The sequence below is a fragment of the Talpa europaea genome (assembly GCF_964194135.1).
Source record: "Talpa europaea genome assembly, chromosome: 4".
Lineage (NCBI taxonomy): Eukaryota > Metazoa > Chordata > Mammalia > Eulipotyphla > Talpidae > Talpa > Talpa europaea.
In genome coordinates this window covers 138,395,877-138,467,965 of record NC_140070.1, presented here as the reverse complement: position 1 = coordinate 138,467,965, position 72,089 = coordinate 138,395,877, and the positions used below count along the sequence as shown (strand labels likewise).

At 37.9% G+C, this 72,089-nt stretch overlaps 10 protein-coding genes and 1 pseudogene across 11 annotated transcripts; all 11 read left to right on the top strand.

The window, feature by feature from the left end:
- The first annotated feature begins 10,811 nt into the window (after positions 1-10,811).
- Positions 10,812-17,487, top strand: LOC311169292 (annotated as a pseudogene). The gene is made up of 2 exons: positions 10,812-10,952; positions 17,211-17,487. The product of its transcript is annotated as an uncharacterized misc_RNA (transcript).
- Positions 17,488-23,287: 5,800 nt separating this feature from the next.
- LOC311169307 (uncharacterized protein) lies at positions 23,288-23,638 on the top strand (the record flags this gene model as incomplete). Its single annotated transcript, XM_084231127.1, has 1 exon — positions 23,288-23,638. One exon carries the CDS (start codon positions 23,288-23,290, stop codon positions 23,636-23,638), a length of 351 nt encoding a protein of 116 aa, XP_084087253.1.
- Positions 23,639-25,766: 2,128 nt separating this feature from the next.
- LOC311169305 (uncharacterized protein) lies at positions 25,767-26,117 on the top strand (the record flags this gene model as incomplete). Its single annotated transcript, XM_084231124.1, has 1 exon — positions 25,767-26,117. The coding sequence occupies one exon, from the start codon at positions 25,767-25,769 to the stop codon at positions 26,115-26,117; it is 351 nt and encodes a 116-aa protein (XP_084087250.1).
- A 2,145-nt stretch (positions 26,118-28,262) lies between these two features.
- On the top strand, positions 28,263-28,613 carry LOC311169304 (uncharacterized protein; the record flags this gene model as incomplete). The annotated part of the gene is made up of 1 exon (XM_084231123.1): positions 28,263-28,613. The coding sequence occupies one exon, from the start codon at positions 28,263-28,265 to the stop codon at positions 28,611-28,613; it is 351 nt and encodes a 116-aa protein (XP_084087249.1).
- A 5,453-nt stretch (positions 28,614-34,066) lies between these two features.
- LOC311169302 (uncharacterized protein) lies at positions 34,067-34,426 on the top strand (the record flags this gene model as incomplete). Its single annotated transcript, XM_084231121.1, has 1 exon — positions 34,067-34,426. The coding sequence occupies one exon, from the start codon at positions 34,067-34,069 to the stop codon at positions 34,424-34,426; it is 360 nt and encodes a 119-aa protein (XP_084087247.1).
- Positions 34,427-39,899: 5,473 nt separating this feature from the next.
- LOC311169298 (uncharacterized protein) lies at positions 39,900-40,265 on the top strand (the record flags this gene model as incomplete). Its single annotated transcript, XM_084231117.1, has 1 exon — positions 39,900-40,265. The coding sequence occupies one exon, from the start codon at positions 39,900-39,902 to the stop codon at positions 40,263-40,265; it is 366 nt and encodes a 121-aa protein (XP_084087243.1).
- A 4,511-nt stretch (positions 40,266-44,776) lies between these two features.
- LOC311170376 (uncharacterized protein) lies at positions 44,777-47,770 on the top strand (the record flags this gene model as incomplete). Its single annotated transcript, XM_084232740.1, has 2 exons — positions 44,777-45,075; positions 47,458-47,770. The coding sequence occupies 2 exons, from the start codon at positions 44,777-44,779 to the stop codon at positions 47,768-47,770; spliced, it is 612 nt and encodes a 203-aa protein (XP_084088866.1).
- Positions 47,771-52,287: 4,517 nt separating this feature from the next.
- On the top strand, positions 52,288-52,605 carry LOC311170375 (uncharacterized protein; the record flags this gene model as incomplete). Its single annotated transcript, XM_084232739.1, has 1 exon — positions 52,288-52,605. The coding sequence occupies one exon, from the start codon at positions 52,288-52,290 to the stop codon at positions 52,603-52,605; it is 318 nt and encodes a 105-aa protein (XP_084088865.1).
- Positions 52,606-57,090: 4,485 nt separating this feature from the next.
- On the top strand, positions 57,091-57,456 carry LOC311169301 (uncharacterized protein; the record flags this gene model as incomplete). The annotated part of the gene is made up of 1 exon (XM_084231120.1): positions 57,091-57,456. The coding sequence occupies one exon, from the start codon at positions 57,091-57,093 to the stop codon at positions 57,454-57,456; it is 366 nt and encodes a 121-aa protein (XP_084087246.1).
- A 4,487-nt stretch (positions 57,457-61,943) lies between these two features.
- LOC311169309 (uncharacterized protein) lies at positions 61,944-62,261 on the top strand (the record flags this gene model as incomplete). The annotated part of the gene is made up of 1 exon (XM_084231129.1): positions 61,944-62,261. One exon carries the CDS (start codon positions 61,944-61,946, stop codon positions 62,259-62,261), a length of 318 nt encoding a protein of 105 aa, XP_084087255.1.
- A 4,863-nt stretch (positions 62,262-67,124) lies between these two features.
- On the top strand, positions 67,125-67,484 carry LOC311169303 (uncharacterized protein; the record flags this gene model as incomplete). The annotated part of the gene is made up of 1 exon (XM_084231122.1): positions 67,125-67,484. The coding sequence occupies one exon, from the start codon at positions 67,125-67,127 to the stop codon at positions 67,482-67,484; it is 360 nt and encodes a 119-aa protein (XP_084087248.1).
- Between the last annotated feature and the right edge of the window lie 4,605 nt (positions 67,485-72,089).

Here is a 72,089-nt window from a genome sequence, read left to right as displayed (position 1 = left end):
GGGGGTAGTATTTTTAATAACCAAAACCTAAATCCACTAAATGCTCATCAACAGAAAAATATATGAATGAAAAGTGGTATTTTCATTAAGTTATATACTATGAAGTGAAAAAGAACACACTACTTCAATATAGGCAAAATGGGAAAGAACTGAACAAATGATGAACAAAAGAAGTCAGACAATCATGAATGGGCATGATTCAACATGTGAATTTTATTAAAAATTATTGAAGTAACACTGGTGCATAGTATGTGATTAAGCGGATTATGATGGCACAGCTACAGATATGTCACCACACCTCAACCCCATCCAAGTTGTCCATGGGACCCTCCATATTTTGCTCTCCAAGCCACACCCCTAACCCAACCTCAGGTCTCCAGAAAGATTTCTAGAGTTTGATTCCAAATGTAAAATTAAAGAACGGAGCAATCTAATTTGTGATATTAAAACTGCACTTTGGGTCCACTTGGGAAGGAGAATTGGGTCAGTCACAAGGACAAAATGAGGGGGCTTCAGAGAAAGGGATTGATTAGTCTCTGTATCTGGGTGATGGTTGTCCAGTTGTGCATACTCTGTGAAAACTGAGCTTCAAACATGTGCTTTTCTGTGTGGAAGTTACACTAGAGCTAAAGGCACATAAGTACTTGCCTTTCATCTCACAGGTGTCGCTCTGGCCATCGACCCTCATGAGCTACCATTCACTATCTCATTTCCACCCTCTATTTCCAAATTCTCTCTTTTTTTTTTAAAGATTTATTTATTTATTTATTTATACAAGCACTGGGTACAGTCAGAAGCGCGGGAGGGTGAGAGAATTCACCAGAGCCAGAGCGGGGAGCAGAGCAGGCAGAAGGACCCAAGTACACTGCTGAGGGGAGCAGCGGGCGGCAGGAGAGGTCTGCGCGCCATGTGGGACCCTCCTCCGGTGGTCGGGGAGCAGCCGGGGATCGAACTGGTGCTGCAGAGGCTGCGGGCAGCTTCGCAACCCAGCGCTCAACTGCTGCACCACCAGGGAGGCCCCCAAATTCTCTCTTTCTTTAAAAATATTTTATATTTTTTGCATTATTTTTCATTTCTGCACAATGTATGCATTTTCATCTTGGTTATATCCCCCCATACAATTCTCACTGCCCCCCATTTTGACTCTAATCCCTCCTCCCTCCCACCACCCGCCCCAGTGTGTCTCTGGCTTATAGTTGCTTGTTGGTTTTGATTTTTACTTTAGTATAATTAGTCTTTTTCCTGGTCCCTTATTTAGGTTTTCTAAATTCCTGCTATTAGCAGGACCTCATGGTGCAATGGTAGCACATCTGACTCCAAAGTCTCTCTTTTAAAAAGCAGTGGCATTTAGTTCTCTTTGTAGCAATCTTCCAGGTTCTGCTTCTAGGACCTTACTTTCCTTTAATAAAAATGAAAAAAAAATTTGCAAAGTTGCATTCCTAAATTAAAGAATCATTTATTTTCCTGGAGATAAATTTTCTCCACTTCCTCCCCTAGAGGCCTGGAAATAATTACACCACATTTTAAATTGTCGTTACTCTGTGAGAAGTGGCCTTCAGGAAGAGTTTAGGGAAGATTTTCGTTCTTTCTTGATAAGATTCTTGATCAAGTTATTTAAATTAAATAGATTTCCATGATTAAAAAGATTCTTTGGAGCAATGGGGAGAGTATAAAGAATAATGATATATTTATAACAATGTGGTATTTCTGGTAGTCTAATTTATGGGGACCTCTGTATTCTAGATGAATATTAAAGCAAAAGTTGAATACCATTAAAATCTGTTACAAGAAAGAACAATTTCAATTCATTAAAATTAGACATTTATAAACCTAAACTTATTTGACACACGATGATTAAATTTCCAGGATTTAGCATGAAAATTCCTGATTTTGAATTTCTAATCTCCTGTCATTTACTTGGTATGTGATCTTGAGAAATTGACTTTCTTCTCAAAACTGTATTTAAATTATAGGAAATAATAATGCCTGTCTCCAAAAATGTTGTGAGGAATGTTGCATCCTTTAAAATAGGCTTAGGAGCCTCCCTGGTGGTGCAAGGGGTTGAGCATCAGCATTGTGAAGCTATCAGCAGCCTCTGCTGCACAAGTTCAATCTGGTCAAGGAGGTGACCCACATGGCACAGCAGACCTCTCCTGTCTCACCCTCTGATCCCTTCAGCAGTGTATTTCAGTCAGTCTCCTGTCTCTCACTCTGTCTCTGGTGGATTCTCTCACCCTCTGTACCTCTGGCCTGCACCCCAGCTCTTGTATGCATGAATAAATAAATGTTTTTTTTTAAAAAGAAAGAAAATAGGGCTTATTCGATTCTCAGTTAATCATTCAAATGACATCAAAACCATATGAAGGGAGAGAGAGAGAAAGAAACAGAGAGAAACTTTGTCTATGGTGTTATATATTTGAATAGTATCTAATAACTATTAATGTTTTATTTGCTCAACTCAAGATCTTATGTCCACAATGAATAAATATAAGATTAGACTTCTAGACATAAGCAATTCCTCTAAAATGTAGTTCGGTTTGGAAGTTGACTGGCCACAGGCTGGGCTGTCCTGTCTCTGAAGGTGTCTAAGCACTCCGTGTCACTAATTTGTGAGTTTACTGAGGATGGAATTTAGCATCCAGTAGAGAGGCAGAGCTAAATATCCTCTTAAGCTTAAACTTATTCTAATGGTCTGAGTTTTCACAAGTAATAGTAGCAGTGAATTGTAAAGGTATGAGCATGAAGCTGCTGGATGCAGAACTAGAAAAAAAAACATGATATTACCTAGGTTTCTGAAATGGAAGAAGGGAGCAAATAGTATTCATTTTAGAAACCTCATTGCATTATGGAGACGTCTTCTATCACTGAATAAATTTGAGAACCAAAGTTGAGGGCAGATAAATGTGTGTGTATGTGTGTATTGATGCTTTGAGGAAAGACAAACATTCCTTTCTATGGGCCATTTTCTATTATAGATTTTGAATTATAAATAGTCACTCATCAAACATTTATGAAATATGTGTTGGACTTTATTAGGGGCTGTGGGTTTAATGATATTAAAGTTCTATGGGCCTCCCCGGTGGCGCAGTGGTTGAGCATTGGGTTGCGAAGCTGCATGCGGCCTCTGCAGTGCCGGTTCGATCCCTGGCTGCTCCCCGGCCACCGGAGGAGGGTCCCACATGGCGCGCAGACCTCTCCTGCCGCCCGCTGCTCCCCTCAGCAGTGTACTTCGGTCCTTCTGCCTGCTCTGCTCCCGGCTCTGGCTCTGGTGAATTCTCTCACCCTCCCGCGCTTCTGACTGTACCCAGTGCATGTATAAACAAAACAAACAAACAAACAAATAAATAAAAACATGCCTCTATTAAAAAAAAAGCTTTAAAAAATAAAGTTTTAGATGCCAAGGGCATGACAGAGATAACAAGAGCGCATGCTCCATTTTGTATCAAAGATAAAACCTTTTAAATAGCCTTTAGTGTAGGCCAAGTGCTATTCGAGGTGATTTACAGATATTAACTCATTTTCTAACAACTTCAAGTAGATGCTAACATGATATGCATTTTGGAAAATGAGGTGCAGAAAAGTGAGTGATTTGCACAAGACTCTAGAGCTAACAAGTGCAGTTTAAATTTGCAACAAGAGTATATACTGTTAAGTGCCATACCAAAAGTCCTCTCTTACAGAGGCAGTGAGCTACAGCCAGCCTGTGCCAGCTTGTGAGGACTAACTGGGTGCATGTCTTCCCAACTCCAAGTAAGGACATGTCAGTAGCCTGAAATTAGCCAAGATAGAAATATTTATTTTATTTTGAGGGAACTTCAGTCTTCTCTTGTACGTATTCCCAGATTCAGTGACTCTGGGAAGCCCTGCTTAGAAGGTGCCATCTCAGCTCACCTGCAGCAGGCAGGGGCCCCATGTCAGCCAGGAAGTAGGAGCAGAGAAAGATCACATAAGGCAAGGTTTATTAAAGCAACTCTAGGAGGATGGATCATTTTGTAGACAATATTTCCACCTGGCACCCTGAGTACTTTGGGGGACTATTCGTTGTTGAGTGCTGGGAGATTCTTGGGCAACTGCATGGATTTTCTTGGGAACTAGTTATCTCTTTGTATGACAAGTCTTTACTAAGAGACTTAGAAATCACCATGTTTGAAAGGGATTTGGAGAATGAGCTCTGGATCTGACAGTAGCCATTCCATTTTATTCAGTCTCACTTTTAATTTTTTAAAATTGTACTTTTTTCATAATGGTGGTTTGCAACACTGTTACCACACCACACCCGCCACACAGCTACCATGAATCCATTGGGCACTTATATGTGAAATACATAGAAATGAAGCAAAGGAACAGATGAATCTTGTTTTAATTTCCTCTGTCAAATTGGTGTTAAAATAAGTGCTGCCATTCTCATAACAGTTTTACTGGGATCAAATAATTTTTATATTTTTTTAATCTTTTTTTTAATTTATACAAGAACTGGGGTACAGGCCAGATGCACGGGAGGGTGAGAGGATTCACCATAGATAGAGTGGGGAGCAGAACAGGCAGACGGACGAAATATACTGCTGAGGGGAGCAGCAGGTGAGACAGGAGAGGTCTGTGCGCCATGTGGGTGGCTCCGAGACTGGCGGGGATCGAACCGGCACTGCAGAGGCTGCGGACAGCTTCACAGCACTGCTCTCAAGCGCCTGCGCCACCAGGGAGGCCCTGATTTTTATTTTTAAAGACTTAAATTTATTAAGCATACACACATTACTATTGGAAGATATTTTTCTTTACGTGAATGACTTGGTAGTTTTTTGACAGCGTTGATGGCATTTGGCTAGTTGTCATCATAAAAGGAAGTACTAAATTCTTAATTCATACTAATTGTGAATTTAGTACTTCCTGAAGTACTAAATTCATAATTCATACTAATTATGACTTTAGTACTTGCTGGCATGTATACAATACATTACAATATTCCTAGTTCAGAAGTATTTAGCAGGCGACACCTATTTGTACCAAGGTTAATGAATTCCACACTATGTCATGATGCCCAGCCTAGTAACATACTGCTTAGCATTTATTTTAGGCAATAAATTATTGTGCAAAATGCTGAAGGCAATATGTTGTAAAACTTTTAGAGCTAGCCATTATCTGAGCGTTTGCTCATGTTTCATTCTTTAACAAACCATTCACTAAGACTTTAATAGAATAACTAGACTTTAACTTAGTTCAATTTAAGGATCTATTTAAGATATATTGTGGCAAAATCAGTAAGGTTGGTATTAGCAAATACAGATATTTGATCAGTTGTATTGTTTGGGAGTGATGAATTTTGAGGGTAAAATTGTCAAACCAGGAATTTTTGAAAATGTAATAAGATGAAGGTTTATGGTTTAAATGCTCAGAGGGTAAATGATAAAGCATGTTCAGTTACTGGACAGGGAGACCATCCTTAGTGACCAACTGAGAGTAGCTTCCAGGGTTGATGGTGATGGAACACAAGTTGCAATGGATTGAGAATTTAATGCTAGAAGGAAGAATTTAATGCAAGAAGTTTGCTGTGAAGGGAAGCAATGAGGTAGAATGAGTACTGGACTGGGATGCAGGGTCAAGGATTCATTCTCCACGATCTTCCTACTTATACCCTTCTAATCCTTGGCATATGTCCAGTGTTGATTGAAGGGATACTTGGAACTCACAGACACATAGTTAAAATGATCAACCTGTTTTTGATTTTGTAAAAATTCATGAAGGTCAAATGAAATGTAAGAGATGATCTGTTAATATACAAAAAGCAAGTCATGGAGACTGACAATTTATAAAATGCGAATAGGTGCATTTTCATGTTTTTAACATGAATTTGTTTATTGGGTTCTGCCTTTTTTTTAAGGTCAAACAGAATATGGAGCTAGGCGGGAAAAGGCTAATTTCTATTGTTATCATTATGGAACTGTGGGGTTTTGGTTAAATCACTTATTTTTATCTTAGTCCCATTGTACTGTTTTCTGTAAAATGAGAATTATTGATAATACTGGTCTTGCCTAAGAAGTATAGGCACACATGCACACACTCACACACATACTTAACATACATACACATATATACACATGCCCACACAATCTCAAAGTCACTGAATTTCATTAGTGGACAAAACACACATCCTGACTTATATAAGTTCATGGAGCAGATGAGAGATGTTTTTAGAGAGAGAGATCTTTTCAGTAGGAGCCAGATGATGAAAAAGAAGTCAGCTTTATGCCAGACTCATAAACTAGTGATAAAACCTGGGTGACAGCAAATTAAAGAGACGTCCTAACAAAACCATAGTGCTAGTAAAATGAGCTCATTTGAAGCAAATTGTTATGTGATTGAGTAGGCTGACAGTGTTTTCACCCATCCTGACTGTACATAAACAATTGCGATGGGGAACTTTCAGACTGTAGTTCCCCCACCCCCACCCCCCACAGGCACCTAACAGCTTCTTGGTGCTTTCACCCCCCACACCATGAGTTGCCACTGCTCTGGTGATGTCTTTGGATGTCTCTCAGGAACTGGGGTGTGGCTATGGATTTGTGTTTGGTTGTGGCCATGGGAGTCTGTTCCATCCAAGGTTGTCATGGTTACCATTCATTCATTTTGCTGTAGGGAGTCTTATTTCTCTTGCTGTTAGAAAACGAGTACCAGGGCCTCCTTGGTGGTGCAAGGGGTTTAAGCACTGCACTATGAAGCAATCCACAGCCTCTGCAGCATGAGTTCGATCCCCAGCTGGCCAGGGAAAATCCCACATGGTGCAGCAGACCTCTCCTGTCTCACCCGCTGCTCCCTTCAACATGTATTTTGTCAGTCTGCCTGTTCTGTTCCCCACTCTGTCTCTGGTGAGTCCTCTCAACCTCTGCATCTCTGGCCTGTACCCCAGCTCTTGTATGCATAAATAAATCTTTAAATGAATTCTTTGCTGCCACAGTGACAGGAGGAAAACTGTCCAAGGAATAGTTATTGACTACTTATATTCTCATGTTCTCTTTTAACTTTTTTTTTTGCCATAGATTGGCTTTAATATCAATGGAAGGAAGAATATAAAATGCCAATCATTTTTGAAATTTAAACCTTTGCCTCTGTGCTGTACTGTAACCTTGCCCACATGTACTCATACTCCACAGTGGGCAAATCAGCTTCCCAGGGAAATGCTTCTTTGGCTCTATCAAGCCAGTGTCATCAATCTGACATTAAATTATCAGTGACTATAGGTTTTGTCACTTGTCCTTTGTTTTGTCAAAGAACAAACCAAAGGAAAAGGAAAAAAAAATAGGAGTATACTTTTTATTTATTGTTAGGAAAGAAACTGGAGAATGAGCAGATTAGACCAATGACCAGTGTCAGAAGAAAATAGATAGGAAGATTTCTCAAGCAAAGAAAAAAAATGTCTGGTAATAAAAGTTCTCAGAAAATGGAATGTGAAGCTCTGTGACAATCCCTACTGAAGGCATTCAATAAAGTACTGAATCACCATTCATTCCTTTGTTGTCAAAATTTGAGTATCCAGGAAAAAATGACTTCCTGGGGTGTATGCTTCCTTCCTGCTTAGATTTCATGGTTGCTACAATAAAAAAAAATCATTTCAAAGTTTAGAGTTTGCCTAATTTTAAAATGGTGATTTAAATAAAATTTGGGGAAGTGAGATAAGCAAAACATTTCCCCTACACAAAAAGAAAAAACATTTTTTGAACTATATTTTTGGTGATAAAGTGGTTGGATGTCTGGTGTAGAGACGAAAGGATATATTTGGATTTAGAGATCTATATTCAGATAATCTTATTCATAGATCCATAACAATAAACCAGAGTTTCTAGATCTCAGTATTGTTGACATTTTGAACCAGATATTTACTTGTTGTTGAGGGTGATTCTGTGCTCTGTAGAATTATCAGCATCCTTGGGTTCTAATGCTAGATTCCAGAAGCTTCCCCCATGCCTGAGACTTGACTATCAAACATGTCTCCAGACACTGTCAACTGCCTACAAGTGTACAAGAGGAAAAAAAGCACTCTTGGCTGACAACTACTGAGAGATGTCAATAGTTTCAGTTTTTCTATTTTTCTTGTGGTGTGGAAGGAAGAGGGACCCTAAAATAGAAGCCATTAAAGGTATGGTCCCAAGAAAAAAACAAGTCTCCTTCTGTGTGTGTGTGGAGGTGCTTTATGTATCAAGATACTTGATTCTGAGACAAAAAATGTGTGTTCTGTGTATAAACATTCAGTTCCAGGACAGCACCTTGCCTATGATATGCTTTTTATTAGTGTCGATGGAATTCACCTGAGTTGCTTAATGAATGTCTCACAAACAAAACAGCCAACATGGAAATGTGCAAAACCCAATGAGAAAGATTATGGATTCTGAGCAGATTGAGTAAAAATTGAATATATTTCTCTCAGAAGAGGGGATACAAGAATATGGTTCTGTGCTTTTGTGCTTTGGATTAAATTTGATTATTATTTGGATTAAATTATTATTATTTGGATTAAATTTGGTATTAGAACTCCTGCAGTATTTTTGGAGGGGGTGGGGGTACTGGTTTTCTAGACCATTGGAGAGCAGACCAGGACACTGGGGGCCCTGGAATTGCTTTTATACCCCTCCACATCCCACAGGAAATACACACTCTTCCTTTCTAAGGTTCTTCAAGAACAAGTTGTCTTTAGAGTTTATACCTATTCTCTTAAATGGAGATTCATTGAGTGAAAATGTAAGTTTTTCTAGGATGGTGATGCAAATGCCAAGTACAGAGGAAATCAACTAAGCAAAAATATTCCCACTTACTTGCCTCCAATAAGCCCTTAATGCACAAAGAATGTTCTTGGCACTGATGTCCCTCTTGGGGGAATCTAGGTGAGAGGGAAAAGTCAGGGCATGATGGTTGCTCCATTCTGCAGTATACCTCCCTTCTACTAAGTTTCCTAGCTTTTCTATGTTATCAAGAACTTGAAAGTGTCTTTACTATCATTTCCTACTAATCTAAACTACCTGGGTCACTGCAAGGAAAACCAGTTGTGATGAAAGTCTGAGGAATTCTTTTTTTCCCACTTGTATTTTTTTAATTGAGGTAATATTCAATAGAACTAATATTCAGTGTGACATCAAAATCACCTTATAGAGTGTCTCCCAGGTGTGGCTTGAATTTGAGTCTTTAAGTCCCAATAATCCTTAATTTTCTCAGATATGAAAATGGTAAGAATAGACCAAACACCACCTTTGCCAGGAAGTTCTAATTTAGTTTATACAATATCTGCTAAAGAATCTGTTTTCATTTGTGAGCAAGGCAAAATTTCAACAAACTTGGACAAGTGCTATGTTGTATTTCTGCATGTAGAGGCAGAGGGAAGGGTCAGTCAATCAAATGACAGCAGTGAGAGAAAGTGTCCTGCAGAAAGCAATTGCAGAGCTGAATTTTGATATACAGGAAGGAGTTTTTTAGTTGAGAATGAAGGGAGACAAGAAATTTATTAATAGCCAAAGAAATGATACTTATTTTTCTCTTTTATATATTGTAAAGGTAACTGATAAAGAAGATTATCTGGAAAAAAGAGGACACATTGTATTTGAAAATCACAATGAACATTTCATAAAAGATTGAGAATTTCTGATGGATAATTTTGAGAACTCGAATGGGTAGAGTAAAATGTCCATATCAATAGAGAACAAAAATGATTTTTTTTGTGCTATTTTATGTCATGAAAATGTTAGGAGTTGAGGGTGGGCTTTTGCTGTCAGAATCTAAGGTCACTCACTCTTTTTTTTTTTTTTTTTTTTTTACTTTTAGAACTTATGAACAAGGAATAGTAGTGATAGGAGAAGGAAGTGATGATTTGTTAAATAAATCCTAGGAGTGCACCTTTGTCTCATAATGCAAAACTCTGGGCAAATGTGCTTTGAGGAAAAAAAAAACTTAGTTTCTAGTCACAAAGGTGCTTTGCTCGCCCCTGCACAATGAATTTGGATAGGCTTCCAAGGGCTTCTCAGTGGCAACACTTACATAACTCAAAAAATGGGAGAGCAATATACACTGAAAGGGGTGATCTTACACCTCTAACTCCTACACAGTGTGGTCAGCCAGTGTTTCTGCAATTAAAAAAAAAGAAAGAAGGGAGAGCAAAGTAGATCTTTCTTGCCTCCAAGAACCTCCTTTTGCCTTTTATAAGGAAGGAGAAATTCAGAAGCAGCACTCAATACGCAGACTCCACACCATAAGTCGTCAGTGTCCCTGTGGCTCTCCTTGACTTTAAATGATCAGATCATTGATTTGTTTCTTTGAATTTGAGGGGAGCTGGGCCAGTGGGAAAGAAGGAAGTGCAGGGTAAGTGGGAACAGTATGCACCACTGCAAACTCAGAAAAGAAATGGGATTATTTTTATCCTAGTGGGCTGAGGGACAGAAAAGAGAAACAATTTTCCTACATCCCCATTTCCAAACCTTGTTCTCTAAGGTATGCATTGAATAATAGGAGGTTTTGAAAATGGGTATGGTTTTCTTTCAGGCACAATGATTCTATGGAGACAATTTTCTTTTGGCAGGGAAAATTAAAAGAGGCTCTTTAAATGAGGCTCTTTAAATGAAAATAGTTTCCAAAATAATGAACTCATTTTAAGTAATCCAAGTTGGTTGTCAGTAGTGACTGACCCGGAGAGCTGTTGGAATACTTGCTCCCTAAGTCAGGGGATGAAAGCTGCTCCCTGCCAATTACTGATTGCTTAGAAAGGTCCAGGGGACGGAGAAGACATGCACACTTCAGAATCTCCCTCTTGCGAGACACCTGAATTTTCTCTTCACAACATGTGTAGCAACTACTACAGAAGTTCCTGTGGCTCTGGCTCCCGTTTTGGATGTGGCTATGGCTCGGGTTATGGCTGTGGCTACGGCACCTGTTATGGCTGTAACTATGGCTCAGGATATGGCTGTGGCTCCGGATATGGTGTGGCTATGGCTCGGGTTATGGCTGTGACTACAGATCCCATTATGGCTGTGGTTCTTGTTCTGGCTACTGGGGTTACAGGCCATTTTGCAATAGGAGATGTTATTCTTGCTGCTAGAGCATCACTATTTGAGCCTCCCTTCCTTCTTACACAATATGTCTAAAGACAATGCTGATTTAAGACTCAGTACCCAAGATTTCTATGTCTACAAAATGACTTGCTTCACAGAGGCTTTGCCCTCCAAAGACCCATTTCTTAGAATGGCATCTTTATGACCCAAGGTTCCATGGAATCATCTATTTCCCAAATGTTATCCTTTACTCCTTGATCTCTGATTCTCTGTTGTAACTGTGTTGATGATCTTAACATCTTACCATTGGGGAATTCCTGTATTTGCAATAAAAATGGTTCTTTGTTTCTAACAAATCTCTGTGTATTTGCTTGTAAATTAGGTTTTTTTTTTTGCAGTGTTATGGCCTCTCTTGAAAACTCAGTTAACAATATATTTTCTGAACCTTGGTTCTTCCTTGAAGTAATACAAACATCTTCTTATACCTGCATCATAAATACGTCTTCCCTACCTATTTCTCTCATCTCACAGGCTCAGACACTCATAAATCCAAGCACAATCATATATTATTTCATAACTGTGCATTGGAAATCTCACTGTGTCCAGGATGGAACTAGAGGTGAAAAAAGGGGAAGGATGATACCTATTAAGAGGTTATGACAAAAGTCCCAGAAGGAGATATGGCTTCAGTGCTTAAAGGACTAGTAAAATGGAAGAGTGTGTCCAGAGTTACTGAGAAATTAGAGGCAGGCTCAGTAATCGACTGAGGAATAAAAAACCAAGAGAAGTGTAATTTAGGAGAAAAACACTTGATCATACCATTGCATTTGATGGAAATGCAAATATATTAGTTTACCTATATTGAGGTTCAGGATGTTGAATTTAGTAGATGACTTGACAAATATTTTTGAAAGGGAACCATCCTGGATGGTTCCCAGAAAAATTACATGTTTTTTGTTCTCAGAGTGTTTACCTTCTAGTAGATAAAGATTAAAATAAAAATTAATTAAAATAAATTCAGATAAATTACTATAGAGGAGGAACTAAGACAGTTTAAAAGGAAGTAGTAGGGGTTGAAATATTAGGTAATTCAGGAAATTATTTTGAAACTCTGGCATTCAAGCTAATGACAAAAAGATATCAGTTGCAAAGAAAGATCAGAATGGACAACAAGTATAAAGGATGAAGAGAATTTCATTATGTTTAGGTGTGATCAATGGTGCCACATTTTTCTAGTGGGAAAAGAGAAAATTCAAGTCCTTAAATGTGGCAGATGGAAGAATAGGATTAAAAGAACTGCTCCCTTTCTGAACTAGTGTGCACACTAAATTGTGGAGCTCTGAATTTAGTGTCTTTTCTTCATCTAACTTTCCAGAGTGCTAATACTTAGATGCTACAACAGAACAAAAACCTTTCAGACTCGACTTCAAACAGCAGCTGTCTCATCTCCGTGATGAGTCACTGCACAAAGTCTGAGTTTGAGATCCCTGGAGCTGGAGACCCCACAAAATGGCCAAATCCAAGGAAGAAGACACTAGCATCTATCCAAGTCAGCTCTGGAGTGAGCAATGCCCAGTATATGTATATTTTTTCAATACCTTACACCATAGCAAAAGAAATTCTATGTGATTAAGGTCCTAAACATGAAAGTTAATTTTTTAAAGTACCAGAAGATGATGCTGACTTTCAGGAATTTTACAAGCTAGTGAGTCACTTGAAACTAGTAAGGTTAGAATTATTTACTTAGTGGAAATTAACAATCAGACCCACCTCCCAACACCCAGAAGAGCTCATAAAACAATTAGCAGAAAACCATTGCTCATATCTACCTTGTTTTTGAGAAGAAATTTCTTTCTTTGAAAGTTGTGCAATAGGTATAAGCCTGAAAAAGAAAGAAAAGCAAGAAATCCACTGAAATCAATGTAGAGAGGCTATAATATCACTTTGTCTTGAAATTTTGTTCAACAGCATAAGTTCCAACTTGTGTTTTAATAAAGGATCCAACTTGTGCTGTAGTATAGGCTCCATCTATGATAGCCTCCATCTTGTGTGGTATTATAGGATCCATCTTGCAATCTACAATAGGCTCCATTGTGTGCTGTAGTATAGACTCCATATTGTGTAGTACGGTAGGCTTCATCTTGTTCTAGGGTACAGGTTAAGTATGTCCTCCATCTTGTGCTGTAGGTCTGGCTCCATATTAGGCTGTACTATGGGCTCCATATTATGTAGTAGTACTGACTTCACATTGTACTGTATAGGATCTATCTTGTGTTTCAGTATAGCCTCCATTTTGTGATCTAGGATATGTATCATATTATGCTATAGTCTATCTAGGCTGCATTGTGTGCTTTGGGATAGTTTCCATCTCTTGCTGCAGTAATGGCTACATCTTGTGCTTAATATAGGTTCTGTCTTGTGGCATATGCTTCATCTTGTGCTCTAGGATAGGCCGCACCTCATGCTATAGTACAGGATTCATCTTGTGCTGTTGTATGTGTTGCTTTTTGTGCAGTATCAAAGATACCATATTGTGTTCTAGAATAGGCTCCACCTTCTACTCTAGGATGTGCTTCATCTTGTGTTGTATTGTAGACTCCATTTTTCCTCTAGGATAGGCTCTATCTCATGCTGTAATACTGGCTCCATCTTGTTCTATATTATAAATTCCATCTTGTGCTCCAGAATAGGCTCCATCTGATGTCTTTTTATAGACTCCATTTTGCATTCTAGAACAGGCTCCATCTTTTGTTGTAATTCAGGCTCCATCTCGTTTACAGTATAAGCTCCATTTTGTGCTGTAGTATAATCTCCATCTCATGCTATAGTACTGGCTCCAATATTTTCTTTAGTGTAGACTCTATCTTGTCTCTAGGATTGTCAACTTTTAACTCTGTAGACATGGGCACATTATTTAACTCCTTGAATCCTCAGTCTATGCAAATTTAACATGATAAAATAGTTCTAGATTATAATTATTGAGAGTATCAAATTACATAAAAAATGCAAAGCTATAGCACTCAGGTATTTGGATTTTGATATATTGAATTTCTTTATATGTATTGCTGATATTGAATGATGTTTAACATATAAAAATGACAATTGTCAAAAAATTATCATTTTTATATGTCTTAAATATATAATTTTTATCAATATTGACAATACTTTGACTATTACATATCTTTTGTGAAATATGTTTATTTCATGAAACACTCAAAGTTTAGGAGAGTAAGAAATAATTTTAATCAGAGTTATACAATTGGTTCTCACAGGTATTCCTAGTACTGCAATTAGAAAATACCCTAACACTGTAAATAGCTCTTTTCCCTAAATAACATAAGAACCCCTTTCTCATCAAACCACTAATGTGGAAAGAAGCCTGTTCTGACATCAGAAGCTATCACAGTAGCCCTTTCAAGTCTTTCATGAAATTTTAGCTAATAATCTCAATGTTTTCATTTAAAATATATAGGCACACTCCCAAGTGAGATGTTTTGTACATCTACCATATACGTATTCCATGGTTATGAACTCTAATATGTACTGTGACACCAAGTAAATTGATATAACATTTATCATTGTATTTTCATTAACAGATTAGTGGTTTTAGCAGTTTACCTTCTGATGATCTAATTTTTATTTTATTATCAAATTGTATTGAGAAGTTTCCATTGATTTGGCAAAAGGTCTGTGATACTTAACAAAAGGAGTTTGAGGGGGGATGTGTTAAGAGTAGACAATGGTTGGGCCTCCCCTGGTGGCACAGCGGTTGAGCGCTGGACTGCGAAGCTGCCCACAGCCTGTGCAGCGCCGGCTCGACCCCCGGCCACCTGCAAGGGTCCCACATGGCGTGACAGACCTCTCCTGCTGGGCCCGCTGCTCCCCTCAGCAGTGTATTTCGTCAGTCTGCCTGTTCTGCTCCCCGCTCTGGCTCTGGTGAATTCTCTCACCCTCCCGCACTTCATACTGTGCCCAGTGCTTGTATAAATAAATAAATAAATCTTTAAAAAAAAATAGCTATTGGTTGTAAGCAATTAAGAGCAAATGGGTGAGGAAATGGAAAGATTGGAAATACTCTAATCTTTCATGTAGCATGTGGTGAAAGGGGAGAGACTGTCCAATAGAAATATTGATTCATTCTCCCTAGAGAATATTCTAAAACGTATATCTCATCCTGGAACTCTAGATACATATTTTCATTCCTAGAAAATTGAGTAGTATTTGAATTATATCAGTCATCAAAATTTTTTAATAAAATCGTATTATGCCATTTTGCCAGCATCTAGATGAGCAATGGAATGATGCAAGTGAATATGGCCATGTGAAGTTGTTTTGGAGAGAAAACAGAGGACATTTGTAGAATAGTTAAGGATCATGGCATTTTCAGGAATGGAGAAAATGTTGAATATATTTTATATATAGAATTGTAAAAGTGGGACAATTAAAATTAAAAGGCAAACCTAGAATTGGAAGTTTTTATTTTGACATGCAAGTTGCTGATCTGAGGTGTTTTTATAGCAACTAAAACTTGAAATGTCTAGGAGAGTTATCACTTCTACTCAAATGTTATAGTTCCTAAAATTACCTTGCAGTGTTGAAAGATTACAGTCTCAATAGAAGAGGAAGAGAATGCAGATGTATGCTATCCTGCTGTCCCATAGTGCTTTAGAAGGGTGATGGAGCAGATTTGAAAGAGGGTTGACTTGTCTGCTTGAAGTTTATCCTATGCTTTGGCTAGGATTGTGAAAATCACAAATCCTGATGATAAGTGTTAAGACAAAAGTTAGCAAGTTTTAATAATTTTTCTCACATGAAGTAAATATTTCGCATGAAATAATTGAAGGAAAAAAATTCACATGGAGCTTGCCCTGGTTTTATTAGTTATAATATGAGTTCATCCCATTCAGCCCCTCTACTAAACAGCTAATTGACCACTAAGCAGTAGTAGCAGGTGACCTAACTCCTTTGGACTCTGCTTTCTCATCTGTAAGCTGTGCATAAAAATGAATGCCACAATTTCCTATTGTGCGTTGTTTTTGTAAAAGTCAAATGAGTTATACATTTGCATGTACCTCAAAAGCTAAGAAGAGAAATGTAAATATTATTAATTAATATAACTATTTTATTGTATGATATCCCATAAATTAAAATAATTAAAATAATTTTTATAGGTAGAAGACATTTGATAGGTTCCTGTTCAACAGTTAGTGCTTAGTTCTTTATATTCACAGAAAGAAGGTCATATTTACCATAAATACCTCACAACTGACTGACTGAAGAATCAGGAAATTAGAGCATGTTAATACAATATACTCAGTACCACAATAGAGATAGAAATAGGGAGTTGTGGAAGAACAGGAATTATGTATGTTGAGAATGTCCAGGGAAACTTCTAATATGAGGTATAGCATAAGCTGTGCTATGAAGAATCAGTAGAATTTGAGTAAGTAAATTTTGGTGATGTTAGTGGGGAAGACGTTTTAAAGAAACACCCAGAAATGCTGCAAGAGCTATTAAGTAGAGCAAATACGTTGCATGGGACAAAGTCATGGTAGCTTTTATTTTGGTACATTGCATCAGATCTCTGTTCTCTACCAATTTAGATCTTTTTCACCTTACTAGTCCGTTGGTCGGAAACCAGGGAAGTGACTATTCTACCTGGTCTCTGTTTACATTCTTATCGGTAAAACCTGAGAATGCCTCACCTTATGACCCTGCTGTTTACCTTTCATCTTTACTCTGGTGCTTTCCTGACAATGCTAACATCTGTGATGTTGGAACGTCTACCAGGACCAACATATGTGTACCTAAAACTGCAGGAGAGAGAATGTCCTCTGGAGAAAACTCTAAATTAGGTTTGATTACAGCCCATACAAGATACTTATTCTAAGTGTAGCTTAATATAATTTCTTACAAATCTCGTCACTAGCTGGGGAAAAATTGCTGGACATACCTACCTGACAAAATTGCTGTCCTTAGAATGATGAGGTCTTTACAAAGGAAAATTACTGTGGTAATGAGGTCACAGTCAGCATTGTGTGCTCCACCCATTTCTAGAGTATATAAAAGGTGTCAGAGCAGAGATGGCATACAGACTTCAGAAACCATCACCTGCTCCACTACTGAACTACTTGAAACTCCAACTTTAGACATCATGTATACCAAATGCTGCAGAAGCTCATGTGGTAGCTATGGCTACGGTTCCAGATATGGCTGTGGTTATGGTTCTGGATATGGCTGTGGCTACAGTTCCAGATATGGCTGTGGCTATGGTTCCGGCTATGGCTGTGGCTATGGTTCTGGATATGGCTGTGGGTATGGCATCCGTTATGGCTGTGGCTATGGTTCTGGCTATGGCTGTGGCTACGGTTCCAGATATGGCTGTGGCTATCGTTCCGGATATGGCTCTTCCTTCTGTGGTTACAGGCCAGTTGTCTACAGAAGATGCTATTCTTCTTGCTGCTAGAACATCACTGTAGTATAGATTTTCTTCTAAAATGATCACTCCAAGCCTTTCCTTCTTCGCTCTCTCACGATCACAACTGAAACCACTGGAGAGAAAATATGCAGAATTTGCAGAAAATTCATTGTCATCTTGGAAGTTCACCTTGTTGCTGAGGGAAGCTGAGTTATACCATGACACTTCTGGAAAGCAGGAGATATCTTTTAAGTCATAGACCAAGTGCAAACCCTCTAACTCCTTGTTGAATATTCCTATATTGTGATCATTGACAAATAAACATGATTCTTTGCTCCTAACAAGTTTGTGTATCTGTTGTGTCTTGTATGCCGGTGACTTAGACTTTTGTCATTGATGTCTGTGACCTTCTCAGAGCCTGGCAGAGCTAATCTCAGCTGATCTTCCAACTTTTCTGGTCTCCACTCTCATTGCTCAGCATCCAAGTCTTAATGAAGGTTACATACCTTGATTATCATCCCTAAGAAAAATGGTCTTTGCTGGTCGAGTCTTATGGCCTTAATTTATTTTACTGAAGCATTTATTCTTAAGCTTTTGTGTTTCAGGATTCTGGGTCTACTTATTTCTCTCTATGCAAACACTCATCAATACATGAATACACACATATACACACAAACAAGCTTCTCAGGGCAATCTGGCTTGGGAGATTCTAATGTTGAAAAGTCAGTCCAAAAGTTGCAGAAGAATGAATAGGGAAGGACAAATACACTTTTATGCTCATTGCAACACAAGTTAAATCAGCCAAGTTTGGGAAACAACCTCAGTGCCCAACAACAGATGAGTGGATTAAGAAGATGTGGAATATATGCACAATGGAGAACTAGTCAGTGATAAAAACATGAAATTTTGCCCATTGCAATAGTATGGATGGAACTGGAAGAGATTACACTGAGTGAAATAAGTAAGAAAGGGGAAGACAAATACTGATTGGTTTTACTCATGTGTGGAGTATAGAGAAACAAAACAAAGGAACAGGCAGAATGACATCTGAACACATCTGAAAAGGAATGATTCCTCATTGGGTGCTTTACCACTAGATGTATCTATACCCAGTCAAGGGTTGTTTTAGAGGAAAATTATAAACTCATGGAGAGAGGTACAATAATCTGTTTATATATATGAATACCTTTCTGTTTTCATCCTATTCTGGAAAATTACTGGTTAGGAACAAATATGACCTCTGAAGCCTGATGTGAAAATGGTGATATTGTTGCCATGAAAATACATAACTGGAAACTTTGTTTCCACATCTGGAAGGAGTGGTAAGTGATAACATATTTAAGGTTTGGCAAGGTGGAAAAATTTAAATTTTACTAAAAAAATTAACTTTTTAGCTTAACTATGTTCAGGGTCATACTTGCTAAATCAGGCTACGCTAGTTGAGTTATAGGGCAAAGAGATTTTACAGATTTTTCTGGATGAATTCTTGATTGCAATATTGTGAGTAAAATCCTGCACAGATCCTGGTTAGGTTGTGTTTAGACTCTTGATCCACTAAGACTGTGAAATAATAAATGAGTGGTATTCTGAGATGATACTTTATTTTGGCATTTTATAACAGCTTCTTCTACTGTCCTATACGTTGTTGTACATGGACTTGACTTAGATGGCATGGAGATCATAAAAACTGAGGTAAGAGGACCATTCATTCCAATCAGAATCAAGGACAGATCACTCTGGAGTAGAAGTGGAAGGGTGAGAGGCACTATCAGCTATACTTGATAGGTATGGCTTGTGAATAAAATCGTGAGAAAAATTTTCACAATGAGATAGACTCCCAGAGGAAATAATCAACCCCCTTGTTATAGCAAGTACAAGCATCCAGTGGTTAGAAAGGGTGACATTATGTAGCATAACAAAAAGAAAAAACACTGGACTTTATTAGTGCATCAGATCTGTAAATTTCAGTAAGATTCCCAACCTGTGTACTTCAATTATTACACTAAAGCTAGTTACATCTTTCACAATTTCATGCAACCAAACTGATTGTAAAATCTGAAGGATATATGTGATTTGGAAAAAAAAAAACATTCAACATTGTCATTGTAAAATACATTTCTTTTGTGCTGTTCTTGTTTGAATATATGACCACCTACAACCTCATTGACAATTCCTACATGAATGGCTACAGATTTGACACACACACACACACACACACACACACACACACACACACAATGGAATACTACTCAAAGGTAAATCCTGACAGTCATTTACTATAATTAGGATAGATCTTGATGGGGTTATGTTATGTCAAATATGAAGGAGAAAGAAAATGTGTATGGTTTCACTCACTTTTGGAAGTTTAAGAAACAAAACAAAAACTTAACAAAACAAGGGTAAAAGTAAACCTTAGATTCTGTCTACAGAATGGTGGTTACCAGAGGAGAAGGGTGATGGGACTGGGTGGAATAGGTAAGGGGTTTGATTGGATAGTGGTGCGTGGTAACTAATCCTTTAGTGATAGATGTGGTGTGGTGCACATAGTTATTGTGGTATGCATCTGTATACCTGAACCTTATACAGTGTTTAAAATCAGTGTTTTCTCAATGGAGAAAAAATATTATATTCATGGTTATTTGGATTCCTAAAAACTGTATAACAAAGTATGTGGATTATATACACAATGGAATACGACTCAACAATCAAAAAAAATAAACTCATACCATTCACAGTACCATGGACAGAGCTTGAAGAGACTCTTTATAAGGCAGCATTGAGTTGCAATGAACTCAATGTAATTTACTCCTAAAAAGTAATTAGTAATTGGCAGATTAGTCAAAATTATTAGTCAAGCTTATATTAATAGTTGTATTCCCAAACTTAAACTACACTACCCTCTTACACAGAGCCTTATAGAAAGCCTTCCTCTCCCGTTCCATCCATGTGTTGCATGTGGCAAGATTTCATCATCCTTTATAGCTGAGTAGTAGCCATTGTGGAGACCTACCACACCTTTATCCACACAACTCTACTTAGGTTGTTGGGTCCTTTCCATAGCGTGACTATTGTAAATAGTGCTGCAGTGAACATAGGAGTGAACATGCCCTTCAAATTATTGTCTTTGTACTCTTCAGGTAGTCACCTAGAAGTGGAATTGCTGGATCATTTGGCAAATCTATTGTTCACACTTTGAAGCTCACCTGCCTACTTATAACATGATTTCATCTATTATCATAGTTTCCATAATGAGCAAGCTTCTCATCTGTGATGCCTTTTACACTGACAAATTTTTCTTTGATTTTCTGTAAGTTTTGGTCTTCTTGTGATTGTTTTATCCTCCATCTTTTCACTTCATGTACTAGTCCATCTTACCTGTTAGCATTGATTCAACTACCATATATATCGAAATGACTCCTAAAACTAAAGCCTTGTGTGTCAGTCTGGGTCCAGGAGTAGATAGAAAACTCACAGTAGGTTAAACAGACAATGATTAACATTAAAATTAATTTTTAAACTATAATAAAGGGTTGATTATAGGATGAGAAAATTCTATATGGTTCTCTAGGGATGTGGCAAGAAGTTAAAACTTGGGTGGGGGAGGAGAAAGTTCAGCACCCTGGATAGCTGAAAAATTCACTCCTTTGGCCAGGCCAGAGTGTCACTAATTGGTAGACCAGCAGGAGACACCCTCTGGAGTGCAGATGGTAATCAAGCATTAGTCAAGTAATAGAAGATCTGGGAAGCTCAGGGGTACTGACAGCTTTGTGGGGGAGGATAGCTAGAGAGGGAATCTGTGAGTTTTGTGGGTTTGGTGGCTACAGACAATCATGGATGAGAAATCTTCAAGGCGTTAGTTTCATCAGAGGGGGCCAAATAAATGAAAACATCCTGAGACTCCAACATCCTTGATGACACCCCACTGAATAGAGTTTTACTCTCATCTGCACTGCTATCCCCGTCCTCCTCTCAGATTGCAAGCAAATAATATAAAACTGGTTTCTCCTGAAATTTCTCCCCTGTAATACTGTCTATTGAGAAAGCTTAATGCCATGCCCAGATTTAAGGGGACATTCATGAAGGAGTCCATCACTCATCACAGAGCAGACATTGAAAATATTGCAAAGATGAGAGGCAACAAATTCAGAATGTTTTTCTCTCTTCCACATTTAGAGGGTCTTCAGTCAAAACAGCTTTCCTTGGCAAAGTTTGTGAGAACCATTTACAATTATTTGACTATGCACAATATTCTCAAATTTGTGAATTTCTGTTTCAACAACTGCTAAATAAACATCAATTAATATGTGCATTAAAATGTGTTGAACTCAATAGGAAATATGTAGAAACTACAAAGAGTGAAGCACAAATCCTGCTATATCAGAAGACACTACCTTCTTTTACTTTTCCCCATTCTCACATCCAAACGAAAGCATTCCCAAGTAATACCAGTTTTCAAATATCTGTGTTTACTTGGACTGATACATTTCTCTTATTAAAATGTTAAGACTCACTTTAAGTAAGCAAAATAACTCAGAAAGAAAAAGAAAAATTCAGGATGTTTCTCTTAAGTGGAATACAAAAAACACAGTAGAGGAACAGAAAAAAAACAAAACAAACAATAGAAATAAGACTGTAGAACTGGGATGGAAGAGAGCCAATGATGTATAGTGGAGAATTACTGGGGTTTGGGTGGTGATTGAGATAGAGTGACATAGATTTGTAGAGGTGTGACTCATTCCTAAATCATAGACACTGCTGTAAAGCAGTGCATGTCAATAAAAATAATTTTTAAAAATTACAAAATAAATATAGGGATAACTAACAAATACCATGGAAGAGTAAACTGTTAATGTCACACTGACAAAGTATCTAGCAAGAGTAGTATGGGTAAATATCATTTTCAAATATTGTTTGCTGCAGGAGATAGTTGACTATAAAATCAATAAAATATTGTAGACTCTGCAAGTACTAATTATTGATTGATCACGTTAGTGGAGAGTATGACTACATAAAACATATGTGAGAAACCTTATAATGGAACTTGCATTGAAAACTTGGACTTGAACAAAGATATTCCTGTACCAAGGCATTTTTCTCACTCAAAGTTGAAATGCTTAGAAAAATTCGTCATTTTTGATTAAATTATTAAGAGTAAGCCATTGATTACTTATCCGGTGTCCACTAAAAAATTTTGCCCTATAGAAAGAATAGAGTGTCATACTGATGGAAAAGAATGAGATACACAAGCTTACCTTTGGAGAGAAGGAGCTTATTTTGGGAGTAACTGTAGCACATGAAATACTAAATTCCTTGTCCAAATCCAATAAAATTTCTTTAGAAGATTTACCTCAGGAATGGAAAAATGAAACCAACATGATATAATAATGATGATGATGATTGGATTAGGAGGAGGAGGAGGAGGGTATTAATAACAATGAGTATAATTTTGCGTTTTATAGTTACTTTCTCAGACATTGGAAGAGCAAAATAGTACATACACGCATATATAGGCCAAACATATTTTGTTGATTGTTATGTCATAGCCATGAAATACAATTATGGAAGTAAAATTATACTATATAAGCTTGGGTATTTAGCAAAACATCTTTATGTTTAAAATAATCATTAGAAAATTCCTAGGATGGCAGTAAGTAACATGACATCTTGGGCAAGATGGCGGTACACAGAGTGAGCTCACTTTAGCAAATAGTTATAAAATGAGAATAGAACCCATGTGAGGTCGGGCACACCCATTCCTGGAGTATATAAGTGCCCTGCAAGAGTAGCTGATACTCAGACTTCAGAAATATCCTCCTACAAGTCAACTAGAACTTCACCTCCTAATACCATGTATTGCAACTACTTTGGAAACTCCTGTGGGAGCTACGGCTGTGGCCTGGGCTATGGCTGCGGATATGGCTCCCTCTATGGCTGTGGCTACTATGGTTCTGGATATGGCTGTGGCTATGGTTCCAGATATGGCTGTGGCTATGGTTCCGGATATGGCTGTGGATATGGTCCCAGATATGGCTGTGGCTATGGCTCCGGATATGGCTGTGGATATGGTTCCGGATACGGCTGTGGCTACGGTTCCAGATACGGCTGTGGCTATGGCTCCAGATATGGCTGTGGCTATGGATCTTCTTTCTGTGGTTACCGTCCTATCGTCTACAGGAGATGCTATTCTTCTTGCTGCTAAAACATCACCGTAGTCCATATTTCTTCTAAAATGATCACTCCAAGCCATTTCTTCTTCACTGCCTAGTGATCACAACAGAATTCGCTGAAGATAGTGTTCAGAAACAGCAGAAAACTCGTCTTTTTGGAAGTCCTGCTTGTTGCTGAGGAAACCTGAATTACATCATGTTGCTTCGGAAACACTTTAAATTCATAGACAAAGCGCAAACCCTCTAACTCCATATTACAAATTTCTATATTGTGATCATTTACAAATAAACACGATTCTTTGCTCCTAACAAGTTTGTGTATCTTTTCTGTCAAATGTGATCATTGACTTACTCTTTTGTCCTCTATGTCTGTGCCCTCAGAGCCTGGTAGAGCTAATTTCAGCAGGTCATTCTAACTGTATGTCTGGTCTCTACGCTCATTTCTTAGCACCCATGACTTACTGAAGAATATGTGCCTTGAATATCATAGCTAAAATAAATGGGTCTTTGTTGGTTGAACCCTGTGATCTTAATTTATTTTACTGAAGCATTTCTTCCTAAGCTTTTGTGTTTTAGGATTCTGGGTTTACCCAGACCTGTTTCTTTCTCTCTATATGAACACTCATCAACACATGCATACACACACACACACAGAGACGAGCTACTTAGGGCAGTCTGGCTTGGGAAATTATAATGTTGAAAAAATTGGTTTGAAGGAGTCATCTAGAAATTGCAGAAAAATGAATAGGGAAGGACAAATGCTCTTTTATGTTCATTGCAGCACCATTTAAATCAGCCACATTTGGTGTTGGCGAGGGTGTGGAGAAAAAGGAACTCTCCTGCACTGTTGGTGGGAGTGCAAACTGGTCCAACCAGTAAGGAGAGCTGTGTGGAGATTTCTGGACCTACTAAACATAGAGCTTCCATATGATCCAGCAATTCCACTCCTAGGTATTTACCCAAAGGACACAGAAACATCAATTCCAAAGAGCACCTGCACCCCTATGTTTATAGCAGCACTATTTACAATAGCTAAGCTTTGGAAACAGCCCAAATGCCCACAAATAGATGACTGGATCAAGAAGATGTGGTACATATACACCATGGAATATTACTCAGCCTACAAAAAAGATAAACACATGCCATTTGCAGCAACATGGATGGCGCTGGAAGGGATCATGCACAGCAAAATAAGCCAGAAAAGAAAAATACCGGATGGTCTCACTCATAGCAGGAATGTAGAAAACTTAAATAAGGGACCAGGAAAATGAATAACTATAAGAAAGTGAAAATCAAAATCAACAAACAACTATGAACCAGAGACACTCTATGGGTGGTGGGGGGCGGGGAGGGGAAGGATTGGGGTCAAATAAGGGGATTGCAATTGTATGGGGAATATAAAAATAAAATTATTTAAAAAAATAAAATTGCAATATAAGTTAAAGCAATTTATACAAAATGTAAAATCCATACTATATCTCTGTTTAGGTATACAGTATATATATAAAATTCATATGTATATTTTTTAAAAAAAGAAAGAATAGTGTGTTATACTGATGGAAAAGAATGATATACACAAGCTTACCTTTGGAGAGAAGAAGCTTATTTTGGGAGTAACTGTAGTATATGAAATACTAAATTCCTTGTCCAAATCCAACAAAATTTCTTTAGAAGATTTACCTCAGGAATGGAAAAATGAAACCAACATGATATAATAATGATGATGATGATTGGATTAGGAGGAGGAGGAGGGTATTAATAACAATGAGTATAATTTTGTGTTTCAGAGTTACTTTCTCAAGCATTGAAAGAGCAAAATATTACATACACACATATATAGGCCAAAATGTCATAGCCATGAAATACAATTATGGAGGTAAAATTATGTTATATAAGCTTGGGTATTTAGCAAAACATCTTTATGTTTAAAATAATCATTAGAAAATTCCTAGGATGGCAGTAAGTAAAATGACATCTTGGGCAAGATGGCGGTACACAGAGTGAGCTCACTTTAGCAAATAGTTATAAAATGAGAATAGAACCCATGTGAGGTAGGGCACACCCATTCCTGGAGTATATAAGTGCCCTGCAAGAGTAGCTGATACTCAGACTTCAGAAATATCCTCCTACAAGCCAACTACAACTTCACCTCCTAATACCATGTATTGCAACTACTTTGGAAACTCCTGTGGGAGCTACGGCTGTGGCCTGGGCTATGGCTGCGGGTATGGCTCCCTCTATGGCTGTGGCTACTATGGTTCTGGATATGGCTGTGGCTATGGTTCCAGATATGGCTGTGGCTATGGTTCCGGATATGGCTGTGGATATGGTCCCAGATATGGCTGTGGCTATGGCTCCGGATATGGCTGTGGATATGGTTCCGGATATGGCTGTGGCTACGGTTCCAGATATGGCTGTGGCTATGGCTCCAGATATGGCTGTGGCTATGGATCTTCTTTCTGTGGTTACCGTCCTATTGTCTACAGGAGATGCTATTCTTCTTGCTGCTAAAACATCACCATAGTCCATATTTCTTCTAAAATGATCATTCCAAGCCATTCCTTCTTCACTGCCTAATGATCACAACAGAATTCGCTGAAGATAGTGTTCAGAAACAGCAGAAAACTCGTCTTTTTGGAAGTTCTGTTGTTGCTGAGGAAACCTGAATTACACCATGATGCTTCGGAAACACTTTAAATTCATAGACAAAGTGCAAACCCTCTAACTCCATATTACAAATTTCTATATTGTGATCATTTACAAATAAACACGATTCTTTGCTCTTAACAAGTTTGTGTATCTTTTGTGTAAAACGTGACCATTGCCATACTCTTTCGTCCTCTATGTCTGTGCCCTCAGAGCCTGGTAGAGCTAATTTCACCAGGTCATTCTAACTGTGTGTCCGGTCTCCATGCTCATTTCTCAGCACCCTTGACTTACTGAAGAATATGTGCCTTGAATATCATAGCTAAAATAAATGGGTCTTTGTTGGTTGAAACCTGTGGTCTTAAATTATTTTACTGAAGCATTTGTTCCTAAGCTTTTGTGTTTTAGGATTCTGGGTTTACCCAGACCTGTTTCTTTCTCTCTATATGAACACTCATCAACACATGCATACACACACACACACAGAGACGAGCTACTTAGGGCAGTCTGGCTTGGGAAATTATAATGTTGAAAAAATTGGTTTGAAGGAGTCATCTAGAAATTGCAGAAAAATGAATAGGGAAGGACAAATGCTCTTTTATGTTCATTGCAGCACCATTTAAATCAGCCACATTTGGTGTTGGCGAGGGTGTGGAGAAAAAGGAACTCTCCTGCACTGTTGGTGGGAGTGCAAACTGGTCCAACCAGTAAGGAGAGCTGTGTGGAGATTTCTGGACCTACTAAACATAGAGCTTCCATATGATCCAGCAATTCCACTCCTAGGTATTTACCCAAAGGACACAGAAACATCAATTCCAAAGAGCACCTGCACCCCTATGTTTGTAGCAGCACTATTTACAATAGCTAAGCTTTGGAAACAGCCCAAATGCCCACAAATAGATGACTGGATCAAGAAGATGTGGTACATATACACCATGGAATATTACTCAGCCTACAAAAAAGATAAACACATGCCATTTGCAGCAACATGGATGGCGCTGGAAGGGATCATGCTCAGCGAAATAAGCCAGAAAAGAAAAATACCGGATGGTCTCACTCATAGCAGGAATCTAGAAAACTTAAATAAGGGACCAGGAAAATGAATAACTATAAGAAAGTGAAAATCAAAATCAACAAACAACTATGAACCAGAGACACTCTATGGGTGGTGGAGGGCGGCGAAGGGAGGGATTGGGGTCAAAATAAGGGGATTGCAATTGTATGGGGAATACAAAAATAAAATTATTTAAAAAAATAAAATTGCAATATAAGTTAAAGCAATTTATACAAATGTAAAATCCATACTATATCTCTGTTTAGGTATACAGTATATATATAAAATTCATATGTATATTTAAAAAAAAAGAAAGAATAGAGTGTCATACTGATGGAAAATAAAGAGATACACAAGCTTACCTTTGGAGAGAAGGAGCTTATTTTGGGAGTAACTGTATCACATGAAATACTAAATTCCTTGTCCAAATTCAACAAAATTTCTTTAGAAGATTTACCTCAGGAATGGAAAAATGAAACCAACATGATATAATAATGATGATGATGATGATTGGATTATGAGGAGGAGGAGGGTATTAATAGCAATGAGTATAATTTTGTGTTTCACAGTTACTTTCTCAGGCATTGAAGGAGCAAAATATTACATACACACATATATAGGCCAAACATATTTTGTTGTTTGTTATGTCATAGCCATGAAATACAATTATGGAAGTAAATTATATTATATAAGCTTGGGTATTTAGCAAAACATCTTTATGTTTAAAATAATCATTAGAAAATTCCTAGGATGACAGTAAGTGACATGACATCTTGGCAAGATGGTGGTACACAGAGTGAGCTCACTTTAGCAAATAGTTATAAAATGAGACTAGAACCCATGTGAGGTAGGACACACCTATTCCTGGAGTATATAAGTGCCCTGCAAGAGTAGCTGATACTCAGACTTCAGAAATATCCTCCTACAAGTCAACTAGAACTTCACCTCCTAATACCATGTATTGCAACTACTTTGGAAACTCCTGTGGGAGCTACGGCTGTGGCCTGGGCTATGGCTGCGGGTATGGCTCCCTCTATGGCTGTGGCTACTATGGTTCTGGATATGGCTGTGGCTATGGTTCCAGATATGGCTGTGGCTATGGTTCCGGATATGGCTGTGGATATGGTCCCAGATATGGCTGTGGCTATGGCTCCGGATATGGCTGTGGATATGGTTCCGGATACGGCTGTGGCTACGGTTCCAGATATGGCTGTGGCTATGGCTCCAGATATGGCTGTGGCTATGGATCTTCTTTCTGTGGTTACCGTCCTATTGTCTACAGGAGATGCTATTCTTCTTGCTGCTAAAACATCACCGTAGTCCATATTTCTTCTAAAATGATCACTCCAAGCCATTTCTTCTTCACTGCCTAGTGATCACAACAGAATTCGCTGAAGATAGTGTTCAGAAACAGCAGAAAACTCGTCTTTTTGGAAGTCCTGCTTGTTGCTGAGGAAACCTGAATTACACCATGATGCTTCGGAAACACTTTAAATTCATAGACAAATTGCAAACCCTCTAACTCCATATTACAAATTTCTATATTGTGATCATTTACAAATAAACATGATTCTTTGCTCCTAACAAGTTTGTGTATCTTTTCTGTCAAATGTGACCATTGCCATACTCTTTCGTCCTCTGTGTCTGTGCCCTCAGAGCCTGGTAGAGCTAATTTTAGCAGGTCATTCTAACTGTGTCTGGTCTCCACGCTCATTTCTTAGCACCCATGACTTACTGAAGAATATGTGCCTTGAATATCACAGCTAAAACAAATGGGTCTTTGTTGGTTGAACCCTGTGGTCTTAATTTATTTTACTGAAGAATTTGTTCCTAAGCTTTTGTGTTTTAGGATTCTGGGTTTACCCAGACCTGTTTCTTTCTCTCTATATGAACACTCATCAACACATGCATACACACACATACACACAGACAAGCTTCTTAGGGCAATCTGGCTTGGGAAATTCTAATGTTGAAAAAAATTATTTTGAAGGAGTCATCTAGAAATTGCAGAAAAATGAATAGGGAAAGACAAATACTCTTTTATGTTCATTGCAGCACCAGTTAAATCAGCCACATTTGGGGACCTCAGTGCCCAACAGCAGATGAGTGGGTTAAGAAGACATGGCTTATGTATACACACAATGGAGTACTAGTCAGTGATAAAAACATGAAATTTCGACCCTTGCAACAGCATAAATGGAACCAGAAGAGATTATACTGAGTGAAATGAGTAAGAAAGAGGAAGACAAATACTGAGTGATTCTATTCACATGTGGAATATAGAGAAACAAATCAAAGAGAAACAAATATTGCGAAACAAATTACTGACATCTGAACACATCTGAAAAAGGAATGACTCCCTCATTGGGTGCTCTTCCACCAGATGTGTCTGTACCCAGTCATGGTCACCCTATTCTAGGTTTATCTTAGAGGAAAATTGTGTTGGAGAGAGGTACAAGGAATCCATTTATAAATACCTCTTTATTCTCACCCTATTCTAGAAATTTATTGGTTAGAAACAAATAAGTCCTCTGAAGCCTGATGTGAAAATGCTGATGACATGAAAATACATAACTGAAATTTAACTTTTTCTGCATCTGTAAAGGGTGGCCAGTTTTAATTTGTTTAATGTTCGGCAGACAAGTAGGAAAAATTTAAATTTCACTTAAAAATTACATTTCTAGCTTAAGTATTTTCATGTAATATTTGGGTCATACTTGCTAAATCAGGCTACACTAAGTTATTTGACAAAGAGATTTTGTAGGACTCAGGATCCTAGGTGAAAATTTGTAATAATGGGAATAATATCCCGACTAGAGATCCCAGTTGGATGTTTTTATATCCGCTAAGATTGTGAGAAGTTAATGAATTAATTTCTGAGCTGCTGTTTTCTTTAATTTTGGTTAAACAGACTTCTGTTCACCAGTTATATAGTAAGAGTTGTGGTTACTTAGATGACTTGGAGATCATATTTGCATATCAGATGAGGTAAGGAGACATTGATGCCAAAAAGTATCAGGAATAGATCAATCTGGAGTAAAAGTGGGATGGTGAGAGGCACTATCAAACATACTTGATTAAATCACCTTATACAGTGTTGAAAATTAATATTCCCTCAATGGAAAAAAATATATTCAATGTTATTTTGATTCATAAGATATATAACATAGAGCAGTAAGGAGTTTTTAGGCAGCACTGAGTTATAATGAGATTTCCTACAAAATAACTAGTAATTGGCAAGTTAGTCAATGTTATTAGTCAAGCTTATTTTAATAGTTGTAATCCCAAAATTAAACTACCATGCCCTCCTCTGAAGAGACTTATGGAGTAATATCCCCCCAGTTTCATCCATAGTTTTGCACTTGAAAAGATTTCATCATCAGTTATAGATGAGTACTAGCCTTTGTGTTGATATACCACACATTTATCTACTCCTTTGTACTTGGGCACTTGAGTCCTTTCTATAACGTGACCATTGTAAATAGTGCTGCAGTGAACATAGTAGTGCACATGCCCCTTCAAATTAGTGTCTTTCTACTCTTCAGGTACTTAAGAGTGGAATTGCTGGATCCTATGACAAATCTATTGTTAATGTTTTGAGACTCACCCTCCTAATTTTAATTGAAGTCATCTATTCCCATAGATTCCATGATGATAAGACTCTGATCCATAATGTCTTTTACATTGACAAATCATTCTTTGCTTTTCTCTAAGTTCAGTCCTGTGATTGCTTTATCCTCCATCTTTGTTTTTAGTTTACGTGCTCGTACATCTTATCTGTTGGCACTGATTCAACTAGTACATATGTACACACGACTTCTAAAACTAAAGGTATTTGCATCAGTCTGTGTGCAGTCAGTAGATAGAAATCTCACATTAGGTTAAACAGAGATTGCTTACTTTAAAATTAATTTTTAAACTATAATTAAAGAGTGATTTTAGGATGAGAAATTTCTATATGATTTTCTTGGAATGTGAAAGAATACTCCAGAAAGACAACATGGAACTGACAGTTCAGCACCCTGGATAGCAAAAAAAAATTTTACTCTTTGGCCAGGCTAGAGCTGCTCTCTATTCAATGGACCAGCAAGAGACACCTCCTCTAGTACAGATGGTGATCAAGCATTTAGCAAGTGGTAGAAGTTCTGGGAAGCTCAGTGGTACAAGCACTTTAATGGGGGAGGATAGCTAGTAAGAGTATCTAAATTTCCTGTGAATTTGAGGGCCACAGACACTTATGGGTGAGGAATCATCAAGGTGCTAATTTCAGTAGACTCCAACACCACTGAAAAGAATCTCACCAAATGTCCTCACCTATCATCCCATAGGGGAGGAAACAAATAATGCAGAACTGCTTTCTCCTGTGATTTCTCCCCTGCAACACTGTCTACTGAGGAAGCTTAAGGCTATGCCCAGATTTAAGGGCAAACTCATAAAGGGGCCCATGACTCATCATAGAACATACACTGAAAGTATTGGGAAGGTGAGAGGCAGTAGGCTCAGAACATTCCTCTCCCAGTTTCAGTGGCTCTGTAGGAGAAACAGCTTTTCATGACAAGTTTGTCAGATCCATTTACTGATAATTTGACTATGGGAAATGTACTTAAATTCATAAACTTTAGATTTTGCAACTGCTAAATAAGAATAAGTACATTAAAAATGTGTTGGAGTCTGTAGGAAATATATACTAACTACAAAGAGTGAAGCGCAGATCCTGCTCTATCAGGAGTCACTACCTGCTTTTACTTTTTCCCTTTCTTGTATACAAACTTAAGCATTCCCACATAGCAACAGTTTTCAAATATCTGTATTAACTTAGTCTGATGCATTTATTCATTTAAAATGATAATATTGGACCTCCCTGGTAGCACAGGGGTTAAAGTCTCTGCTCTATCAAGCTATCACCAGCCACTGCAGCTTGAGTTCGTTCCCCAGCTAGGGAGCTTACTCACATGGTGCAGCAGAACTGTGCCTGTCTCATCTGCTGCTCCACTTGGCAGTGTTTTCAGTGGATCTGCCTGTTCTGCCCCTACTCTGTGTCTTGTGAATCCATTCACCCCTTGCATCTCTGGTCTACACCCAAGTTCTTGTATGCAAAATTTAAAATAAATCTTTTTAAAAATGTTAAAACTTCTTTAATGAAAAATAAGCAAAATAAGTCAAATAATAAGGCAAATAGAGGATACTTCTCTCATATGTGGAATATAAATAACAAAGCAGAGGAACAGGAAAAAATAAACAAACCAAACCCTAGATATCTGACTGTAGAATTAGGAGGTAGGAGATCCAATGCTGTATATAGAAAAAGTAAGAAAACATTAGTGGTAGCATAATGGAACTTATGGAAACATAAGTTTGTAGAGGTATATACCTGAATCTTAAATCATATACAATACTGTAGCAATGTGCGTCAATAAAAATAGTTCCTAAATATTGCAAAATATAGGGACAAATAATAAATTCCATGAACAGTAAACTATAATGGCATAATTTTGAAGTATCCATCAAAAGTGGTATGGGTAAGTATCATTATTCCAATATATATTTGCTTGAGAACCAGTGAGAACAAAATATTGTAAGTCTGCAAGTACTAATTTTTGATTGATCAAATATTAGTGGACATCATGACTATGTAATACATATATGAGAAACCTTCTAAGGAGATGCATTGAATACTTGCACTTGAATATAGGCGTTCTTAAACCAAGGCATTTTCCTCAATCAGTGTTGAAACTCTTAGAAAAGTTTTTAATTTTTTGGTTAAATTAGTTATAGTATGCCATAGATTACTTACTATTCAGTGTTAACTGAAAAATTTTGCCCTAAAGAAAAAATAGAACATCATGAACTGATGGAAAATGATTAGACAAGCTTACCTTCAGAGAGGAGATTATTTCAGGGACTAAATGTAGTGTGGTGACATACTCAATTCCTTGTCCAAAATCCATGAAAAGTGGGCCTCCCCGGTGGTGCAGCAGTTGAGCGCTGGGTTGCGAAGCTGCCTGCCGCGCAGGTTCAATCCCCGGCCACTGGGCGAGGGTCCCACATGGCGCACAGACCTCTCCTGCCGCCCCGCAGTTCCTCTCAGCAGTGTATTTCGTCAGTCTGCCTGCTCTGCTCTCCTCTCTGACTCTGGTGAATTCTCTCACCCTCCTGCACTTCTGACTGTACCCAGTGCTTGTATAAATAAATAAATCTTTTAAAAAAAGTTACTCTTCAAAATCCATGAAAAGTACTTCATGGTATTTACCTTATTAATGGAAAAAGGAAAACAATATGATATGAGGTGATACTGATGATGCAGAGGTGGAGTATGTTATTGACAATCAGTAGAACTTTGTGTTCAATATTGATAGTTGCTCCTAAGACAATGAAAGCGCAAAATAGTAAACACACACACACACACACACACACAGGCCAAACATATTTGTTGAATGTGTTATGTCATAGCCATGAAAGACAATTATGGTTATGGAAGTCAAATTAGGGTTATATAAGCTTGGGTGTTTAGCACATATATCTTTAAGTTTAAAATAGCCATTAGAAAATTCCTAGGATGGCAGTAAGTAATGTGACATCCTGACAAGATTGTTGTACACAGAATGAGCTCACTTTTGAAAATAGTTGTAAAATGTGAACTTAGCCCATATGAGGTTGACCCGCCCATTCCTGGGAGTATATAAGTGCCCTGCAAGAGTAGCTGATACTCGACTTCAGAATATCCTCCTACAGGACAACTGAAACTTCACCTCCTAACACCATGTACTGCAACTACTTTGGAAACTCCTGTGGGAGCTACGGCTGTGGCCTGGGCTATGGCTATGGCTGTGGCTATGGCTCCCGCTATGGCTGTGGTTATGGTTCTGGATATGGCTGTGGCTATGGTTCCAGATATGGCTGTGGCCTTGGCTATGGCTGTGGCTATGGCTCCCGCTATGGCTGTGGCTATGGTTCCGGATATGGCTGTGGCTATGGTTCCGGATATGGCTGTGGCCTTGGCTATGGCTATGGCTGTGGCTATGGCTCCCGCTATGGCTGCGGCTATGGTTCTGGATATGGCTCTTCCTGCTATAGCTACCGCCCAGTTGTTTACAGGAGATGCTATTCTTCCTGCTGCTAAAACATCACTGGGATGCAGAAAATCTTCTAAACTGATCAATCCAAGGAATTTCTTCTTCACTGACATGATCACAACTGAATCAACTGAAGAGAGAGGATTTAGCCTGAAGAAGAATCATTGTCCTCTTAGCATTCCAGCTTGTTAGTGAGTTACTTCATGATCTTCTTGGAAAGCAGAAGACATGGTTTAACTCACAGAGCAAGTTAAAACCCTCTACATCTTGTGCCTATTACCTGTATTGTGATAATTTCCAAATAAACATGATTCTTTGCTCCTAACAAGTCTGTGTCTCTATTGTGTCAGACATGGCCATTGACTTACACTTTATCTTACCTGTCTGTGATCTTGGAATCTGGTAGAGCTAATCTCAGTGGTCATTCCAAAAGTGTCTTGTCTCCACTCTCATTGCTCAGCACACACGACTTACTGAAGTATTTTTGCCATGACATCATACTGGAAAAAACTGGGTTCATTGGTTAAGGCTAGTGTTCTTCATTCATTGCAAGGAAGAATTTATTCCCAAGCTTTGTGTTTCATGATTCTGGGTCTATTTTTTTCTGTATGTACACTCATTAATAAATGCATACACCTATAAACAGACCAATATCTCAGGGTAATCTGGTATGGGAAATTCTAATGGTGAAAAAATTGGTTAAAAGAGCCAGTGTAAAAATTGAGGAAAGACAAATATGGAAGGTCCAACGCACTCCTGTGTTCACTGCAGTACTATATAAATCAGCCAGTGTGGAAAACAACCTATGTGTCCAACAACACATGAGTGTGTTATGAAGATGTAACACATATGTACATATTTGAATGCTAGCTAGAGATTATACAATTTTTCACTTGCACAACATGAATGGCACTAGTGGTTTTTGTGTTCAGTGAAATAAGTTAGAAAGGGAAAGAACAATACTGAATGATCTCACTCGTATGTGTAATGTAATAAAACAAAACAAAGGAACAGACACTGAAATCTGAACACATCTGAAATGGACTGGCTTCCTCATTGGGTGCTCTACCACCAGATGTGCCTATACCCAGCCATGATCACCCTGTGCTAGGGTTATTTTATAGGAAAATTATAAACTCATGGGGAGAGGTACAATGAATTCATTTATAAATGCATCTCTATTCTCACCCTATTAAAATTATTAGTTAGGAACAAATATAACCTCTGTTGCCTGATGTGAAAATGGTGATACTGATCCCATGAAAATACATAACTGGAACTTGTTTTGCTTCTGTATCTGGAAGCAGTGGCCAGTGATAACATGTTTAAGGCTTGTAGGGTTAAATAAGATGGAAGAATGTAAATTTTACTAAAAATTTAACTTTTTACCTTAATTTTGTCATCCAATTTTTAGGTCATACTAGCTAAATCAGGCTACTCTAGTTAAATTATATGGCAAACATATTTTGCTGATGTCATGGGGGAAGATGTAATTGCAATGCTAGGAGTGAGATCTTGACTTGAGATTCCAGTCAAATGGACTTACATCCCCCAAGATCAATAATTCATAATAAATGAATTAATTCCTGAGCTGCTATATTCTTTAATTTGGTAATTTTAACAGGCTCTTTCTACTGTTATTTAGTTATATAGTAAGACATGTGATTAACTAGGATGACTTGGAGATCATATTTTCATGTCAGCTGAGGTGAAGAGACATTGACACCAGAACATTCAGAGAAAAAGTGGCAGGGTGACAGGCACTATCAACCTGATAAACTTGATAAACCTTCATCAGCTTGATAAACCTTATTCAGTGTTGAAATTAAGGTTTCCTCAATGGATAAAAAAATACTATTTTCAGGTTTATTTGGATTCATAAGATGTGTAACAGAGCAGTGGGGAGTTTCTATATAAGGCAACATTGATTTATTATGCCATCTCCTACGAAGTCATTAGTAATTGACAAGTTAGTCAAAGTTAATAGTCAAGCTTATTTTAATAGTTGTATTCCCAAATTTAAACTAACAACACTCCTCCAAAGAGTATTATGTAGTATCATCCAACCAGTTTCACCTAACAAGTGTTCCATCCATGTTGCTTTGTATGGATAGATTTTCTCCTCTTAATAGCTGAGTAGTAGCCATTGTGGAGATATACCACACCTTTCTCCATGCATCTGTACTTGGGCACTTGGGCCCTTTCCATAAAGTGACTAATGTAAATAGTGCTGCAGTCAACATAGGACTGCACATGCCCTTCAAATTAGTGTCTTTGTACTCTTCAGGTAGTTACCTAGGCGTGGAATTGCTGGAACCTATGGCAAATCTATTATTAATGTTTAGAGACTAACCCACCTCTTTTTAGCTTGTGGTCATCTATTCTAGTAGTTTCCAGATGAACAGACTCTGATATATGATGTCTGTTTCATTAAGAAATATTTCTTTGCCTTTCTCTAAGTTTTAGTCCTCTTGTGATTGCATTATCTTCCAATTTTTTCTTTTCATTTCACATAGGGGTAAATATTATCTGCTTTCATTGATACAACAAAAACATACACACTATGGCTAACAAAACAAAAGCTCTCTGCCTCTGTCTGAGTCCAGTCAGTAGATAGGAACCTCACATTAGGTTAAATAGGGAATGTGCTATTAAAATTAAATTTTGATCTATAATTAAAAGTTGTTTATAGGGCGTGAAATTTCTGTAGGTTGTCTAGGGTGTGGAACTGTAATACTCAAGAATGGCAAAACAAGGAAGGGGCAGTTCTACATTCTTGATAGCAAAAAAATTCATTCCTTTGTGCAGGCTAGAATTGTTTGGTACTCAGTGGACCCACAGGAGACACCCTCTGTAGTGCAGATGATAATCAAGCATTTAGCAAGTGGTCGAAGTTCTGGGTGTTCAGGGGCTCTGGCAGCTCTCTGGGGGAGGAAAGCTAGTAAGGGAATCTGAGTGTCTGGGCAGGTTTGTGGCTACAGAGACTCATGGATGAGAAATCTTCAAGGTGCTAGTTTCAACAGTGGGGGACACATAAACAAAAACATGATCTTGAGACTCCAACATCACTAATGACCCACCACTTAAGAGTCTCGAAATGTCCTCATATACTGTTCCCCCTGGAGAGCAAACAAAAATGCACAACTGCTCTCTCTTGCCGCTTCTCCTCTGCTACACTCCATGCCAAGAAAGCTTAATGCCATGCTCAGATTAAAGTGTCAATCATGAAGGAGCCCATCACTTGTCACAGAGCATATTTTGAACATATTAGGAGATGAGAGGCAGTAAATTCTGGACATTCACCTCCCAGTTTTAGGACTCTGTAGGAAAAACAGCTTTGCATGGCCAAGTTTGTCAGACATTTACTAATTGTGTGACTATGGGATGTGTTCTCAAATTTATAAACTTTAGATTCTACAATGCCAAATAAGAATAAGTGCATTAAAAAATAATGGAGTTTATAGTAAATATATCGTCCCTCAAAGATTGAACAGCAAATCTTGCTATATGGGGAATCACTAACTTCTTTTACTTTTCCCCTTTTCTTATATCCAAACATAAGCATTCCCAAATAATAACAGTTTTCAAATATCTGTATTAACTGAGATTGATGCTTTTTTTGGTATTAAAATGTTAAGACTTACTTTATTTTTTAATTTAAATTTTATTTTTATATTCCCCATACAATTACAACCCCCTTATTTTGACCCCAATCCTTCCTTTCCCCGTGCCCCTCCCATAGAGTGTCTCTGGTTCATAGTTTTTTGTTGATTTTGATTTTCACTTTCTTATAGTTATTCATTTTCCTGGTCCCTTATTTAAGTTTTCTAGATTCCTGCTATCAGTGAGACCATCCGGTATTTTTCTTTTTCTTTCTGGCTTATTTCACTGAGCATGATCCCTTCCAGCTCCATCCATGCTGCTGCAAATTGCATGAGTTTATCTTTTTTGATGGCTGAGTAATATTCCATGTTGTATATGTACCCATCTTCTTGATCCAGTCATCTATTTTTGGGTATTTGGGTTGTTTCCAAGGCTTAGCTATTGTAAACAGTGCTGCTATAAACATAGGGGTGCAGGTGCTCTTTGGAATTGATGTTTCTGTGTCCTTTGGTAAATACCTAGGAGTGGAATTGCTGGATCCTATGGAAGCTCTATGTTTAGTAGGTCCAGAAATCTCCACACAGCTCTCCATAGTGTAAGATTAGCAAAATAAGTCAGAAAGAGAAAGGCAAATAAAGGATACTTCTCTTCTATGTGGAAAATAAAAAGCAAAGCAAAGGAAGAGGAAAAAAAGAAGCAAACAAAACAAACCCTAGAAATCTGACTGTAGAACTGGAGATGGAAGAGTCAAAGCTGTATACTGAAAATTACTGGGACTTTGGTGTTGGGTGTGCTATGGTAACATATTTGTAGATGCTTATACCCTATCCTAAATGAATTACAGTGCTCTAAATCAATGCACATAAATAAAAACAGTTTTTAAAAATGGTAAGATAAATGTGGGGAAAAAGAAATACCATGGAAGAGTCCATTATATTTAATGTCATAATTGTAAAGTATCCAGCAAAAGTAGTATGGGTAAATATCATTATTCAAATATCATTTGTTTGAGGACAAGTAAGAATTAAATATTTAGTCTGTGAGCACTAATTTTGGATTGAACACATGTTAGTGGAGATCATGACTATATCATGAGAAACCTTATAAAGAGACTTGCATTGAAAATTTGGACTTGAACACAGACATTCTTTAACCAAAGCATTTTCCTCACTCAAGGTGAAATCTTAAAAAGTTTTCACTTATTGTTATTTGTAGTATGTCAATGATTAGTTTCTTATCCAGTGTTCACTAAAAAAATTTGAACTAAAGATATAGAATATTATAAACTGACGAAAAGGATGAGATAGACAACTTTTCTTCACAGACAAGATTATTTCAGGGACAAAAATGTAGCATGTTGAAATACTCAACTCCTTGTCCAAACCATGGCAACTACTTTACAGTATTTACCTTATTAATGGAAAAAGGAAAACGATGTGATATGATAATGAAGGTGATTTTGATAACGTGGAGGGGAAGATTTTAATAGCAATCAGCAGAAGCTTGAGCTCAATATTGATAGCTGCTTTCTAAGACAATGAAAGAGCAAAAGAGATGTGGTACATGTGTAAACACATATACAGGCCAAACATATAACTCTAATTTTACTTCCACATTTCTTTCATGGCTGTGAAATAACACATCAACAAATATAAGCTTGGGGGTTTAGCACATATATCTTTAGTTTTAAAATAGCCAGTAGAAAATTCCCAGGATGGCAGTAACAATGTGGTATCCTGACACGATTGCTGTACACAGAATGAGCTCACTTTTGAAAATAGTTGTATAATGAGAACTTAGCCCATGTGAGGTTGCCCCACCCACTGCTGGGAGTATATAAGTGTCCTGCAACAGTAGCTGATACTCGACTTCAGAATATCCTCCTACAGGACAACTGAAACTTCACCTCCGAACACCATGTATTGCAACTACTTTGGAAACTCCTATGGGAGCTACGGCTGTGGCCTTGGCTATGGCTGTGGCCTTGGCTATGGCTGTGGCTATGGTTCTAGATATGGCTGTGGCTACGGATCTGGATATGGCTGTGGCCTTGGCTATGGCTATGGCTGTGGCTATGGCTGTGGCTATGGCTCCCGCTATGGCTGTGGCTATGGTTCCGGATATGGCTGCGGCTATGGTTCTGGATATGGCTGTGGCTACGGTTCCAGATATGGCTGTGGCTATGGTTCCGGATATGGCTGTGGCTATGGTTCTGGATATGGCTCTTCCTGCTACAGCTACCAGCCATTTGTCTACAGAAGATGCTATTCATCTTGCTGCTAAAACATACCTGAATGCGCAAAATCTTCTAAACTGATGGCTCTAAGGAATTTCTTCCTCACTACTCATGATCACAGCTGAATCCACTGAAGAGAGAATATTCAGAACCTGAAAAACAGTCATTGTCCTCTTGGAGTCCATCTTGTTACTGAGGGAAACTAAGTCACTTCATGATCTTTTTGGAAAGCCGAAGACATGGTTTAACTCATAGAGAAATCGAATCCCTCTAACTTCTTGTGTCTATTTCTATATTGTTATCATTTCCAAATAAACATGATTATTTGCTCCTAACAAGTTTGTGTATCTATTGTGTCAGACATGGCCATTGACTTACACTTTGTCTTAGGTGTCTTTGGCCTTCTTGGAGCCTGGCAGAACTAATCTCAGTGGTCATTCCAACTGTGTGTCTGGTCTCCAGTCATTGTTCAGCACCGAGACTTACTGAAGGATATTTGCCATGATATCATTTTGAAAAAATGGGTCTCTATTGGTTAAGTCTAGTGTTCTTTATTCATTGTGGGAAGTATTATTAATTCCTAAGCCTTTTTTGTTTCATGATTCTGGGTCTATTTCTTTCTATGTGTACACTCATCAACAGATGCATACACATATGAACACAGACAATGTCTCAGGGTAATCTGGTATGGGAAATTCTCATCGTGGAAATATTGATTGAATAGAGTCAGTGTAAAAGTTGAGGAAAAAGAAATAGGAAGGATCCAGTGTACTCTTATGTTTAATAGCAGCACTGTTTAAATAGCCATTGTGGAAAACAATCAACGTGCCTAACAACAGATGAGTGTGTTTAAAAGATGTAACACACACACACACACACACACACACACACACACATATATATATATATATAGAGAGAGAGAGAGAATTGAATGCTAGCTAGTATTTATAAACATGAATTTTTCTACTTACAATAACATGAATGGAACTGGCAGAGATTGTGTTCATTGAAGTAAGTCAGAAAGGGAAAGAACAATAATGAGTGATCACTGTCGTATGTGTAGTATAATAAAACAAAACAATGGAACAGACTTCTGAATATATCTGAAAAGGACTGCCTTCCTCATTGGGTGCTCTACCATAAGATGCATCCATACCCGTCATGATTACCCTATACTAGGGTTATTTTACAGGAAAAAATTATGAACTCATGGGGAGAGGTACAATGAATCCATTTGTAAATACTTTTCATTCTCACTATATGCTGAAATTATTGGTTAGTTGAGCTTAATTGTTGTAATTTTAATAGTTGTATTCCTAAATTTAAACTTAACATATGCTCCCCCAAAGATCATCTTGTATTATCACCCACTCAGTTCCATCCATGATGCTGTGCAAGGATAGATTTTCTCATCTCATAGCTGAGTGGTAGTTATTGTGGAGATACACCACGTCTGTATCCATGCATCTGTATTTGGGCTGTTGGGTCCTTTCCATAAACTGACTAATGTAAATAGTGTTGCCGTGAACATAGGAGTGCACATGGCCTGTCAAATTAGTGTCTTTGTACTCTTCAGGTAGTCACCTAGGAGTGGAATTGCTGGATCATATGATAAATCTATTGTTAATATTTTGAGACTGACCCACCTCCTTATAAATTGTTGTCAACTGTTACCATATTACCAAGATGAACAAACTCTGATCGATGGATTTCATAGACAAATCCTTCTTTGCTTTTCTCTAAGTTTTCTTAGAGAGTTTGCTTTTCTCTAAGTTTTAGTCCTCTTATGATTATATTATCTTCCATTTATTCTTTCCATTTCACATAGTAGTAATTTTATCTCCTTTATGATTCAACTACCACATAGACACAAATGACTCAAAAATAAATCTCTCTGCCTCAATCTGTGTCTAGTCAGTAGATAGGAACCACATTAGTTAAACAGGGACTGCGCTATTTGAATTAATTTTTAAACCAGAATGAAAGTTAATTATAGGTTGTGAAAATTCTGTGTGGTTTTCTAGGATGTGGAATAATACTCAACAAAGGCAAAACATGGAGGGAGCTGTTCAACATCCTGGGTAGCCAAAATATTTCACTTCTTTGGCCAGGCTAGATTGTTCTGTAGTCAGTGGACCAGCAGGAGACACTCTCTGTGGTGCAGATGGTAATCAAGCATTTAGCAAGTTTAGAAGTTCTAGGAAGCTCAGGGACTCTAAGCTCTCTGAGGGAGGAAAGCTAGTAAGGGAATCAGAGTGTCTGGGCGTATTTGGGGCTGTAGACATTCATGGATGAGAAATCTTCAAGGTGCTGGTTTCAACAGAGGGTGACAAAATAAACATGATCTTGAGACACCAACATCACTGATGACTCACCACTTAAAATACTCAAAATGTCCTCAAGTACCGTCCCCCTGGAGAGAAAACAAAAAATTCAGAACTGTCTTCTCCTGCAGTTTCTCACCTGCAACACTCTATACCAAGAAAGCTTAATGCCATGCTCAGATTAGAATGCAAAATCCTGAAGGAGCCCATCACTTGTCATAGAACATACATTGAAAATATTAGGAGATGAGACATAGTAAGTTTAGAACTGTCCTCCCCGAGTTTCAGTGGCTCTGTAAGAGAAAAAGATTTTCATAGCCAAGTTTGTCAGAACTATTTACTAATTATTTGACTATGGTAAATGTTCTCAATTTTATAAACTCTAGATTCTGCAACAGCTAAATAAGTGCATTAAAAAAGTGATGGAGTTAATAGGAAATATATAGGAACCGAAAGATTGAAGCACACCTAGGCTATAGGGGGAGTCACTACCTTTTACTTTTCCTCCTTTCATATATCCAAACATCAGCATTCCCAAATAATATCATTTTCAAATATTTATATTAACTCAGTCTGATGCTTTTTTGTATTAAAATGGTAAGACCTACTTTAATGTAAAATAAGCAAAGTAGGGCCTCCCCGGTGGCGCAGCGGTTGAGCGCTGGGTTGCGAAGCTGCCTGCAGCCTCTGCAGCGCCAGTTCGATCCCCGGCTGCTCCCCGGCCACCGGAGGAGGGTCCCACATGGCGTGCAGACCTCTCCTGCCGCCCGCTGCTCCCCTCAGCAGTGTACTTAGGTCCTTCTGCCTGCTCTGCTCCCCGCTCTGGCTCTGGTGAATTCTCTCACCCTCCCGCGCTTCTCACTGTACCCAGTGCTTGTATAAACAAACAAACAAACAAACAAATAAATAAATAAGTAAATAAATAAATAAATAGCAAAATAAGTCAGAAAGAGAAAGGCAAATATGGGACACTCCTCTCCTATGTGGAAAATAAAAAAAACAAAGCAGAGGAACAGGAAAGAAGCAGCAAATTAAACAAATCCTAGAAATCTGACTGTCAAACTGGAGATAGGAGAGTCCAAACTGTATACTGAAAATGACTGGGACTTTGGTGGTAGGTGTGATATGGTAATATGTTTTTTAGTGGTGTACACCTATCCTAAATCAATCACATTGCTGTAAAGCAATCACATAAATAAAAATAGTTTTGCAAAATTGCAAAATAAATGTAGGGACAAAAATAAAGACCATGAAAGAGTGAACTATAATGTCATAATTGTAAAGTATCCAGCAAATACGGGTAAATATCATTTTTAAATATCATTTGTTTGAGAACCAGTGAGAATAGTATATTTCAAGTCTGTGAGTATTAACTTTTGATTGAACACATGTTAATGGAGACCGTGACTACATAACGAAAAACCTTATAAGGAGACTTGCATTGAAAATTTGGACTTGAACACAGACATTCTTAAACCAAAGCATTTTTCTCACTCAAAGTTGAAATCTTAGAAAAGTGTTTCGTTTATTGTTATTTATAGTATGTCATTGATTAGTTTCTTATGCAGAGGCTAACTAAAAAATTTTTGAACTAAAGATATTACAGAATATTATAAACTGATGAAAAGGATGAGATAGACAAAATTTATTCAGACAAGGAGATTATTTCAGTGACTAAATGTATGTAGCCTGTTGAAATACTCAATTCCTTGTCCAAACCATGGCAACTACTTTACAGTGTTTACCTTATTAATGAAAAAAGGAAAACAATATATGATAATGAGGTGATATTGATGCTCTAGAAGGGGAGGATATTAATACCAATCAGTAGAACCTGGGGGTCAGTAGGGATAGCTGCTATCTAAGACAATAAAAGAGCGAAATAGTAAACACATATACAGGCCAAATATATTTGTTGATGCATTATTTCATAGCCATGAAAGAATTGTGGAAGTAAAATTAGGGTTTTATAAGGATGGGTGTTTAGCACATTGATCTTTATGTTTAAAATAGCCAGTAGAAAATTCCTAGGATAGCAATATGTAATGTGACATCCTGACAAGATCGGTGTACACAGAATAAGCTCAATTAGAAAATAGTTGTATAATGAGAACAGAGCCCATGTGAGGTTGACCCGCCCATTGCTGGAGTATATAAGTCTCCTGCAAGAGTAGCTGATACTCGACTTCAGAATATCCTTCTACAGGTCAACCAAAACTTCACCTCTTAACACTATGTGTTGCAACTACTTTGGAAACTCCTATGGGAGCTACGGCTGTGGCCTTGGCTATGGCTATGGCTGTGGCTATGGCTCCCGCTATGGCTGTGGCTATGGTTCCGGATATGGCTGTGGCTATGGCTCTGGATATGGCTGTGGCTATGGCTCTGGATATGGCTGTGGCTATGGTTCCAGATATGGCTGTGGTTACGGTTCTGGATATGGCTGTGGCTATGGTTCCAGATATGGCTGTGGCTATGGTTCTGGATATGGCTGTGGCTATGGTTCTGGATATGGCTGTGGTTACGGTTCCGGATATGGCTCTTCCTGCTATAGCTACCGCCCAATTGTTTACAGGAGTTGCTATTCTTCCTGCTGCTAAAACATCACTGGAATGCAGAAAATCTTCTAAACTGATCAATCCAAGAATTTCTTCTTCACTGACTCATGATCACAACTTAAATCAAATGAAGAGTGAGGATTCAGCCTGAAGAAGAGTCATCATTCTCTTGGCATTCCAGCTTGTTAGTTACTTCATGATCTTCTTGGAAAGCAGAAGACATGGTTTAACTCACAGAGCAAGTTGAAACCCTCTACTTCTTCTGCCTATTACCTGTATTGTGATCATTTCCAAATAAACATGATTCTTTGCTCCTAACAAGTTTGTGTCTCTATTGTGACAGACGTGGCCATTGACTTACAATTTATCTTACCTGTCTATGATCTTAGAATCTGGCAGAGCTAATCTCAGTGGTCATTTCAAATGTGTCTGGTCTCCACTCTCATTGCTCAGCACACACGACTTACTGAAGTATATTTGCCAATATATCATTCACAAAAATAAGGGTCTTTATTGGTTGAGTATAGTGTTCTTAATTCATTGTAAGGAAGTAATGATTCCTAAGCTTTTTTGTTTCATGATTCTGGGTCTATTTCTTTCTCCATGTACACTCATCAAAGATGCATACACATGTAAACACAGACTAATATCTCAGGGTAATCTGGTATGGAAAATTCTAATGGTAAAAATATTGATTGGATAGAGTGAGTATAAAATTAGAGGAAAAACTAATAGGAAGGGTTCAATGCATTCTTATGTTCATTGCAGCACTATTTAAATCAGCCAGAGTGGAAAACAGTCTACGTGCCCAGCAACACATGAGTGTTTTAACAAGATGTAACACATACATACACAATTGAATGCTAGCTAGTGATTATAAACATGAGGTTTTTCTACTTATGACAAAATGAATGGAACTGGCAGAGATTGTGTTCAGTGAAATAAGTCAGAAATGGAAAGAACAATACCGAATGATCTCATGCGTATGTATGATATAGTTAAACAAAGCAAAGGAACAGTCACTGACATCTGAACACATTTGAAATGGACTGACTTCCTCATTAGGTGCTCTACTACCTGATGTGCCTACACCTAGTCATGATTACTCTCTACTAGCATTGTTTATAGGAAAATTATAAATTCATGAGGACAGGTATAAGGAGTCCATTTATAAATACCTTTGTAATCACACCCTATTCTGCAATTACTGGTTAGGAACAAACGTGACATCTGAAGCCTTATGTGAAAATGGTGATACTGGTACATTAAAATACATATGTGGAATATTTTTTGTGTCTGCATCTGGAAGCATTGGCCAGTGATAAAATGTTTAAGGTTTGACAAGTTAAGTAGATGGAAAAATGTGAATTTTCCTAGAAATTTAACTTTAGTTTAATTGTGTTCATGCAATATTGGGGTACTACTTGCTAATTCAGGCTACTCTAGTTATATATATGCAGTATTTTGCTGATGTTGAGGGTGAAGTCTTAATTGAAATATTGTGAGTGGGATCCTGACTTGAGATCCCATTTGGAAACTTACATCCCCCAAGACTTTGAGATTTCAAAGGCAAAATCTTAGAAAAGTTTTTCATTTATTCTTAGTTATTTATAGTACATCATTGATTAGATTATTATGTTCACTAAACATAAGAATGTTCACTAAATATATTGAACTAAAGATATTACACAATATTATGAACTGATGAAAAGAATGAGAGAGATAAACTTTCTTCAGAGACAAGGAAATTATTTCACGGACTAAATGTAGCATGTTGAAAAACTCAATTACTTGTCAAACCATGGCTAGTACTTCATAGTGTTTACCTTATTAATGGAAAAAAGGAAAACAATATGATATGATAATGAAGGTGATATTGATGATGTGGAGGGGGAGATATTAATAGCAATCAGTAGAACCTTGAGCTCAATATTGATAGTTGCTATTTAAGAAAATCAAAGTGCAAAACAGTAAACACATTTACAGGCCAAACATATTTGTTGATGTGTTATGTCATAGCCATGAAATCAATTATGGAAGTAAAATTAAGGTTATATAAGGCAGGGTGTTAAGCACATATATCTTTATTCGTGAAATACCCATTACAAAATTCCTGGGATGGCAGTAAGTAATATGACATCCTGACAAGATTGGTGTACACAGACTGAGCGCGTTTAAGAAAATAGTTGTAAAATGAGAACAGAGCCCATGTGATGTTGACCCGCCCATTGCTGGAGTATATAAGTTTCCTGCAAGAGTGGCTGATATTCGACTTCAGAAAGATCTTCCTACAGGTCAACTGAAACCTCACCTCCTAACACCATGTGTTGCAACTACCTTGGAAACTACTATGGTAGCTATGGCTGTGGCCTTGGCTATGGCTCCCGCTATGGCTGTGGCTACGGTTCCGGATATGGCTGTGGCTATGGTTCCCGCTATGGCTGTGGATACGGTTCTGGATATGGCTGTGGCTATGGCTCCCTCTATGGCTGTGGCTACGGTTCCGGATATGGCTGTGGCTATGGCTCTGGATATGGCTGTGGCTATGGTTCCAGATATGGCTGTGGCTATGGTTCTGGATATGGCTGCGGCTATGGTTCCAGATGTGGGGCTTCCTGGTGTAGCTACCGACCAATTGTTTACAGGAGTTGCTATTCTTCCTGTTGCTAAAAGATCGCTGGAATGCATAAAATCTTCGAAACTGATCAATCCAAGGAATTTCTTCTTCACTGACTCATGATGACTACAGAATCAACTGAAGAGAGAGGATTCAGCCTGAAGAATTGTCATTCTCTTCTTGGCATTCCTTTTACTGAGTTTTTCATGATCTTGGAAAGCAGAAGACATAGGTTAACTCACAGAGCAAGTTGAAATCCTCTACTTCTTGTGCCTATTACCTGTATTGTGATCATTTCCAAATAAACATGATTCTTTGCTGCTAACAAGTTTGTGTATCTATTGTGACAGACGTGGCCATTGGCTTACACTTTGTCTTACCTGTATGTGATCTTTTTGAAGCCTGGCAGAGTTAATCTCTTTGGACACTCCAACTGTGTGTCTTGTCTCCACTCCCATTGAGCAGCACCCACAACTTACTGATGGGTATTTGCCATGATGTCATTCTGAAAAAAATGGGTCTTTATTGGTTGAGTGTTGTATTCTTAATTCATTGTAAGGAAGCAGTTATTCCTAAGCTTTTTTTTTTTTCATGAATCTGGGTTTTTCTATTTCTTTCTAAATATACGCTCATGAACAGATACATAAACATAAAAAGAGACAAATGTCTCATGGTAATGTGGTATGGGAAATTCAAATGGTGAAAATATTGGTTGGATAGAGTCAGTGTAAAAGTTGAGGAAAAACAAATAGGGAGGGTCCAATGCACTCTTATGTTCATTGCAGCACTATTAAATCATCCAGTGTGGAAAACAACCTACGTGCACAGCAACATATGAGTGTGTTAAGAGATGTAAAACATATATACATATTTGAATGCTAGCTAGTGATTATAAATTTGAAATTTTTCGACTTACAACAGTATGGATGGAACTGGTTGAGATTGTGTTCAGTGAAATTAGTCAGAGGGAAAGAACAATACTGAATCAACTCACGCATATGTATGATATAGTTAAACAAAGTGATGGAACAGGCATTGACATTTGATAACATCTGAAAAGGACTGGCTTCCTCATTGGGTGCTCAATCACCAGATGTGCCTATCCCCAGTCATGGTCATCCTCTACTAGATTGGTTCATTTGTTTTATAGGAAAATTATAAACTCATGGGGAGAGGTACAAAGAATCCATTTATAAATACCTTTGTAATCTCACTGTATTCTGCAATTACTGGTAGGAACAAAGCAGATCTCTGAAGCCTTATGTGAAAATGGTGATACTATTACATTGTTATACGTAACTGGAACATTTCTGCGTCAGGAAGCAGTGGCCAGTAACAACATGTTTATGGTTTGGCATGTTAAATAAGATGGAAAATGTAAATTTCACTAAAAATTTAACTTTTTAGCTTAATTGTGTTCATGCAATATTTGGGTCATACTTGATAAATCAGGCTACTTTAGTTAAATTATATGGCAAAGGCACTTTGCTGATGTTGAGGGTGAAGACTTGGTTGAAATATTGGGAGTGGGATCCTGACTTGATCACAGTTGAATGGCCTTACATCCCCAAAGACTGTGAAGTAGTAAATGAGTTAATTTCTCAACTGCTATTTTTTATTAATTTGGTAGATTATATTAAAAGGCTTCTTCTACTGTTCTTTAGTTATGCAGTAAGACATGTGGTTGACTAGGATGTCTTGGAGATGATATTCCTATATCAGCTGAGGTGAGGCAACATTGACACCAAAGAGTATCAAGAACAGAACATTTTGGAGTAAAAATGGAAGGCTGAGAGGCACTGTCAACCATATTTGATTAACATTATACAGTGTTAAAATTAAGGTTCCCTCAATGCATAAAAAATATTATTTTCTGGTTTAATTTGCATTCATAAGATGTATAACAGAGCAGTGAGGAGTTTCATTATCAGACAGCATTTACTAATAACGAGATCTCTATGTGAAGCAATTAGCAGTGGGTAAGTTAGTCAAAGTTATTAGTCAAGCTTATTTTAATAGTTGTATTCCCAAAATTAAACTGATGTATGCTCCTCCGAAGAGCATTATGTATAGTCACCCAACCATTTCCACATGTTTCTTGGCATGGATAGATTTCATCACCTTTTATAGCTGAGCAGTTGCCATTGTGGAGATACACCACACCTTTTTCCATGCAACTCTACTTAGGAACTTGGGTCCTTTCCATAATGTGACTAATGTAAATAGTGCTGCAGTGAACTTAGGAGTCCACATGGCCCTTCAGATTAGTGTCTTTGTGCTCTTTAGGTAGTTCCCTAGAAGTGGGATTGCTGGATCATATGACAAATATATTGTAAATATTTGAGATTGACCCACCTTCTCTCAGCTGTTGTCAACTACTGCCATATTTCCAAGATGAACAGACTCTAATCTGTGGTGTCTTTTTCATCAACACATTGTTTTTTGCTGTTCCTTAAGTTTTAGTCCCCTCGTGATTGCATTATCTTCCATTTTCTCTTTTCATTTCACATAGTAGTAATCTTATCTGCTATTACTGATTCAACCACCATGTATACACAAATGCCTCATCGCAAGAAAGCTCTGTGCCTCAGTCTGTGTCCCTGTGTCCAGTCAGTAGATAAAAACCTGATGTTAGTCTAAACAGGGACTGTGCTATGAAAATTAATTTTTAAACTATCAGAAAAGTTGATTACAGGCTGTGAAAATTCTCTATGATTGTCCTGGGTGTGGAACAATACTTAAGAGGGGCAAAACATGGAAGGGGTAGTTCAGTGTGGAGGACAGACAAAATATTTTGCTCCTTTTACCAGGTTAGAGTTGCTCTGTCTTCAGTGGACCCGCAGGGGACACCCTGTGTAGTGCAGATGGTAATCAAGCATTTAGCAAGTGGTAGAAGTCCTGGGAAGTTCAGGGGCACAGACAGCTTCTCTGGGGTAGAAAGCTAGTAAGGGAATCTGAGTATCTGGGCAGATTTGTGGCAACAGACATTCATGGATTAGATATCTTCAAAGTGCTAGTTTCAACAGAGGGGACAAATAAACAAAAACATGACCTTGATTCTCCAGTATCACTGATGACCCACCATTTAAAAGAGTCTCAAAATGTCCTCACCTATCACCCCCCAGGTGAGCCAACAAAAAAAGCAGAATGACTTACTCCTGCAGTATCTCTCCTGAAATATGCCATACCAAGAAATTTTAATGCCATGCTCAGATTAAAGTCCAAATTCTTGAAAGAGCCCCTCACTGGTCTTAGGACATACATCGAAAAGCATACATTGAGGTGAGATGCAGTAAGTTCAGAACATTTCCTCTCCCACTTTCAATGGCTCTGTAGGAGAAATAGCTTTTCATGGCCCAGTTTGTCAGAACCATTAACTATTTATGTGACTATGGAAAATGTTCTGAAATTCATAAACTCTGGATTCTGCAACTGTCAAATAAGAAAAAGTGCATGAAAATAGTGATGGAGTTTATAGAAAATATCTAGGAATTAAGAGAGAAGCACAGGTCTGTCTATATGGGAGTCACTACCTCTTTTACTTTTCCCTGTCCCCATTTCTTATGTCCAAACATAAGCATTCCCTAATAATAATAGTTTTCATAAATCCATATTAACCTAGAACTGTTACAGTGTACCGGGGAACAGTACACCTTAATAAATTTCAGAATTGATAAGTGTCCACCAAAATTAGTATGGGTAAACATTATTATATGAAAATTATTTGAGAACCAGAGAGAATAAAATATTTCATGTCTTTGGTACTAATTTTGGATTAAACACATGTTAGTGGAGACCATGACTACAAAATGAGAACCTTATAAGGAGACTTGCCTTGCAAGGTACCCATTTATAAATACCTTTCTACTCTCACCCTTTTCTTAATTATGGTTTAGAAAGTAGTCAGACCTGTTTACTAAAAAACATTACTAAAGATACTATAGAATATTATAAACTGATGAAAAGGATGAGATAGACAGATTTTCTTTAGACAAGGAGATTATTTCAGGGAATAAATGTAGGAAGTTGAAGTACTCCATTCCTTGTCCAAACCATGGCAAATATTTTACAGTATAAACTTTATTAATGGAAAAAAGGAAACACTGTGATATGATAATGAAGGTGATATTGATGATGTGGAGGTGGTGCTATTCCTAGCAATTAGAACCTTGACCTCAGTATTGATAGCTGTTTCCTAAGACAGTGAAAGAGCAAAATAGTGAACACTTGTACAGACCAAATGTATTTGTCGATGTGTTATTTCATAGCCATGAAAACAATTGTGGAAGTAAAATTAGAGTTATATAAGGTTGGGTGTTTAGCACAGTGATGTTTATATTTGAAATACCCGTTAAAAATTCCTGGGATGGCAGCAAGTAATATGACATCCTGACAAGATTGGTGTACACAGACTGAGTGCATTTAAGAAAATAGTTGTAAAATGAGAACAGAGCCCATGTGAGGTTGACCCGCCCATTGCTGGAGTATATAAGTGCCCTGCAAGAGTGGCTGATATTCGACTTCAGAAAGATCTTCCTACAGGTCAACTGAAACCTCACCTCCTAACACCATGTGTTGCAACTACCTTGGAAACTACTATGGCAGCTATGGCTGTGGCCTTGGCTATGGCTATGGTCTTGGCTATGGCTCCCGCTATGGCTGTGGCTACGGTTCCGGATATGGTTGTGGCTATGGCTCTGGATATGGCTGTGGCTATGGTTCCGGATATGGCTGTGGCTACGGTTCTAGATATGGTTGTGGCTATGGCTCTGGATATGGCTGTGGCTATGGTTCTGGATATGGCTGCGGCTATGGTGCCGGATGTGGGGCTTCCTGGTGTAACTACCGACCAATTGTTTACAGGAGTTGCTATTCTTCCTGTTGCTAAAACATCGCTAGAATTCCTAAAATCTTCTAAACTGATCAGTCCAAGGAATTTCTTCTTCACTGACTCATGACAATTGAATGAACTGAAGAGAGAGGATTCAGCCTGAAGAATTGTCATTGTCTTCTTGGCATTCCTGTTACTGAGTTTTTCATGATCTTCTTGGAAAGCAGAAGACATAGGTTAACTCACAGAGCAAGTTGAAACCCTCTACTTCTTGTGCCTATTACTTGTATTGTGATCATTTCCAAATAAACATGATTCTTTGCTCCTAACATTTTTGTGTCTCTATTGTGACAGTCGTGGCCATTAGCTTACACTTTGTCTTACCTGTATGTGATCATCTTTAAGCCTGGCATAGGTAATTTCTTTGGGCACTCCAATGGTGTGTCTTGTCTGCACTCCCATTGAGCAGCACCCACAACTTACTGATGGGTATTTGCCATGATGTCATTCTGAAAAAAATGGGTCTTTATTGGTTGAGTGTTGTATTCTTAATTCATTGTAAGGAAGCAGTTATTCCTAAGCTTTTTTGTTTCATGAACCTGGGTTTGTCTATTTCTTTTAAATATACGCTCATGAACAGATACATAAACATAAAAAGAGACAAATGTCTCAGGGTAATGTGGTATGGGAAACTCAAATGGTGAAAATATTGGTTGGATAGAGTCAGTGTAAAAGTTGAGGAAAAAAAAATAGGGAGGGTCCAATGCACTCTTATGTTCATTGCAGCACTATTTAAATCATCCAGTGTGGAAAACAACCTACATGCACAGCAACATATGAGTGTGTTAAGAGATGTAACACATATATACATATTTGAATGCTAGCTAGTGATTATAAATTTGAAATTTTTCGACTAACAACAGCTTGGATGGAACTTGTTGAGATTGTGTTCCGTGAAATTCGTGCGAAAAGGAAAGAACAATACTGAATCATCTCACGCATATGTATGATATAGTTAAACAAAGTGATGGAACAGGCATTGACATTTGATAACATCTGAAAAGGACTGGCTTCCTCATTGGGTGCTCAATCACCAGATGTGCCTATCCCCAGTCATGGTCACCCTCTACTAGATTGGTTCATTTGTTTTATAGGAAAATTATAAACTCATGGGGAGAGGTACAAAGAATCCATTTATAAATACCTTTGTAATCTCACTGTATTCTGCAATTACTGGTTAGGAACAAAGCAGATCTCTGAAGCCTTATGTGAAAATGGTGATACTATTACATTGTTATACGTAACTGGAACATTTCTGCGTCAGGAAGCAGTGGCCAGTGACAACATGTTTATGGTTTGGCATGTTAAATAAGAAGGAAAATGTAAATTTCACTAAAAATTTAACTTTTTAGCTTAATTGTGTTCATGCAATATTTGGGTCATACTTGATAAATCAGGCTACTTTAGTTAAATTATATGGCAAAGGCACTTTGCTGATGTTGAGGGTGAAGACTTGGTTGAAATATTGGGAGTGGGATCCTGACTTGATCACAGTTGAATGGCCTTACATCCCCCAAGACTGTGAAGTAGTAAATGAATTAATTTCTCAACTGCTATTTTTTTTAATTTGGTAGATTATATTAAAAGGCTTCTTCTACTGTTCTTTAGTTATGCAGTAAGACATGTGGTTGACTAGGATGTCTTGGAGATGATATTCCTATATCAGCTGAGGTGAGGCAACATTGACACCAAAGAGTATCAAGAACAGAACATTTTGGAGTAAAAATGGAAGGCTGAGAGGCACTATCAACCATATTTGATTAACATTATACAGTGTTGAAATTAAGGTTCCCTCAATGCATAAAAAATTTTATTTTCTGGTTTAATTTGGATTCATAATATGTATAACAGAGTGGTGAGGAGTTTCATTATCAGACAGCATTGACTAATAATGAGATCTCTATGTGAAGCAATTAGCAGTGGGTAAGTTAGTCAAAGTTATTAGTCAAGCTTATTTTAATAGTTGTATTCCCAAAATTAAACTGATGTACGCTCCTCCAAAGAGCATTATGTATAGTCACCCAACCATTTCCACCATGTAGCTAGGCATGGATAGATTTCATCATCTTTTATAGCTGAGCAGTAGCCATTGTGGAGATATACCACACCTTTATCCACGCATAATGTGACTAATGAAAATAGTGCTGCAGTGAACTTAGGAGTCCACATGGCCCTTCAAATTAATGTCTTTGTACTCTTTAGGTAGTTCCCTAGAAGTGGAATTGCTGGATCATATGACAAATCTATTGTAAATATTTGAGATTGACCCACCTTCTCTCAGCTGTTGTCAACTACTGCCATAATTCCAAGATGAACAGACCCTGATCCATGGTGTCTTTTTCATCAACACATTGTTCTTTGCTGTTCTCTAAGTTTTAGTCCTCTCGTGATTGCATTATCTTCTATTTTCTCTTTTCATTTCACATAGTAGTAATCTTATCTGCTGTATTGATTCAACCACCATGTATACACAAATGCCTCATCAAAATAAAGCTCTGTGCCTCAGTCTGTATCCCTGTGTCCAGTCAGTAGATAGAAACCTGATTTTAGTCTCAACAGGGACTGTGCTATTAAAATTAATTTTTAAACTATAAGAAAAGTTGATAACAGGCTGTGAAAATTCTGTATGGTTGTCTTGGGTGTGGAATAATACTCAAGAGGGGCAAAGTATGGAAGGGGTAGTTCACTGGGGAGGACAGACAAAATATTTTGCTCCTTTAACCAGGTTAGAGTTGTTCTGTCTTCAATGGACCCGCAGGGGACACCCTGTGTAGTGCAGATGGCAATCAAGCATTAAGCAAGTGGTAGAAGTCCTGGGAAGGTCAGGGGCACAGACAGCTCTCTGGGGTAGAAAGCTAGTAAGGGAATCTGAGTGTCTGGGCATGTTTGTGGCTATAGATACTCATGGATGAGAAATCTTTAAAGTGCTAGTTTCAACAGAGGGGACAGATAAACAAAACATGATCTTGATTTTCCAGTATCACTGATGACCCACCATTTAAAAGAGTCTCAAAATGTCCTCACCTATCACCCCCCAGGTGAGCCAACAAAAAATACAGAATGGCTTACTCCTGCAGTCTCTCCCCTGAAACATGCCATACCAAGAAATTTTAATGCCATGCTCAGATTAAAGTCCAAATTCTTGAAGGAGCCCCTCACTTGTCTTAGGACATACATCGAAAAATATACATTGAGGTGAAATACAGTAAGTTCAGAACATTCCTCTCCCACTTTCAATGGCTCTGCAGGAGAAATAGCTTTTCATGCCCAAGTTTGTCAGAACCATTAACTATTTATTTGACTATGGAAAATGTTCTGAAATTCATAAACTGTAGATTCTGCAACTGTCAGTAAGAATAAGTGCATTAAAATAGTGATGGAGTTTATAGAAAATATCTAGGAAATAAGAGAGAAGCACAGGTCTGTCTATATCGGAGTCATTACCTCTTTTACTTTTCCCTGTCCCCATTTCTTATATCCAAACATAAGCATTCCCTAATAATAATAGTTTTCATACATCCATATTAACCTAGAACTGTTACAGTGTACCATGGAACAGTACACCTTAATTAATCTCAGAATTGATAAGTGTCCACCAAAATTAGTATGGGTAAACATTATTATATGAAAATTATTTGAGAACCAGAGAGAATAAAATATTTCATGTCTTCGGTACTAATTTTTGATTGAACACATGTTAGTGGAGACCATGACTACAAAATGAGAACCTTATAAGGAGACTTGCCTTGCAAGGTACCCATTTATAAATACCTTTCTACTCTCACCCTATTCTTAATTATGGTTTAGAAAGTAGTCAGACCTGTTTACTAAAAATATATTACTAAAGATACTATGGAATATTGTAAACTGATGAAAAAGATGAGCTAGAAAAATTTTCTTTAGACAAGGAGATTATTTCAGGGAATAAATGTAGCAAGTTGAAGTACTCCATTCCTTGTCCAAACCATGGCAAATATTTTAGAGTATAAACTTTATTAATGGAAAAAAGGAAACACTGTGATATGATAATGAAGGTGATATTGATGATGTGGAGGTGGTGCTATTCCTAGCAATTTGAACCTTGATCTTAGTATTGATAGCTGCTTCCTAAGACAGTGAAAGAGCAAAATAGTGAACACTTGTACAGACCAAATGTATTTGTCTATGTGTTATTTCATAGCCATGAAAACAATTGTGGAAATAAAATTAGAGTTATATAAGGTTGGGTGTTTAGCACATTGATCTTTATATTTGAAATACCTATTAAAAATTCCTGGGATGGCAGTAAGTAATATGACATCCTGACAAGATTGGTGTACACAGACAGAGTGCATTTAAGAAAATAGTTGTAAAATGAGAAAAGAGCCCATGTGAGGTTGACCCGCCCATTGCTGGAGTATATAAGTACCCTGCAAGAGTAGCTGATATTCAACTTCAGAAAGATCTTCCTACAGGTCAACTGAAACCTCACCCCCTAACAACATGTGTTGCAACTACCTTGGAAACTACTATGGTAGCTATGGCTGTGGCCTTGGCTATGGCTGTGGCCTTGGCTATGGCTCCCGCTATGGCTGTGGCTATGGTTCCGGATATGGCTGTGGCTATGGCTCCCGCTATGGCTGTGGATACGGTTCTGGATATGGCTGTGGCTATGGCTCCCTCTATGGCTGTGGCTACGGTTCCGGATATGGCTGTGGCTATGGCTCTGGATATGGCTGTGGCTATGGTTCCAGATATGGCTGTGGCTATGGTTCTGGATATGGCTGCGGCTATGGTTCCGGATGTGGGGCTTCCTGGTGTAGCTACCGACCAATTGTTTACAGGAGTTGCTATTCTTCCTGTTGCTAAAACATCACTGGAATGCAGAAAATCTTTGAAACTGATCAATCCAGGGAATTTCTTCTTCATGTCTCATGATGACAACTGAATCAACTGAAGAGAGAGGATTCAGCCTGAAGAATTGTCATTCTCTTCTTGGCATTCCTGTTACTGAGTTTTTCATGATCTTCTTGGAAAGCAGAAGACATAGGTTAACTCACAGAACAAGTTGAAACCCTCTACTTCTTGTGCCTATTACCTGTATTGTAATCATTTCCAAATAAACATGATTCTTTGCTGCTAACAAGTTTGTGTATCTATTGTGACAGACGTGGCCATTGGCTTACACTTTGTCTTACCTGTATGTGATCTTTTTGAAGCCTGGCAGAGGTAAGCTCTTTGAGCACTCCTACTGTGTGTCTTGTCTCCACTCCCATTGAGCAGCACCCACAACTTACTGATGGGTATTTGCCATGATTTCCTTCTGAAAATAATGGGTCTTTATTGGTTGAGTGTTGTATTCTTAATTCATTGTAAGGAAGTAGTTATTCCTAAGCTTTTTTTGTTTCATGAACCTGGGTTTGTCTATTTCTTTCTAAATATACGCTCATGAACAGATACATAAACATAAAAACAGACAAATGTCTCAGGGTAATGTGGTATGGGAAACTCAAATGGTGAAAATATTGGTTGGATAGAGTCAGTGTAGAAGTTGAGGAAAAACAAATAGGGAGGGTCCAATGCACTCTTATGTTCATTGCAGCACTATTTAAATCATCCAGTGTGGAAAACAACCTACGTGCACAACAACATATGAGTGTGTTAAGAGATGTAACACATATATACATATTTGAATGCTAGCTAGTGATTATAAACATGAAGTTTTTCGACTTACAATAGCATGGATGGAACTGGTTGAGATTGTGTTCAGTGAAATTAGTCAGAAAAGGAAAGAACAATACTGAATCATCTCATGCATATGTATGATATAGTTAAACAAAACGAAGGAACAGACATTGACATTTGATAACATCTGAAAAGGACTGGCTTCCTCATTGGGTGCTCAATCACCATATGTGCCTATCCCCAGTCATGATCACCCTCTACTAAATTTGTTCATTTGTTTTATAGGAAAATTATAAACTCATGGGGAGAGGTACAAAGAATCCATTTATAAATTCCTTTGTAATCTCACTGTATTCTGCAATTACTGGTTAGGAACAAAGCAGATCTCTGAAACTTGATGTGAAAATGGTGATACTATTACATTGTTATACGTAACTGGACATTTTTGTTTCTGCATCAGGAAGCAGTGGCCAGTGATAACATGTTTATGGTTTGGCATGTTAAGTAAGATGGAAAATGTAAATTTCACTAAAAATTTAACTTTTTAGCTTAAATGTGTTCATGCAATATTTGGGTCATACTTGATAAATCAGGCTACTTTAGTTAAATTATATGGCAAAGGTACTTTGCTGATGTTGAGGGTGAAGACTTGATTGAAATATTGGGAGTGGGATCCTGACTTGATCACAGTTGAATGGCCTTACATGCCCCAAGACTGTGAAGTAGTAAATGAATTATTTTCTCAACTGCTATTTTTTTAATTTGATAGATTATATTAAAAGGCTTCTTCTACTGTTCTTCAGTTATGTAGTAAGACATGTGGTTGACTAGGATGACTTGGAGATCACATTCCTATATCAGCTGAGGTGAGGCAACATTGACACCAAAGAGTATCAAGAACAGAACATTTTGGAGTAAAAATGGAAGGCTGAGAGGCACTATCAACCATATTTGATTAACATTATACAGTGTTGATATTAAGATTCCCTCAATGCATAAAAAATAATATTTTCTGGTTTATTTGGATTCATAAGATATATAACAGAGCGGTGAGGAGTTTCATTATCAGACAGCATTGACTAATAATGAGATCTCTATGTGAAGCAATTAGCAGTGGGTAAGTTAGTCAAAGTTATTAGTCAAGCTTATTTTAATAGTTGTATTCCCAAAATTAAACTGATGTACGCTCCTCCAAAGAGCATTAAGTATAGTTACCCAACCATTTCCACCATTTGCTTTGCATGGATAGATTTCATCATCTTTTATAGCTGAGCAGTAGCCATTGTGGAGATACACCACACCTTTATCCATGCATAATGTGACTAATGTAAATAGTGCTGCAGTGAACTTAGGAGTCCACATGGCCCTTCAAATTAGTATCTTTGTGCTCTTTAGGTCGTTCCCCAGAAGTGGAATTGCTGGATCATATGACAAATCTATTGTAAATATTTGAGATTGACCCACCTTCTCTCAGCCGTTGAAACTACTGCCCTATTTCCAAGATGACAGACACTGATCTGTGGTGTCTTTTTCATCAACACATTGTTCTTTGCTGTTCTCTAAGTTTTAGTCCTCTTGTGATTCCATTATCTTCCATTTTCTCTTTTCATTTCACATAGTAGTAATCTTATCTGCTATTATTGATTCAACCACCATGTATACACAAATGCCTCATCAAATAAAGCTTTGTGCCTCATTCTGTGTCCCTGTGTCCAGTCAGTAGATAGGATCCTTATGTTAGTCTAAACAGGGACTGTACTATTAAAATTAATTTTTAGACTATGAGAAAAGTTGATAACAGGCTGTGAAAATACTCTATGGTTGTCTTGGGTGTGGAACAATACTCAAGAGGGGCAAAACATGGAAGGTGTAGTTCAGTGTGGAGGACAGACAAAATATTTTGCTCCTTTTACCAGGTTAGAGTTGCTCTGTCTTCAGTGGACCCGCAGGGGACACCCTGTAGTGCAGATGGTAATCAAGCATTTAGCAAGTGGTAGAAGTCCTGGGAAAGTCAGGGGCACAGACAGCTCTCTGGGGTAGAAAGCTAGTAAAGGAATCTGAGTATCTGGGCAGATTTGTGGCAACAGACATTCATGGATGAGAAATCTTCAAAGTGCTAGTTTCAACAGAGGGGACAAATAAACAAAAACATGATCTTGATTATTCAGTATCACTGACGACCCACCATTTAAAAGTCTCAAAATGTCCTCACCTATCACCCCCCAGGTGAGCCAACAAAAAAAGCAGAATGGCTTACTCCTGCGGTATCTCCCCTGAAACATGCCATACCAAGAAATTTTAATGCCATGCTCAGATTAAAGTCCAAATTCTTGAAGGAGCCCCTCACTCGTCTTAGGACATACATTGAAAAACATACATTGAGGTGAGACACAGTAAGTTCAGAACATTCCTCTCCCACTTTCAATGGCTCTGTAGGAGAAATAGCTTTTCATGCCCAAGTTTGTCAGAACCATTAACTATTTATTTGACTTTGGAAAATGTTCTCAAATTCATAAACTCTAGATTCTGCAACTGTCAAATAAGAAAAAGTGCATTAAAATAGTGATGGAGTTTATAGAAAATATCTAGGAACTAAGAGTGAAGCACAGGTCTGTCTATATGGGAGTCACTACCTCTTTTACTTTTCCCTGTCCCCATTTCTTGTATCCAAACATAAGCATTCCCTAATAATAATAGTTTTAATATGTCCATATTAACCTAGAACTGTTACAGTGTACCATGGAACAGTATACCTTAATTAATCTCAGAATTGTTAAGGGTCCACCAAAATTAGTATGGGTAAACATTATTATATGAAAATTATTTGAGAACCAGAGAGAATAAAATATTTCATGTCTTCGGTACTATTTTTTGATTGAACACATGTTAGTGGAGACCATGACTACAAAATGAGAACCTTATAAGGAGACTTGCCTTGCAAGGTACCCATTTATAAATACCTTTCTACTCTCACCCTATTCATAATTATTGTTTAGAAAGTAGTCAGACCTGTTTACTAAAAATATATTACTAAAGATACTACAGAATATTATAAACTGATGAAAAGGATGAGATAGACAGATTTTCTTTAGACAAGGAGATTATTTCAGGGAATAAATGTAGGAAGTTGAAGTACTCCATTCCTTGTCCAAACCATGGCAAATATTTTAGAGTATAAACTTTATTAATGGAAAAAAGGAAACACTGTGATATGATAATGAAGGTGATATTGATGATGTGGAGGTGGTGCTATTCCTAGCAATTAGAACCTTGATCTTAGTATTGATAGCTGCTTCCTAAAACAGTGAAAGAGCAAAATAGTGAACACCTGTACAGACCAAATGTATTTGTCGATGTGTTATTTCATAGCCATGAAAACAATTGTGGAAATAAAATTAGAGTTATATAAGGTTGGGTGTTTAGCACATTGATCTTTATATTTGAAATACCTATTAAAAATTCCTGGGATGGCAGTAAGTAATATGACATCCTGACAAGATTGGTGTACACAGCCTGAGTGCATTTAAGAAAATAGTTGTAAAATGAGAACAGAGCCCATGTGAGGTTGACCCGCCCATTGCTGGAGTATATAAGTGCCCTGCAAGAGTGGCTGATATTCGACTTCTGAAAGATCTTCCTACAGGTCAACTGAAACCTCACCCCCTAACACCATGTGTTGCAACTACCTTGGAAACTACTATGGTAGCTATGGCTGTGGCCTTGGCTATGGCTGTGGCCTTGGCTATGGCTCCCGCTATGGCTGTGGCTATGGTTCCGGATATGGCTGTGGCTATGGTTCTGGATATGGCTGTGGTTACGGGTCCAGATATGGTTGTGGTTATGGTTCCGGATATGGCTGTGGCTATGGTTCTGGATATGGTTGTGGCTATGGTTCCGGATATGGCTGTGGCTATGGTTCTGGATGTGGGGCTTCCTGGTGTAGCTACCGACCAATTGTTTACAGGAGTTGCTATTCTTCCTGTTGCTAAAACATCACTGGAATGCAGAAAATCTTCTAAACTGATCAATCCAAGGAATTTCTTCTTCACTGACTCATGATGACAACTGAATCAACTGAAGAGAGAGGATTCAGCCTGAAGAATTGTCATTCTCCTCTTGGCATTCCTGCTTGTAACTGAGTTTTTCGTGATCATCTTGGAAAGCAGAAGACGTGGTTTAACTCAAAGAGCAAGTTGAAGCCCTCTACTTCTAGTGATTACCTGTATTGCGATCATTTCCAAATAAACATGATTCTTTGCTCCTAACAATTTTGTGTCTCTATGTGTCAGACATGGCCATTGACTTACACTTTTTCTTACCTGTCCATGATCTTCTTTAAGCCTGGCAGAGGTAATCTCTGTGGGCATTCCAACTGTGTGTCTTGTCTCCACTCATTGATAGCACCCACGACTTTCAAGGATGTTTGTCATGATATCATTCTGAAAAAAAATGGGTCTTTATTGGTTGAGTCTAGTGTTCTTAATTCATTGTAGGAAGTAATTATTCCTAAGCTTTTTTGCTTCATGCTCCTGTGTCTCTCTATTTTTTTCAATATATACACTCATCAACAGATGCATACACATAAAAACACCGACAGTGTCTCAGGGTAATGTGGTATAGGAAATTCTCATGGTGAAAACATTGATTGGATAGAGTCAGTGTAATAGTTGAGGGGAAAGAATATGGAGTGTCCAATGCACTCTTATGTTAATTATAGCACTATTTAAATCAGCCAGAGTGGAAAACACCCTATGCACTCAGCAATACCTGAGTATGTTATGAAAATTTATCACATGTATATAGAATTGAATGCTAGCTCGTGATTATAAACGTGAAATTTTTCCAGTTATAACAGCATGAATGGAACTGGCAGATATTGTGTTCAGTGAAATAAGTCAGAAAGAGGGAGAACAATACTGAAAGATCTCACATGTATATATGATATAGTTAAACAAAGCAGAGGAACAGACACTGACATCTGCACACATCTGAAATGGACTGGTTTCCTCACTGGGTTCTCTGCCAGCAGATGTGCCTATCCTCAGTCATGATCACCATCTACTAGGTTTGTTTTATAGGAAAATTATAAACTCATGGGGAGAGGTGCAATGTACCCATTTATAAATACCTTTCTACTCTCACCCTGTTCTCAATTATTGGTTAGGAAATAATCAGACCTCTGAAACCTTCTGTGAAAATGTTGATGCTCTCATTAATATACATAACTGGAATATTTTTTGTTTCTGCATCTGGAAGCAGTGGCCAGTGATAACATGTTTAAGGTTTGACATGTTAAGTAAGATGGAAAAATGTGAATTTAACTAAAAATTTAACTTTTTAACTTAATTGTGTTCATACAATATTCAGGTCATACTTGCTAAATGGGCTACTCTAATTAAATTATATGGCAAAGATATTTTGCCTAAGTTGATGGTGAAGACTGATTGCAATATTGGGAGTGGGATCCTGCTTGTGATCCCACTTGAATGGACTTACATCCCTCAAGAATGTGATGTAGTAAATGAGTTCATTTCTGAGCTGTTATATTTTTTATTTTGAAAAGAATTTAAAGGGGTTCTTCTATTTTTCTTTAGTTATGTAGTAAGACATCTGGTTGACTAGGATGACATGGATATTATGTTCCTATATCAGTTGCGGTGAGTTGACATTGACACCAAAGAGTATCAAGAACAGAACATTTGGGAGGCTGAGGCACTATCAACCATAGTTGACTAACATTATACAGTGTTGAAATTAAGTTTCCCTCAATGGATAAAAAATATTATTTTCCGGTTTATTTGGATTCATCAAATATATAACATAGAGCGGTGAAGAGTTTCATTATCAGACAGCATTGAGTTATAATGAGATCTCAGGGGAAGTAATAATACTTGCAAGTTTGTCAACGTTATTAGTTAAGCTTATTTTAATAGTCACATTCCTCAATTTAAACAAACATACACTTCTCCAAAGAACATTATTAGTGTCACCCACTCTAGTTACGTCCTTGTTGCTGTGTGTGGATAGATTTCATCATCTTTTATAACTGAGTAGTAGCCATTGTGGAGATACACCACACCTTTATCCACGCAACTCTCCTTAGGCACTTGGGTCCTTTCCATAATGTGACTAATGTAAATAGTGCTGCAGTGAACTTAGGAGTCCACATGGCCCTTCAAATTAGTATCTTTGTACTCTTTAGGTAGTTCCCTAGAAGTGGAATTGCTGGATCATATGACAAATCTATTGTAAATATTTTGAGATTGACCCACCTTCTCTCAGCTGCTGTCAACTCCTGCCCTATTTCCAAGATGAACAGACACTGATCCATGGTGTCTTTTTCATCAACACATTGTTCTTTGCTGTTCTCTAAGTTTTAGTCCTCTCGTGATTGCATTATCTTCCATTTTCTCTTTTCATTTCATATAGTAGTAATCTTATCTGCTGTATTGATTCAACCACTGTGTATACACAAATGCCTCATCAAAATAAAGCTGTATGCCTCAGTCTGTGTTCCTGTGTCCAGTCAATAGTTAGGATCCTCATGCTAGTCTCAACAGGGACTGTGCTATTAAAATTAATTTTTAAACTATAAGAAAAGTTGATAACAGGCTGTGAAAATTCTGTATAGTTGTCTTGGGTGTGGAACAATACTCAAGGATGCAAAACATGGAAGGGGTAGTTCAGCGCCGTGCAGAGACAAAATATTTAGCTCCTTTGGCCAGGTTAGAGTTGTTCTGAATTTGTGGACCTGCAGGAGACACCCTGTGTAGCTAGATGGTAATCAAGCATTTAGCAAGTAGTAGAAGTCCTTGGAAGGTCAGGGGCACAGACAGCTCTCTGGGGTGGAAAGATAGTAAGGGAATCTGAGTGTCTGGGCATGTTTGTGGCTACAGACACTCATGGATGAGAAGTCTTCAAGGTGATGGGACTCCCCAGTGGCGCAGCAGTTGAGTGCTGGGCTGTGAAGCTGCCCGAAGCCTCTGGAGCACTGGTTTGATCCCCGGCCACCGGGTGAGAGTCCCACATGGCGCGCAGACCTCTCCTGCCACCCACTGCTCCCCCAGCAGTGTATTTCGTCACTCTGCCTGTTCTGCTCCCTGCTCTGGCGAATTCTCTCACCCTATCGTGCTTTTGACTATACCCAGTTCTTGTATAAATAAATCTTAAAGGAAAAAAAAAAAAGAAATCATCAAGGTGTTAATTCAACAGAGGGGACAAATAAAGAAAAATATGATCTTGATTCTCCAGTATCACTGATGACTCACCATTTGAAAGAGTCTCAAAAAGTCCTCACCTACCACCCCTGAGGTCAGCAAACAAAAAATGCAGAACTGATTTCTCTGCAGTTTCTCCCCTGCAACACTCCATACCAAGAAATTTTAATGCATGCTCAGAATTCCTGAAGGAGTCCCTCACTCGTCCGAATTCCTGAGGGAGTCCCTCACTTGTCTTAGGATATGCCGAAAAACATACATTGAAGTGAGACGCAGTAAGTTCAGAACATTCCTCTCCCACTTTCAATGGCTCTGTAGGAGAAATAACTTCAAGGCCCAGTTTGTCAGAACCATTTACTAATTACTTGACTATGGAAAGTGTTCTGAAATTCATACACTTTAGATTCTGCAACTGTCAAATAAGAATAAGTGCATTAAAATAGTGATGGAGTTTATAGGAAATATCAAGGAACTCAAAGAGTGAAGCACAGGTCTAGCTATATGTGGATTCACTACCTCTTTTACATTTCCCCATTACTTGTATCCAAACATAAGCACAAATAATAATAATCCAAACATTCACAAATAATTGTTTGCATAAATCTATATTCAACCAGGACAGTTATAGTGTACCATGGAACAGTATACCTTAACTAATCTCAAAATTGTTAAGTATCCAGCAAAAGTAGTATGGGTAAACATTACTATATGAAAATAATATGTTTGAGAACCAGTGAGAATAAAATATTTCATGTCTCTGAGTATTGTTTTTTGATTGAACACATGTTAATGGAGACCATGACTACAAAATGAGAACTTTATAAAGAGACATGCATTGAAAATTTGGACTTGAGTACAGACATTAATAAACCAAAAAGTATTTTCTTCCCTCAAAGTTGAAATCATAGAAAAGTGTTTCATGTATTGTTAAATTATTTATAGTTTGTCAAAGATTAGTTTCTTATCCAGGGTTTACTAAAAAATAATTACTAAAGATACTATAGAATATTATAAACTGATGAAAAGGATGAGATAGACAAATTTCTTTACACAAGGAGATTATTTGAGGGAATAAATGTAGCGTGTTGAAGTACTCCATTCCTTGTCCAAACCATGGCAAATATTTTACAGTATATATTTTATTAATGGAAAAAAGGAAGCACTGTGATATGATAATGAAGGTGATATTGATGATGTGGAGGTGGTGATATTCCTAGCAATTAGTAGAACCTTGATCTCAGTACTGATAGCTGCTTTCTAACACAGTGAAAGAGCACAATAGTGAACACTTGTATACAGACCAAATATATTTATCGATGTGTTATTTCATAGCCATGAAAACAATTGTGGAAGTAAAATTAGGGTTATATAAGGTTGGGTGTTTAGCACATTGATCTTTATATTTGAAATACCCATTACAAAATTCCTGGGATGGCAGTTAGCAATATGACATCCTGACATGTTGGTGTACACAGACTGAGTGCATTTAAGAAAATAGTTGTAAAATGAGAACAGAGCCCATGTGAGGTTGACCCGCCCGTTGCTGGCAGTATATAAGTGTCCTGCAAGAGTAGCTGATATTCGACTTCAGAAAGATCTTCCTACAGGACAACTGAAACCTCACCCCCTAACAACATGTGTTGCAACTACCTTGGAAATTACTATGGTAGCTATGGCTGTGGCCTTGGCTATGGCTGTGGCTATGGTTCCGGATATGGCTGTGGCTATGGTTCTGGATATGGCTGTGGCTATGGTTCCGGATATGGCTGTGGCTATGGTTCTGGATATGGCTGTGGTTACGGGTCCAGATATGGTTGTGGTTATGGTTCCGGATATGGCTGTGGCTATGGTTCCAGATATGGCTGTGGCTATGGTTCTGGATATGGCTGTGGCTATGGTTCCGGATATGGCTGTGGCTATGGTTCTGGATGTGGGGCTTCCTGGTATAGCTACCGACCAGTTGTTTACAGGAGTTGTTATTCTTCCTGTTGCTAAAACATCACTGGAATGCAGAAAATCTTCTAAACTGATCAATCCAAGGAATTTCTTCTTCACTGACTCATGATGACAACTGAATCAACTGAAGAGAGAGGATTCAGCCTGAAGAATTTTCATTCTCCTCTTGGCATTCCAGCTTGTAACTGAGTTTTTCATGATCGTCTTGGAAAGCAGAAGACGTGGTTTAACTCAAAGAGCAAGTTGAAACCCTTTACTTCTAGTGATTACCTGTATTGTGATCATTTCCAAATAAACATGATTCCTTGTTCCTAACAATTTTGTGTCTCTATGTGTTGGACATAGCCATTGACTTACACTTTTTCTTACCTGTCCATGATCTTCTTGAAACCTGGCAGAGGTAATCTCTGTGGGCATTCCAACTGTGTGTCTTGTCTCCACTCATTGATAGCACCCACATCTTACTGAAGGATGTTTGTCATGATATCATTCTGAAAAAAAATGGGTCTTTATTGGTTGAGTCTAGTGTTCTTAATTCATTGTAGGAAGTAATTATTCCTAAGCTTTTTTGCTTCATGCTCCTGTGTCTCTCTATTTTTTTCAATATATACACTCATCAACAGATGCATACACATAAAAACACAGACAATGTCTCAGGGTAATGTGGTATGGGAAATTCTCATGGTGAAAACATTGATTGGATAGAGTCAGTGTAATAGTTGAGGGGAAAGAATATGGAGTGTCCAATGCAGACATATGGTTCTGGATATGGCTGTGGTTACGGGTCCAGATATGTTAATTATAGCACTATTTAAATCAGCCAGAGTGGAAAACACCCTATGCGCTCAGCAATACCTGAGTATGTTATGAAAATTTAACACATGTATATAGAATTGAATGCTAGCTCGTGATTATAAACGTGAAATTTTTCCAGTTATAACAGCATGAATGGAACTAGCAGATATTGTGTTCAGTGAAATAAGTCAGAAAGAGGGAGAACAATACTGAAAGATCTCACATGTATATATGATATAGTTAAACAAAGCAGAGGAACAGACACTGACATCTGCACACATCTGAAATGGACTGGTTTCCTCACTGGGTTCTCTGCCAGCAGATGTGCCTATCCTCAGTCATGATCACCATCTACTAGGTTTGTTTTATAGGAAAATTATAAACTCATGGGGAGAGGTGCAATGTACCCATTTATAAATACCTTTCTACTCTCACCCTGTTATCAATTATTGGTTAAGAAATAATCAGACCTCTGAAACCTTATGTGAAAATGGTGATGCTATTACATTAATATACAAAACTGGAATTTTTTTTCTGCATCTGGAAGCAGTGGCTAGTGATAACATGTTTAAAGTTTGATGTGTTAAGTAAGATGGAAAATGCAAATTTTACTTAAAAATTAACTATTTGGTTTAATTGTGTTCAGGCAATATTCAGGTCATACTTGCTAAACTGGGCTACTCTAGTTAAATTATATGGCAAATATATTTTGCCTATGTTGAGGGTGGAGACTGATTGCAGTATTGGGAGTGGGAATCTGCTTATGATCCCAGTTGAATGGACTTACATCCCCCAAGACTGTGATGTATAAATGAGTTAATAAATGAGTTTTATTTTAATTTGATAAAATAATTTAAAGGGCTTCTTCTACTGTTCTTTAGTTATAAGTAGGACGTGTCATTGACTAGGATGACTTAGTCATTATATTCCTATATCAGTTGAGTGACGAGATGTTGACACCAAAGAGAATCAAGAACAGAACATTTTGGGGTAAAAATGAGAGACTGAGAGGCACTATCAACCATACCTGATTAACATTATACAGTGTTGAAATTAAGGTTCCCTCAATGGATAAAAAGTATTTACCAGTTTATTTGGATTCATAAGCTGTATAGCATAGAGCGGTGAGGAATTTCATTATCAGACAGCATTGAGTTATAATGCGATCTCATTGGAAGTAATAATAATTGCAAGTTTGTCAAAGTTATTATTTAAGCTTATTTTAATAGTCATATTCCTAAATTTAAACAAACATACACTTCTCCAAAGAACATTATTAGTATCACCCACTCTAGTTCCATTCTTGTTGCTGTGTATGGATAGATTTCATCATCTTTTATAGCTGAGTAGTAGCCATTATGGAGATATACCACACCTTTATCCACGCAACTCTCCTTAGGCACTTGGGTCCTTTCCGTAATGTGACTAATGTAAATAGTGTTGCAGTGAACTTAGGAGTCCACATGGCCCCTCAAATTAGTGTCTTTGTGCTCTTCGGGTAGTTCCCTAGCAGTGGAATTGCTGGATCATGTGACAAATCTATTGCTAATATTTTGAGATTGACCCACCTTCTCTCAGCTGCTGTCAACTACTGCCCTATTTCCAAGATGAACAGACACTGATCTGTGGTGTCTTTTTCAACACATTGTTCTTTGCTGTTCTTTAAGTTTTAGTCCCCTCATGATTGCATTATCTTCCATTTTCTCTTTTCATTTCACATAGTAGTAATCTTATCTGCTGTTATTGATTCAACTACCTTGTATACACAAATGCCTCATCAAAATAAAGCTGTGTGCCTCAGTCTGTGTCCCTGTGTCCAGTCAGTAGTTAGGATCCTCATGCTAGTCTCAACAGGGACTGTGCTATTAAAATTAATTTTTAAACTATAAGAAAAGTTGATAACAGGCTGTGAAAATCTGTATGGTTTTCTTGTGTGTGGAACAATACTCAAGCGAGGCAAAACATGGAGTGGTAGTTCAGCGCCATGCAGAGACAAAATATTTCGCTCCTTTGGCCAGGTTAGTGTGGTTCTATATTCTGTGGACCCGCAGAGGTGATCCTGTTAGTGTATATGGTAATCACACATTTAGCAAGTGGTAGAAGTCCTGGGAAAGTCAGGGGCACAGACAGCTCTCTGGGGGAGGAAAGCTATTAAGGGAATCTGAGTATCTGGGTAGGTTTGTGGCTACAGACACTCATGGATGAGAAATATTCAAGGTGTTAGTTTCAACAGAGGGGACAAATAAACAAAAACATGATCTTGATTCTCCAGTGTCACTGATGACCCACCATTTAAAAGAGTCTCAAAAACTCCACACCTACCACCCCCCAGGTGAGCAAAGAAAAAATGCAGAACTGGGCCTCCCTGGTGGCGCAGCGGTTGAGCACTGGGTTGAGAAGCTGCCCGCAGCCTCTGCAGCGCCGGTTCAATCCCCGGCTGCTCCCCGGCCACCAGAGGAGGGCCCCACATGGTGTGCAGACCTCTCCTGCCGCCCGCTGCTCCCCTCAGCAGTGTACTTCGGTCCTTCTGCCTGCTCTGCTACCCGCTCTGGCTCTGGTGAATCCTCTCACCCTCCCGCGCTTCTGACTGTATCCAGTGCTTGTATAAATAAATAAATAAATCTTTAAAAAAAAAGAAAAAAAAAGAAAAAATGCAGAACTGCTTACTCCTGCAGTATCTCCCCTGCAATACTCTATACCAAGAAATTTAAATGCCATGCTCAGATTAAAGTCTGAATTCCTGTAGGAGCCCCTCTCTCATTCTAGGACATATACTGAAAAACATACATTGAAGTGAGACGCAGTAAGTTCAGAACATTCCTCTCCCACTTTCAATGGCTCTGTAGGAGAAATAACTTCAAGGCCCAGTTTGTCAGAACCATTAACTAATTATTTGACTATGGAAAATGTTCTGAAATTCATACACTTTAGATTCTGCAACTGTCAAATAAGAATAAGTGCATTAAAATAGTGATGAAGTTTATAGGAAATATCAAGGAACTCAAAGAGTGAAGCACAGGTCTGGCTATATGGGGAGTCACTACCTCTTTTACTTTTCCCTGTCCCCATTTCTTGTATCCAAACATAAGCATTCCCTAATAATAATAGTTTTCATATGTCCATATTAACCTAGAACTGTTACAGTGTACCATGGAACAGTACACCTTAATTAATCTCAGAATTGTTAAGGGTCCACCAAAATTAGTATGGGTAAACATTATTATATGAAAATTATTTGAGAGCCAGAGAGAATAAAATATTTCATGTCTTTGATACTAATTTTTGATTGAACACATGTTAATGGAGACCATGACTACAAAATGAGAGCCTGATAAGGAGGTTTGCCTTGCAAGGTACCTTTCTACTCTCAGCCTATTCTCAATTATGGGTTAGAACGTAGTCAGACCTGTTTACTAAAAACAATATTACTAAAGGTACTATAAAATATTATAAACTGATGAAAAGGATGAGATAGATTATCTTTAGACGAGGAGATTATTACAGGGAATAAATGTAGCATGTTGAAGTACTCCATTCCTTGTCTAAACTACGGCAAGTATTTTAAAGTATGTACCTTATTAATGGAAAAAAGGAAACACTGTGATATGATAATGAAGGTGATATTGATGATGTGGAGGTGGTGATATTCCTAGCAATTAGTAGAACCTTGATCTCAGTATTGATAGCTGCTTTCTAACACAGTGAAAGAGCACAATAGTGAACACTTGTATACAGACCAAATATATTTATCGATGTGTTATTTCAGAGCCATGAAAAAAATTGTGGAAGTAAAATTAGGGTTATAGAAGATTGGGTGTTTACAACATTGATCTTTATATTTGAAATAGC